Genomic DNA, 54895 nt, shown 5'->3' on the forward strand with positions numbered 1-54895 from the left:
ATATTCAACGGTAATTGCACTGGACGTTAATCAACCAACAATCAATTAATCAGGGGTAATTTTTTTGTTCAGAGATAATTGTCTATGATGGAGACACCGCAAATTACCACAAGAAAAACAAACATTATGTCACCTTTGTTAAACAAGGGAGTGGAAGGTTAACTTCATTTTTAAATAATAAGTCAGATTAAGGATAATCGCAGAGAACAAGTCTTACACAAAAATGTAACATAATAGTTTTAATGGTTATTTTTGCTGTTCATACAGTTTCTCTCTATTTATTGTATTTCTCAAGATAACAGCAAAGAGCAGCCCCAATGAAAATGGATAAAAATGGCAATAATGCATATGAGGAGTTGATTGACATTTTCAGTTTTCTCAACTCAGTTGTAGATATCATCCAGATTATTTTTGAAGGATACAGTTTTTCCTTTTTCTATCATAGTCTTTAAAATTACAGCCATAAAAGCCAAAATGGTTTAAAAATCGTCACTTAGGGATATATGAACTAAAATGAAGCGACTAAAGTTTTTTGTTATTTCAACTTATTTGTATATATTGTTTTGCTGATATAATTGTTTATGTGTTGACATTCTCTCTCTATCGACTATAGGCTTCGCCAAACACGCGGAAAATTGGTAAAATTAATTGATGGGCAATAACTCCTATAAGAAGAACTGATGATTTTGTCCCTGTTGAGTTAGTAGTAGACGTGTCTAGCTGATTAGTTCTTCTTCTGGCTGTGACAAAAACAAGGTGCGAGAAAATATTTACAAATGCAAGTTAACAGTCCAATGGTGGAACCATAAGATAATGCAGCTCAGTTCAACTGTCTGATGGCAACTAGGAAGGTACTTTCCACCAAAATAGGCTGTTCCATATCCGTATACAATCTTGGAAGAAGGAGTGCCTGTATGTTGATGTTCTGGAATATTGGACCAGGAATCGTGTAGTACATGTCCTCTATATATCTACTGATAATACTATTGTAGTTTTCAAGATTATAGCCAAAATGCAATAATGGATGAAAATCGAATTGAAATGCAATAACTCCTATTAGAGACGACTTACATCTTCGATAATGTTGACTTATTTGTAGATTCTATTTGGCTTATCATAGCTTGCTGTCCACAGTTTCTATCTATCTCCTTTAGTTTTCGCCAAAAATAGGTCTTATTAGCTAATCATTCTGCTGTTTAAAGGGTGTCTCTTTTGTATTTTTCAAGATTATAGGCGAAAAAAAAACTCAAATAGTAGATAAAAATAGTCATTTAAGACAATAAGTCATACATTGTGTGAATGCTCTTTGGTAATGTCTAGAAAATAAATTGTATCCGACATTTTAATTCGTCAACAAACATGACTGTGTTGAAAAAATAATAGACCTATTTTGGAGTTATTGCCCATGAGATCTCTAATTTTTTGCAAATTTTAGCATTTTTTTTTTATATTATCCCGAAAGCTTTAATAGATAGAAGCAAAAATAGCAAGCAAGACAAGAGCTCTATAAAATTCTAATAGCCGAAATCTTCATTCGAATCCTTTTGAGACTTATTTTCCTTTAAATTCGATTTTTGTATTATCGCTATTTTCTTGAAATCTGAAAGGCATAAATGACCCTCACGACAACTTTTACTAAAAAAATAGACATTGCCTAAGATCGTTAGTTGAATACTTATATGACTTATTGCCTTAAATGACTATTTATTATCTATTATTTGCGTGTTTTTGTGTGTCTATAATCTTGAAAACTACAAAGTAGAGAAACTTTAAACAGCAAACTGATTATCTAATAAGACCCATTTAAGTGATAGATATAGACTTAAATCTACAAAAAGGTCAATATTACCGAAGTTTCGAAGTTGCACCCTAAGAGAAGTTTTTGCATCTCAGTGCGATTTTCATTCATTTTTATATATTGGCTATAATCTTTAAAACTACAATAGATCATCAGTAGATATAAAAAGGACACACCGCATGATTTCCCGTCCCCGTCCAATATGCCAGAACACAAACATACATACAGAAGAAGAGGAAGAAACTCAAAAAAGATCAGCTAGACACGCCTAAAAATAATTCAACATGGACAAAATCAGAAAGTGGTCTAATAGGAGTTATTGGCCATCAATTAATTTTACTAATTGTTTGCGTGCTTGGCGAAGTGTATAAGTATATAATTGCAATTGTTTTATCTTATCTTATATCCCTTAAGTGACGATTCAAAACCCATTTTGGCTTTCATGGCTATAATCTTAAAGACTATACTAGTAATAGAAAAGCAGAAATTGTATCATTTCAAAATAATCAAGAAAAAGCAGAAAAACACGTTATAAATTTCATGTGTAGCGCTTTTCTAGATTTACCTTCATCGGGAACGCTCAAAGCCGAATACTTGAAAGCCAAGGATGTATAAGAGCCGAAACAGTTGTAGAGCTATATGTCCAAAAAGGATATAAAAAAATAACCAAACCCATCTAACTTTGCCTGAGGGAGGTAAAACCTTATTTTCTTGACAATTTCTTAATTCATCAACGGACAATGTTAGAAAGTTATAAATCATATTAGTACCGAAGTACTGACATCTGAGATGATGATACCCTCGTGTTGATAGGCCATCAGCAGCAGTATCCGATATCATCTACATATAAGTTGAAAAAAACGAAAATGTCAATCAACTCCTTATAGAAGAAGAAGAAGAAGAAGAAGAAGAAGATGTTTTATTTCCATTAAATGGGCTCACAAGGAGCATAATACAATATAAGACATTAATAAGACAATAACAAAAAAGAATTAACAATAGTCTAGGTTATAAACAAAGAAAAGAAAAAGCAGTTTGAACATCATGAACTAGACACATATATAAATATATATAAACAAGTCTAGATTGAAAACAACGTTCAAACCTATGATTGCGTTGGATAAAAACCGCAATTTTTATACGTGTGCATGCAAAACAAATTTCTTGGTAAAGGGGTCTAAATACAGCACAAACAACATTTTCCAAAAGACCAAAAAAGTGACAAAGTATATTTTAACAAAATATACTTAGTCATAGGTTTGAACGTTCATAGGTTTGAACGTTGTTTTCAATTTAGACTTGTTTATATTTTTTCGTTTGGGCTTGTATTATATTTGTCTTCGGGTTTATATGATCCGTTCATCCTATTTCGACTCTTCAAAATTCAAGAGTCTATCCTAAATTGAGGTAAATTATATGGCCTTCCAAATACCGTTTCGATTCCTAACATCACTGAAGAGACATTAATTGTCGAAATCCGGATATGGTGTACTAATTTTTGCACCTTTTGTTTGCGGTATACCATCTTTTCCGCAAGTTTATTGTTTTCTGTTTGATATTAAATTAATATTTAAGATCCATTTTGTTACATCTGGTGATCATTTTATTTTGCAATCGCCAATGGCAGTCAGTAGGGTTTAAGAACATCCGTTGTTCGACCTGCTAGTCAAATGCCTTTTGTTAAAATATACTTTGTCACTTTTTTGGTCTTTTGGAAAATGTTGTTTGTGCTGTATCTAGACCCCTATAAATATATATAATATATACGTTCAGCAGTGTTGCCCTCCTTCTCAGGTATACCCCAACATGAAAAAGTTCCTAAAATAAATTGGCAATGTATTGAATTATTGGCATTTTTGTCCATTTTATTGGGTTGTGTTTTCGCTGTATCCTGAGAAATGCAATAAAAAGAGAGAAATTGTATACACAGCAAATTAACAATTTAAAAGTAATGACAAATTTTCGTATGATTGTTTACTAATACTTTCAACTTCGTTAGATAAAATGTTAGAAGATGTGATATGATTGTACACCAGAGACCACATGACGTAGAAGTTACCAACAATAGTTCATTGTATGGACTTGTTCTTTGCGGTTTTCCTATATATGACATTTTATTTCAAAATGAAATTAACCTTCCATTCCTTTGTTTAACAAAGGGGACATAATATTCTTTCTTAAGGTACTTTACAATGTCTTCTTTGTTCAATATTTATTTTACTGTTACGGATCTTATTGTCTGTGCGTTCTAAATTTGTTTTCCATTAGGATAATTTTTGTCATTTCAAAATAGGTTGTTTCTCCAAAAATCTATTTATCTTGCAGCTAATTATTTCCTATAGCTTCAATCAGTCGTTTCTCTGAAGAAGAAAAAAATTGATTTCCCGATATATCCGATTGAATTTTGACCAAACCTGACCAGTCTTACTTAGTGGATGAAGGATGGCTGCCACTGTTGCTAATGAAAGTCTCTTGTTTACTATTCAAAGCATTAACGACAATCCTACAGTTTTAACCAATAATTTCATTGTTCCTTTTTGAGTTGTCTCTCTTGTCTTATCTTTGCACACTCAGTACCACTAAACTGTCCATAAAAATCAATTATTGCAATTATTTTCAGATTTTATTCATGTTTTCAAGTCGCTGTCTTAGATCTGTAGATACCAGTGTAGTCGTCTACCGATTGTGTCCATTTCCCGATTGTGACATTTAGACTGAGTATGAATTCGCATGGCCGGGTGATGCATACATAGCAGGAGACCCTGTCGATACCCCGGTCTCTCTCCATGTAGAGTTCATGCTATTTCGAGATTTGAACACCGGTAAACTACTGTCGCCTTAAATTGACAAAACCATTTCAAAATCATCATTTGAAAATGGGAGATGATAATGAGCAAAAAGCGTTAATAACATTTTGTCTTTGAAGAATTGATTTAAGCGAATTCACGAATGACAAAGGTTTCTACAGAAAATGAATTTATTATAAATACACACCACTTTAATTGATGAGCACTACTTTTCAAACCAAACACTAGTCAATCATTTTGTCAAATATCAATCAAGAATATTTATACTTTTCTCCTGATTATGACATCACCGGCATTGCGACTAATCACCTAATGTATAACCATGAGCTACACGATGGGTTGTCTAGTGGAGCAAGGTCTGCCAACACATCCGGATCACATAAACTCAACCCCGGATTTTGTGCGGTCCCATAAGTTTTCTGGGTAATGTTTTGTTGCATTGTTTGTACTTTTCATTGTTTTTCTTTTTGACCATGGTATTGTCTGTTTTACTTTAAATATGTTTTTTTTTTTTTTTTTTTTTTATTCAACAATATATTGCTTGCTGTTAACAATTTATTTCACTAGTCCAGCATTCTAGTGAAAAGTCTCTTTTTTTTTACAAGAAATCCAGGGTTTCTCTCTATTTAACAATAATACATTACAATTCATCTAAACTATATTAGATATATACTTTAAATTGTGATTTTTCATTGTCCCTTGGTATCGTCTGTCTCTTTCATTTCAACTGATTTGTTGTTAAGGGAGATGATGCCAAGGACGCAATTAAACTCCGTAGGTCGAAGAAAATACAAACCATTTCACGACAAGAATAAAATGAAAAGTCCATAAACACTACACAGGCAACTTAACATTGAGTAACAAAAATCAAACCAAGAAACATAGAGCGTAGTGCGCTCTGATTACCGTACATCCATCATGTTCATTTCGATTAATCGCATACGTCTTTAACGTTGTACCGTTTATTGTAAAAACATATGACAGAACTTTATCAGTAATCATGTGTTAGGAAATGAGATTTATGATTGATCCATTTAATATACGGATTATTAGAATCTGTCACCAGCAACAAAACAAACAAATTAGACAACAAAGATGAAAACATTTAGCGAAACAACAGGATAAATTAATTTTATCAGATCACAAAAAATATGAAAATATACAGGTTACTTTGAACAGCATATATATGTGCCTCAGAATGTATATAAACATTTATTCATTTTTTCAATCTTTAAAACACTTGTGTTTGAATTATTACCAAAACCGTTTTAAGTCTAAAGCCTGTAATTCAGTGGTTGTAGTTGGTTACTGTTAGTCGAATTTGGTTTTTGTTTGTTGTTTTTGGGAACTTGAATTGTTTCTTTTTCCGCTGTCTTTCATATTTCGTTATGGCGTTATTAGTTTCTCTTCGTCTTATGAGCTTTGAATCTCCCATGTGTACCTTCCGCCACCTTTTGTTAAAAGTAGGCAGATTGATTTCTTGTTGGAATTGATTTCCTTTTTGTTATGCCGGGACACTATACAGCTTTCTATATAGTAAGAGTTTTGTTAAGAAAAATTTAGCTTGCGCTCTTCCAATTCTTATTAAACGTGTGACAGTGGTAGCTGCAGATCGCAAAGCCCAATATTTCAGAATATCATTGTATCTAAACGATTTGTTGAAAGTGAATCAAGGCCAGATACAGTTTAAAACGCATGAAATGTCTCTATCTGTTGGTTCAACCAGGCTTGATGATAAACACAGAAAAATCAAGCCTAGTTTCTAGTCAAGTGATAACATATTTGATGAAATTTTTCGTTAGATAATATGAATTCTCTAAATATACTGCCGAAATTTATCCAAAGGAACTTACTTTAATACAAATATTAACAGCAATACCAGTCCTTTCCTATATTTTGATATTTCAGTTTTACACGAGAAACTCTACACAAACATTTACGACAAAAGGGACGATTTTTCTATCCCTATCGTTAATTTACGGTGTTAATCATATATCCCAATTCGTTCGTGTCCGTGTCTTAATGACGTTTTGGATTTCAATGAGCGTAATCTATGTATTACTGATAAATTGTTAAGTCAGGGATTTCGTTACCACAAATTACTTAAAACCTTTACTAAATTCTTCCATAGATACAAAAAAATGGTTTGGAAGTTTGGCTGTACCCGTAGAAAACTTATTTCAAACGGAATAGCACATCCTAATTTTTACGGTGATGATGTTTACCGAGTAGGGAAATTTAGATACAATCAGGGTTTTACTTATCAATCCCTTAAATAAACTTTTTCTAAAAGGTTACCAATTCAACACTGTAACTAAATCTTTGAATATTTTTTTTATTGGTAAATAAATACTGATTTTGTTATCAGTAAATTAAAACCATACTTAATATTATTGTTATACACATATGCACATACACGGTATTAATGCTGTCGATGCCTATATTTTGGCATTGTACAAAGTCATATTTTTCTCTGACTGTTCATGACATATTTACACTAAATCCATTGAATGTTGAATGTGTACTGATATTTTGGTCTTAGATAAATGATTTTTTTATTAGTTGTTGTAATTGGCTTTGAACTAGCTGTCAGAAACCCCGAGTCTATTTTGTTGTGACGGTTGTATAAATACTCCTCCACGTCCGGTCTGTGTTTTTGTTAGCTGTTTTTCTGCTTTGTATCGATCTGATAAGTCATGCCCTTTTCAACTCATTTGATAAAGTGTGTTCTTATGTTGTACTTTAACACCACTGTCCCAGGTTAGGGGAGGGTTGGCGCTTTCAAACATGTTTAAGCTCGCCACATTCTTTTTGTGCCTGTCCCAAGTCAGACGCCTGTAGTTCAGTGGTTGTCGCTGGTTCATGTCAGTTATATTTGTTCTTTGTAAATTGTTTTGTTATAAACTAGGTCGTTAGTGTTCTCAATTGAATTGTTTCATTATTTTCATGTCGAGGCCTTTTATAGTCGACTATACGGTATAGGTTTTTCTCATTGTTGAAGGCCGTACGGTTGCCTATTATTGTTTACATCCACTTCATTTGAACTTTGACGGATAGTGGTCTCATTGACAATTATACCTCATCTCCTTAATTTTATATTGGGGGAGTTTTTTTATATAGATAAGATAACTATAGAGAGCATAAGAAAATTACAGAATTCAAATCTGTTGGGCCAGACTGAATTCAGATGTTTTGGCATCATGCGTCTAGACATTCCATTTCTCTTCTCTGTTGAGTTTTTGGAGGCCTGTCCACAAACTATTTTGGCCAGTGTCCCATTGACACAATACCAGAAATCTCGTCTTTTATAGGAAATAAAGTCATCAAACACGCTGAAATGGCGATATTTGCAATTGTCGAAAACCAATTAGACCAACTACTAGTGCTATAACAGGTTATTGAAATCACATTGGAAACATATTTTCAGGGAGTTTCGAATTTTGAACAGAAAGTTTGATGAGTTTTTATACAACCACTGTGTCGATGCCAGTGCTGGTGGAAGTTTCCTCCCCGACCGACCATAAACGGATAGAACCAGTAGGATTGGTATAAGGTTGCTGATCTGTATAATTTGCAGAGTTACCTCAAGTGCAAAATAGTCCTGTAAGTCAGCATCCACACATGGTACGACATATAAAGAATGTGTTAAATTCGAGACCGCTAAAGGTGAAAACTGTACCATGAGAATGGAGTACAGAAGTACTTTTACAGGCTCTTGGAAAGAAATAATATAAGCCTATGCCGGAAATTGATTTAAAGTATATTACTTTAAAAACTGTATTTTTAGTTGCCATGATTACATTTTAAAGAAAAAGTGATTTACAGAGTCTCAGAATTGATGATGAATCAATGAAAATTTATAGTAAGGGTATAACTTTCGTAAGACATCCCTCAGCAAAACAAAATCAACAGATGAATTTTTGGGAAAAAAATATTGGTACATAGTTTGTTTCCGTAGAAAAACTGATCGATTCAAAACGGACTCTTTCGATATCTTCGAAAAACTAGAATTTTTGGCAAAATTGAAGGAATCTGATGAAGTTAAACTTGTTCTTGGAATCAATGAGTCATACGAGCAGGTGTCAACTTTCACTAGTTCAAGCTGGAATGCCGAGTCAGTTATAATAATGCGTAGATAAAATATGAAACTAAATGTGCATTTAATGCGTGTTCTTACTCCGAGTTTGACTTTTACAAGGGGCCTTCATTGAAATTAGTTTTAATTCTGTAAACTTGGCAGTTGAATTTACTTTCTACTTAGTAGATTCTATTTGCGAAACTTTGATGCTAATCAGGTTTTAAAATAGTTCAAGCATACACATGCTTTTATGTAAGTCTTGTTCGTTTATTTTAAGCATAATATGTTAATAGATTTAAATAGTGGTTAATTTATGTCTATGATGGCATAATTTTAGCCGGGTAGGGGTATTGTACTACTGTATTTTCTTGAATAGAAGGAAATTAAACAACCGCCTTTTTGCCTGAATTCAACACTGCCTTGTAATAAAAGGATATATTCTAATTAGAAAAATGTTAATTTCTCACTCGAAGGTATAACTAATATTATTAAAAATGGAATCATTTGTTCCTAAATTGAGATTTTTAATTAAAGAGTTATACCTACCGGTGAGGTTTCTACCACCATCCTTACATTAATTTTCTTTTTAATTATGAGTATTTTGAAAGAGCACTTTAACTACAAAATTAAAACTGATTAGATACCATGGTATTTACCGGTGTGTAAGACAAGTAAGGTGATAGTCATCTCAATGATGTTTTATTCTAGATCACATTCATGTCTGTGATGAAAACTATTTAACGCAAATTATATTCTAATTAAACAAATATTAATTGGTAGGTAAAACTCTAATATTAAAAATCTCAACTTGTCGTTCCATTTTAGTTGAAGTAAAATGAAATATGGACGTGGGCACATAAAAAGTAAAATTAAACCTGCAATAACTTAGCAACAAGGGACAATTTGAGACTGTTGATACATAAAGAGAGGTGGAAGATATCAAAGTGATATTCAAACTCATGAGTCGAAAACGAACTGATAAAGTCATGGCAAAAAACTGTCTACAAAACACAACATAGAAAACCAAAGACTGAGCAACACCAACCCCACCAACAAACGGAGGAGATCTCAGGTACTGCGGAAGGGTAAGCAGATCCTGCTCCACATGAAACACCCTTCGTATTGCTCATGTAAGTACACATCTGGTGATAAGTCTAATTCGGAAGGTCACATTCTCGGAAAAGAGGACGGGATTTTGGTTACACCAATTGGAACATATCCGTCATTATCTAAGCAGCAGATATTCCATAACGGTCAACCAATTCTTGATGGCGTCCGTAAAATTTCCGGAAATGCAAGCTCTGGAATATCTTTATAACTGGGAGATACTAATTACTGATTGGGTCAAGAATTTTCTAGAAAAGAGAGGTTGAACTCATTTTACGGTCCCTTAACAGTTGTATTTTTTCTTTTTTATTTTATCATAGTTCTAGATCAAACTCTTGTCATCTTTGTCAAGACAAATCTATCCGAATACCAAGTACTCGTATACAATAAGTATTCAATATGTGAAATATATACAATATGGGGAATTTACTATGGTGTATTTTGGAATAAACACATTTAATGTCGTACATTCACAGTATGAGACAATGGTAACTGTTCCTTATGTTTTTCTTGATAAAACTTTTGAACAAATCGGGCATCAGCAGAATATCTTGACTATACTACAATGTATGACATTATAATTTCATTTTACCGCAACTTCGAAGGAATCGCTGTGGTTCTTCACAAATTTATATTTTTCATGACCCAAAACAGGGAATGTGTATCTATATTTCCCAAAACTTGAATTGAATATGGACGAAAACAAAACCAGTTAAATGACACAGCTATGTTTTTAACATCTAATTTGATCCGGTCTTGATATGCACGGGTGCGAATTGCAGGTATATTTTTATATTGCTTTTATTTAACATTGTTAATTTTTTATTGCATTTTGCTTTTGATGTTATTGGTTTATCAAAATTCAAAAACAAAATTCTAAAACAAGATGTTTTATCAATACAAATGAAAAAGCAACGTACGATACTCTATCTACAGACATCAAACGTTCAAAATCTCTTTATTCAGAAAAAAACATTGGTAACAAAGCATACAAATACTAGACTATAGCTATTGATAAAATATAAAATCTATCTCTAGTTTGTGTATTTGCTTTGCTTTAAAGACAAACTTAAGAAGTATGATTGAAATGTATGTAATATTTTCCAATTTAATTTTGTTTCACGTTTTAGTTGAATGTCTAAATTATTCTTAGATAAATGTTTTAATGATACGGAAAATAGTTATCCGTCTTTGGTTACAGAATTTAATACTTTAAGTTACTTAGGAATAGAGTTCAAACGAATACTGCATATATATTCTTCTACAAAAAACGTTTCTATTTTTGCAGAGAGCGGAAAACACACAATGTTAGTTACCACAACATATATCTTTATAAGCAAATAATTGAAGTTTATTAAGAGGTATTAAGACGTCGCAACATGCTTTGTGTAATTGGCGTTTATTTTTATACATTTTTTCAATTCTTAAGTTTTACTAAAAATTGAAAAATCGTTGCAGCGAGATTAGGATAAATAGTGCTCATGATAACCTGTACCCTATATTTAAAGATTTATTTCTTTTTTTTTTTTGCTGAAATGTGTTGTAGGTCGAAGACGCGTTCTTTATAATTTGGCTATTTCAGAGTACAAGAAGATATTCAATCAATGAAAGGATATACAAACAGGTGTATTTTTCTTTAACTGCGAAACGTTTGCACTTTAAATGTCAATATTAAAACTTCTGCTTGTTTGATTGTAATTTAGAGAATTAAATTAATGAGGGAAAAAGTTGTACACTTTGACATTAAAGTTATTCCTTTTCAGTATGTATATACATTGTCAATAATATATGAAATTTGAAAATAAGTTTGGACAGTTTGCCTTTCATGTTAACCCTGCATTTTATGCAAGTTAACATTTCATTCATTATCATGTATATCACATCACACATATTCATTATCAAGTGTGAAATGTTTACGAACTTTGAATGATGAATACTATTGACCAACGATGTATTTTTTAACGCATGCAGCATCACATTGTTCAATGTAACTGTTGGTGAATTTATGGTCTTGTTTGATAAACCATAAGAACTCTGCTCCGGACTGGATACAATGACTGGTTCTACATCTTTCTACTGTTTCTGATCGGAATCCAGTATCACAATCTTGCTGATTTAATCCTACAGTTGCACCCTAGGAAATAAACATTTTCGTTCATAAAAAAATATTATACTTGTAATATATATCATTCTAAATATCTTTTACATTTTGTCATGCCTACCTTTTATATGGTATGGATTTTGCTCATCTCATTCTTGAAGGCCGTATGGTAATGAGACAACTCTCCATATAAGTCACAATGTATAAAAAGTCAACAATTAAATGTCAAGTATTGAAAAGAAAACAATTCTATTTGATTAACATGATTTGGTCGTCTTTCGAACGCGAGACTGTATCCCAATGAAAAAACAAAACTTCAGATGAAATTAGCTGTGCTACAAAACGATAACCTTAAACACTCGTCAGTCAGAAATACGTTCTGAGATCGTTCTTCCTTAGTATGAAAACATTTGCTGGTAAGAACGCAATCTTATTTACGAAAGCAATTTCATCTGAACAATAATATTCAATGATGATGCTTGTAAGAATGACTAAGAAAACATTAAAGTTGGCTAGAAATAAATAAACATCGGTATCATGAATACGATGAATCAAGTTTCACATTAAAAATGGCATATAAAACATTTTCGAAATCATCATCTGAAATCGGAGGACGATAATGAGCAAAAAGTGTTATAAACGTACAATTGCTTTAAGCTAATTCCCAAACGATAACGGTTTCTGCATTCGTTCACGGATTACAAAAAAAAGGTAAAATAACAAAAATACCGAACTCCAAGGAAAATTCAAAATGGAAAGTCCCTTATCAAATGGCAAAATCAAAAGCTCAAACACATCAAACGAATGGAAAACAACTGTCATATTCCTGATTTGGTACAGGTATTTCCTTATGTAGAAAATGGTGTATTAACCCTGGTTTTATAGCTAGTTAAACCTTTCACTTGTATGACAGTCGCATAAAATTCCATCATATTGACAACAGTGTGAACAAAACAAACAGACATAATAGGTAAAAATGTCAAAAATTTGGGTACAGCAGTCAACATTGTGTTATAATCTTAATCACTATAAAAACAAACGACTATGTCAACAAAGAAAAACAAACTGGCATATATACACTCTATAGACAAAGAATACAAAAAATTACCATAGCACAATAATACAATGGCGGGATTATAATAATGTAGAAAATCTTTTGATGTAAATGTATGTCAACTCACCCAACAATTAATTTAAAATTGAAAAACTTTAGACATCATTGCAGTTCTTTTCAAATAACAAAGAAAAAAACAGTGTTAATAAGGGGCATTAGCTACGAGATATAAAAAAAAAAGAAATATGATTATTTTTTTTCAATCATTAATGAAAGTGAAATAGTGAAATAATAATTCGCTTTTAGCAGCCAGTTTAGTTCAATTTTGTCAAAATAAGCTAAGAAACATCGCTGATGAATTATTCACTTGCAAGTGAATAATTCGACCTCATTGAATCCGTATTCATGTGACTTTCAATTTAACCCTTTAGCTAGAGATTGGTTATGCATGTATTAGTCGTGTTCAGTCATTAAAAGGAAAAGAATGACAACATTGAAAGTGAAACAGAGGTTACTATTAACCATTTCGTTGACTGATTCGATCCACAAAAAATCATTCTTATACAGGTAAAAACGATGATTAACTTATTTTTTTAACCTATAACATGAAATCAAACAGACCTAGAAAAGTCCAATTGCACGAGATCGCTATCTATTTATATTTATGTCTATGTTTATTTCGGGTTATGTGACTGTCGGCAGTCTTCGGAGGTCATCTCGATGGTTAATTATATGGCGTCTAGACTAAGATACCATGTAACACAACATGATAAGATACGGTAAATCCTCTGATAAATACATGGCAGAACTTTATCCGTAATCCTGTTTTAGGAAGTAAGAGATTTATGATTGTTCCATTTAATAGATGGACTAATGGAATTGTCATCTTTAAAGTCGAATAGACAACAAAGATGTAAACTTTAAATAAAAGAGCAGGATAAATTTTACATATCAGATCAACAAAAATATGAAAATATACAGAATATCTATTTACCTTAGAATCTATAAAAATTTATTCAAGTCTTTGAAACTGATTTTAACATCATTACTATAAAAAAAAGTCTTAAGTCGGGAGCCTGTTGTCGTTTTTGAAGAAAATCAAATAACATGATGACCAATATAGCATCAGTAAGTGAAAGATTTTGTTAGGATTTATGAATAAGAGTTTCTTTATAAATTTGTTAATTATTATAGCTAGAAACTACATTGAAACTACGTCTCTATTTAAGAATATGGATACATGTATTACTGTTTAAATCGGATTTCTGGTGACTATAAAATAAAAAAGGTAACTTTTTATTTAAACTTTATGATTTTGTTTTATTAACTTTTGGAACCAAATCTATTTGGAAACCAGTAATTGGGATTCCGTGCACAAGCCGCCAATATAATAAATTTTGCACAAATCTAGGGAATGTTGAACATAACTTGCTTTTCGGTAATACTATGATATATTAGTTTACTTACGCAGATATAACAAACTTCATGTCTGTTACACAAATCTCTTGCTTCATCGTCTATATCAAGTAAAGAAGCAACCTCACAGTTTGAAGTTAGAAGGTCAAGCTGTGGACATATATCTACAAAAAATAAATATTTATTTAAATTATTACATACACAAAAGAACGTAGAACATTTTAAGATCATTTCTGAAAAGATACAGTACAGAAAAGGGACATAAATGGCTATGTAGTGTGATATTTCCTAAGCACAAAAAAAAATTGAAAGACACTATTGTTTTTAAAGAACAGTATTTTTCAAAAAAGTAAAGTTGATATTGTTGATTACTCCTAATGATCTTTAACATTTTCTTTTGACCTAATGATGGACGAAGTTGTGTGAAGTTGAAGTTATACACTCAGAAACGAGTTGTCGTATATCACATAAATTAACTAAGGCTACTACAGAAACATTAATCATGATCTTCAATCTCACGCCGATAGACTTTTTAAAACTTGGATCAAAAGCGATGATTTCAGTGTTCCTCTTGTACAGTTTCATTCTGGATTGGAAATAAACTATAGCTAACTACGATACGTATCTCAGTAAATGTGATACGCCAATTTCAATATGACGTTTCCATCAAAAAAGGTGTTGTTATCATTTCAGATAAAAGGGAATGATAATGGTCGATTTAAAGTTCCCCGGTCGCCTACAAGATTCGGTCGATGATTACTATGTATTAGTTTCCACAATCGCGTAATATATTTGAATTTTGTCAAAGATCGAACATATTTTTTTATCGTCAATCTATCATAACTACCGGTTTTGTCTTGTTAATGCATCTAAAACTTGCATACTGCCATTTTTTTTTGAATTTTGAATTTCATTTTGTAGTTTTGTTATTCCGTCCGTTTTTAATCTGTTTTACATGTAAGTCTATCATAATTGGACATTTGAATATTTCAGCTGATATAAGTAAACGCCCCTCAAATTTGTATTTAACTCTTTAAACATATAGTTGAACAAATGCAGCAAACAGATATGTGTTCTGTATTTGTTGAACAAATGTGTCTGTCGTTGATGGAAGATGTTCGTTGTTGTTTTGCGGTTTGCATGTTGTGTCGACTATTATATTATTTGTTTGTGCATTTCTCTGTGATGAGTGTTCTTGCGTGTGTTTGTGCTGTATTTCTGCCACGTAGTGTTGTCATTCTAGCGATATTTTTTTTTAACATTGTCATATAAGCGGGAGGTTTGGCTAGCCATAAAACCAAGTTCAACCCACCATTTTTTCTTAAAATGTCCTGTACCAAGTCAGGAATATGGCAGTTGTTATCAAATAGTTCGTTTCTATGTATGTTGGCGTTTGTTTTTGCTGCACTTCAGTGTTCCTGTTGTTCCTTTGTTTTCCCCTTATAGTTGATGTGTTTCCCTCGGTTTTAGTTTGAAACCAGGATTTGTTTTCTCTCAATCGATTTATGACTTTTGAACACCGGTATACTACTGTTGCCTTTATTTGACAAACAAAAGTGTTTGCCTCCTTTGTTAATTAATGATTGACGTATGCAATTGTATTGTATTTGGAGAATTAGTTTGAGAAACTGATGATGGCCACCAACACGCGTGCGTTCTTTCTTCGATTTGTAAAATACATCTTACCCTCTGTAGTCGGGAGGACTGGAACAGGAATGTTTTCGGGAACAATGCTTTCATCTTCAACATCTGAAATAAAAACAGAATAGTGCATATTGAAGATATAAAAATATATCAGTTGTCATATAGGTTGCCTGGGATAAAGAGACATGGTCACACAAACATTTCCGTCAGCAGTAAAACACGTTTGTATATGTGTCCGGTCTGTTGTGACGGATCTACAAATACTCAGCCATGTCCGAACGGTATGTAGAAATCAGTCTAATACCTCGTGTTTGAAGAATGCTATGTTCCCTGCACGTACAATACCCTTATTTAACTTGTAAGGTCCAATGTTGACCTATTACATTGCAAAATTTTTTCAAGCCTTCTCTTTTTTTTTCTTTAAGTAATCTAACCTTTTATTCTAGTCAACGATTTTTCAGAGCCTATCTAATTCAAATCAAATTATATTCTTGTATTTTTGTTTTCAGTAGTCGTTAATTGTTGATAACCACACTATATTCAATTTGATGCATATTAATCGCGACTAAAAGCAATTAAAGAATATGTGTATGGTATATGGGAATGAAACAGCGATTTAAAAACACAATAAAAAAAGAAATGAAGAGTTCAATGGGTAAGTGCCTTTACCATATACAATTCTAAAAATAATCCTGTGCTTTTCTGGATTTACATTCAGCACGAACGCTCAGAGCAAAACACGTGAAAGCTAAGAATGTATAAATACCTAAACATTTGAGGAGCTATAAAACCAAAAGGTCTGTGAATAACGGGAGCTATCGAAGATATGCCATTGACGCCAAATGACTGAGGCACTTAGATATATGGAAACTAAAAAGGCATTATTACTAAACTTTTGTCTCCAATAAAGTACTCAATCTTGTTTCAGTTTCAATTGTTCACAATCAATGGACATTTTCTCTCTCTCGAATTATATGTTATATAGTTAAAACAACATTTAGTATAAAAACATGTGGTACAAATTGTTCCATAGTCTATAGTGTAAAGATAGTAAACTTTAATTTTTTTTGCAAAAGAGGACCAAATATGCATATTTTCACACACATTAGTATTGAGAAATATTAAGTGCATGCAAGGATCACAAAAATATTAACATGAAAGTTGTTACACATAGACAAACATTGTGGTTTACTATTTAGTTGTTGCTTGCATGCACTCTATATTATTTCCGGGTCCAAAAACTATGCAAAAAATGACCAAATTGTATTTTTTAAGAAAATGAGAAAAAGGACACTTTTCGTGACATCAAAACTGCATTTATCGTGACTACAAGGATAAACAATTCTTGGTTTTTAATTTTGCCACACCTCAACTTTAAAAAAGACTTAAATAGAAGTCTTTAGTTAAAAGTTCAAATTTCAGTAAAACGTAAGACCAAAAAAGGCCTTTATCGTACCCTGTCCTTTGCCTGAAACTATGCAAAAAAGTGCTGGCTAGTTAGTGCTACTGGTACTACAGGAATTGATGGTCCATCAAAGGCGGTTATAAAAAAATGATACCGATACCTGTTGGAAACCTTCATACGGTAAGCTCGAAACCAAATGGGCATCACAACTAAATTGACATAAATAGTTCAGTCAAAATCATCTACTGTCAACATTTCTTAGAGTAGTTAGTTTCATTGGTTTTAGTACAATTATAAAGTACTTAAATTGCTAATTTAAACAAATGTTTTAGTCTAAAAATAACGCCAGGACTAACTACTTTGTAGATAGAACTAACATGGACTAATGGTATGTCTACCTGAAGCGGTACCTACCAAGTGAAAGTTAAAAAAAAACACATTTTAGGTAAGTATGATTTTCATATTTCTGGAAAACCCTTATCCTCGCATACAACATTTGAATATATGATGGTTTTATTCCTACCATTTTCATTATCGTCTTCAACATCATATCTTTGTCTGTACTGCTTTACAAAGTCTTCTAACTTCTGCTGAGCATCTCCTGTAAACAATTCAACAATACAGGTTAACATCCTTTGTAAGTATTCATTAAAATGCATATGTCTGGTATTGTAATCGAATTGTATTTTCCTTTATGTACGCTGTGATAAAACATATTGATAGAGAGAAAATTTAAGTTGCAAAATAAGGAATTCAATCTTTTGAGCGTTAATGAATGAAATACTCTATCATTAAAAGTGTATTACACATTCTTGCTACCCTACTTTATAAACATACCAAGGGGCAACAATAAATCATATTGTGTAGCAGGGCAGAAACAAAACCATAACAACAGAAAAGAATAAAAAACTGAAGGTTAGGCAACTCGATTCCTGCAGAAAATATGCCAACAAAGGCAACCCCTAATTGACAAAAAGGAGAAAAAACCAAACATATTTGATTATGAAGGGTTTGCAGTTCGTGTTCTTATAGAAGTACCCATCGTATTGTTCGTGACAAGTAAACTCGAATTTTGAGTCGTATCAGTATTCAGTCATCAACTAAGAAATAATAACCGGATCATTGCTTCGACAATTGCAGCATATATGTTATCAATTGTGATATTCAGTAACAGTCAATCAAGGTACCAGTCAAACTGTTGAAGTTACGACTTCAATTTTACCAGCTCTAATGTTGGTACATAAAAGTTTACTATGGGAAAAATCATCTCAATTTAGATGCGCCTAAATATGCGTAAACATGATATTAAATATTGTGTTTCCTATAGATTGCTTCTTGCTTTTTTTATATATGCTTGTTAGCTACATGTCTTGCATTAAGTTAATAATAGTGCTTTCTGCTTGTTGTGAACTTTTAATTTTGCCATAATCTCATGCTTTGTTTTAAGTTGTTATTTATGTGCTGATTGGACATTTTTATAGTGCTTTTGATCCATATTTATTTTTAACTTAATCTTATGCTTATGTTTGCTTATCTTATCTAAAATAATGTGTGCTGGCATTTTTATGCTTATGTGTATTTCTCTTATTTGAAACCTTATTGTGATGTTTTGTACATGTGTTATAGTTGGTGGTTGTAAAAGCAAGCTCATGTTTATTGTTGAGTGGACATAATTATCGTCTCTAAATAAAATGTACTTACTTACTTACTGACTTACTTACAACGTCGTGGCAAACATCGAAAGAAGACAAAAGACAAATAGATACACAAAACAGTTCATATAAAACCAAACACTGAGCAACATGAACCACACTGGATGTAATATTACCGTAGTTGCTCCGGAACGGTAAGCAGACCCTGTCCCGCTTGTGGCACCCATCATGTTCCTCATGGTTAGTACAAATTCAATGATAAGTTGAGTTGTATGTCTTTATGTATGTGTACACAGTTTTGACAGATGGATCCAAATAATGGTCACGTTAACCTATTATGTCTGTTTGGGTTGCTTACTCAATTTTGTCAATATAACGGACCTATAAACAATTGTTATACAAGTGGGAGGTTTAGCTAGCTATAAAACCAGGCTTAACCCACCATTTCCCTCGAAAAATGCCTGTGCCAAGACAGGAATATGGCAGTTGTTTTTCACTTGTTCTATTGATTGATAGCGTTTGGTTTTGTCAGTTTTATGGACTTCCCCGTTTGAATTTGCCTTGGAGTTCAGTATTTTTATTTTACTTTTTTACCATACAAGGACGTTATTACGAAGAAATGCAACTATTGTGAATAGTTCCTTATAGCCATCTTCAAGTTTACAATATTGAACATATTCACTTAAGCCATGTCTATATCTTTATTTTCATTACCTTGATCTTGGCCAGGAACAGGTTCATCATACCACAAACCTAGGTTATCTTCGAAAGGCGGCTGACTACGTTTTTCAGTAACTTCTTGTACTGGAGCCTCTTCGTCTTCCCCTGGATTTTCTGTTGCTTCTTTGATAGCTTGAAGGGTCTCTTCTATATCGAGAGCTTTCTGAATATCCCCATACTCATCTTCAAGATATGGTTCAGCTTTACCTAGTTGCGCTAGTGTAGCTGCTTTCAAAGCAGATGCTAAGTAATCATTCTCTTTGTCTTCAAGATATTCTACAAGCTGCAGTTTAGCAACCTTGCCGCGTAGTTCTTGTACTTCCTGGACAAGATTTAAAAGCATTTCATCTTTAGTCTCTTCTTCTTTTCCTGAGTTGTTATCTCGCTTTGTCATACGTTTCTTCTTTTTTAGTAAAGAATTGCCTTGGTTATTATTAACGTATTCTTGACTAATTGATCCGACTTTTGCATTCCCCAGACCCTCTTGTTGTTTCTGTGTTTTCGTTTCTTTAAAGACATCTTTCAGTTCGTCAGGTGAAACCGGTTCTGGTGTATTTTCTTTGCTATTTTCATCTACTGACGATTTTGTATTATCAGTGGGAACTTTTGCTGCTTCAGATAACAGTTCGTCCATTTGTTGTTGTGAAATTTTATCACTTTTCTTATCAGATTTTGAATCTGAGCTTTCAACTTTATTCTTACCGTCATTTTTATCAATCTCATCAAACATCTCTTTAATTTCTTCAATTGTTGGTGTTTCCGTTTCACTTAACTGATCTTGTGTATTAGTATTATCGGTGTCATCTCTATATTGGTCTTGATATGAATTGAGGATTTTAGCAAGTTGATACTGATCTGCTAGATCTTCATTTCCAACATCATCTTCGTTATATCCACCTGGAACATATTCATCATAAGGCAAATACTGACTTGCTAAATCTCCATACATTGTTCGTATATTAGAATCATCAATCCGTCTCCGTTTTCTTCTCAGCACTTCTAAAGCATTATCTAAATCTGAATTTGACTTTGTGTGTCGTTTTTGTACAGAAAATGACTGATTCTGTCTAAATTGTAGGAATGTAAGAATAACCGGTAATAACAAAAATTCTCTCATTCTGGCAAATTACCTACAATAAGTAAAATAACAACTATTAGAAGTGCAAACAAATACAAAATATAGATTTAATCTGTTAAAATGCAGGGTGTAATCATATTGGAACACGATTTATATTTTTGAAATATTTGGTTTACCAACATTGATGAGTCTTGAAACGATTTTAAAGAGTTTTAAATTACAATCCTTGAAACTTTTACTAAGTTTTAAAACCACTATTTCGATGCAACTGCTGATGGACGTTTCGTTGTCGAGAGTATCACTAGCCAAATAGCTAGTGCTCGTGTACTGACAAGAAATATCAACGATACAGTCACTCCCTGTTTTACCGTTAATGAAACGTTAAAATCTTTCAAAACAATAACTTTTTCTACAACCAGAAATAGATAACCTAAGCCAGATTTGGAACAACTTTTGACTTTTCGCTCAATGCTCTTCAACATCAGAACTGATCTTGGCCATCAAACTATTTTAATACGAACGTCACATATGAGTTTTTGTAGTCAAAACACGCGTATGACGTATTGAATTATAAGCCTGGTATCTTTAGAGAGTTTTAAAATCTAGACATATGACATGTTCTTGGATATCTATTTCTCTTTTCAGGCTTAACTGTATTAAATATATCTAATTGAGAGGTGGAATAAACGTCGATGAGACAATAGCAAAATGACACAATTAACTAGAAGATGTTCATTTATTTGTAAATTTGAATAAAGAACACCTTTGTTTCGACTTAAAAGTTATGTATAGAGATTTCAAGGTAATAATAACTAACTATATAGAAAAAGTAAAATAACAAAAAATACCGAACTTCAAAAAAAATTCAATACGGAAAGTCCCTTATCACATAGGGCATTTCATTTAAAATTAAAAATGTGGCGTTTCCTTTTCTGATGTTTTATCTTTACAACAAGAAAGAAAACCTGATTTGAAACTAATAAGCCTGATACTATTTTCCATTGTTAAAATACTTAGAACTGAGAGTGACTATGTATTTCCATCTTTCACTTTTTAGTAAATTGTAAATAACGTAATTGAACAGATTAGCGCAAGCTTTTGTGAAGATGTGCTCCAGGACTGAAATTATCTTTTGAAAGTATATATTTTATGCAAAGATTTGTTAACCATGTATAGAATTATTATAATGTCAAAATTATGTATTAACAAGATTTCAATTGAATTCATCCTAGAGAAATTACAAACACTGAAGTATAGTCAGTAGTATCTATAAAACATTTTAGGTTTGTCGCGATGCCAAAAGCAGGTTATTGTTGGCACTGTAAACTATGGATGGAACATAGAATATTAGCAATATAAAAATCTGATCTGAAATTCAAACCGTATCATTTTATGGCAAACTTATATTTACAATAGTCGAAATATTGAATCAATCCAATATGCTTTTGTTCAATGTCTTTCCCTTAGTATACTTAGGGCTTATTCTGTGCAATTGACACGTTTCATTAATTGGAGGATGTCTTGTCATAGTTCAGATTAATTATTTAGAACTACACAGACAAACACCGCAGTATCAAGATCAATCACAGGAACTTGGTAGTGATCACAGCAGATGTTTTCAACAGAAAACCAAATAGCTTAGTGCGATATTGATTACGGTAAAACTCTTAATTAAACACTGAATTCATTTCAGACTACAAGCTAATAGTATAAATCAATTTGTTATAGATAAGCTTTAATAGTAGACAATAAGCTTCCCAACAAGCATATTAATGTATATTTACTCAACCTTTGTAAAAGGATTTGGTGCATAATTTATATCTGTAATATTCATTCTGTAGACAAAACTAGACTTTTTTTAAAAAATTCATGCAATGCATGATATGTTGAGAATTACTCATAGATTAAGGTCAAATTGTGTAGAAAATTTAAGAATAGCATCACTAATAGAATTTTAAGAATTATTTTTGAAGAGCAAACATTTCTGAAATACTTTAATACTATTTTTCTCAGAAATTCCGCCATTATAATACAATGGGAAGCCGGAGATAGAACCGTATAGTTTTATAAAATAAAAATGGAAGAGCGCAGGAGTGTCGTATCAGGGAAAATAGTACTATTACATTTTCCCAACATAAGTTGGCCTTTTGGAGAGCTGTGATGGGTGTAAGGGTACAATATATTTTTTTTATTTATCAATGAATAACTGCAGTGTGTATATTAACAATATAAATTTTGAAACCCATTGAAATATTTTCTAGAGAATTATTCAAAAAGACTTCCAAAATTTCATAAATTTGGTGTAAAATGACGGTGGGCATGGATACTATTTTCCGTTGGAAGTTGGTCATGATACTATTTGGCTTAAATTTTTAAAACAGAATAATAAAGTACTAACACCACACATAACTGTTTTGTCCAGGTTTTTATTATAAAAAGTGGTAAATTTAGAAAATGTTGATATTGTCGCCTATGGCAGAATAAATAGTACCGTTTTCCCTATCAAGTATAGCCATCTATATTTTTTTATTTAATGTGGAAACTAATAGACTAATACGACGATATGGTGACGTTTATGTTTTGTGCAATGGATCGCTGTATCACTGTCGTATACCAACTCACTTTTTATTCAATCTTGGATGATGTTTTGTTTTATTCAATACCGACTTTGTTAAATCAATGTCTGGTTTAATGGAAATGGAATGATGAATTGATTCATGAAACAAACTCTCTTCACACACTAGACAAGACTAAAAGCAAAGAAACCCGAGCTTTGTTGCTGTTCTTAATCTCCACTTATTGTTTACTGACTTAGGTAACTATGGATGATTCTGCATTCTTATCCTTTAATCGAAAATATTCATCATGATTTGTATTGATTACAGAATAAATTCGGCATCTTATATTTTTTGTTTAAAAATCACCATTTGTCAGTTTGTTTTCGATCTATGAATTTGACTGTCCCTCTGGTATCTTTCGTCCCTCTTTTATGTGCAGGAGATATTTAACGTTTATATTTTTTTAATTCGTGTGAAGGTAAAGAATAAAGCACTCTTTTCCCATCATTTCGGCTAGGTTGACAGAGTATTCTTGACAAAGATTTTTATTAAAATGGCCTACAGGTTTTGAAAATTTGATCAGGAAACTTGATATATTTGTATGGCAAATTTAATAAAATGAGGGATTTGATATAATCCATCACGTAATTGTCTTTGTACAAATATCCAATTCATTCTAAATCATGTAAATTCCCTATAATCAATAAAACATTGAAATCTAACACAGTTTAAAGTTATTTCCGCTATTATTGTATTTTTCTTTTAAATCTAAAGTACCTTTTTACAAAATAAACACGAAACACTTTTTATATTATTCAGATACCGGTTATATGAGGAAAGAAGAAACTTAGAGAGGGCGGGATTCTGGCTTCGACATATTGAACATATTCGTGATAAAAGAAAGGCAAAAGATACCAAAGGAACATTCAAACTCATAAGTCGAAAATAAAATGAAAACGCCATGGCTGAAAAAGAAAAAGACCAACAGGAAAACAGACAAACAAAAGGTACACAAAACACAACATAGAAAACTAAAGACTAAGCAACACGAACCCCACCAAAAACTGGGTGTGATAAGCTATGATACAGATATTCCATAACAGTCAACGAAATACTGATGGCGTCCGTAGAACTTATAATAAACACAAAAAATAGGGATGAATGGTCAAAGAACAGGATTCTGCACTTTTTTGTGCAATTATCACAATCACCTGCCCACAATTTGATATTTCCGTCTTTTTGATGTCAAATAAATGTCGATGTATAATAGTGAAGTTATAAGGTAGGCCATATAGATGGGATTGGTCGTCAAATCAGTGGGTTTTATTATTCATAATGGATACATTCGATTCTTTGTGCAAACATAAAACTCGTGGTTCTACCAAACATGGAATCGTCAAAACAATAGAAATCAATAGTTTAAATCATCAAAACATGGTCATAATTTAAAATTACAATACTATTGATATGAAAAGAAATGCAATTAATAAGAAATGATTTGTAACTTAACATGCATCCCACGTCATGACCACGTCATAACAACAAAGGTCAAAGTTTCTTTGATCAATGGGATGGATGATCTGACCAATCACATCATGTATATCTTAGATAATGAAGGATATAATTATCTAAATTGATTTGCATTGTTTTCACTTTGAGGTATGAAACATGAGAAGTTTGATACAAGAATATTACGTCCTTCTTCATGTGAATAACATGTGATGTACACTTCAATATAAGACAGAAACCAAACAACACAAGCCGTCAAAAATAATACTTCAAGACAGTCTATGTGTATTGGTAAATATTTTCGACGGTAAGTGGTGGAAGAAACATATTTTTTTAGATAATATCATGAAAATTTTCAAACAAAAATATAACCAGACGATGCATTTCTGTATATAATACTCTTGGCCAGTGATATAGACAAAATATAACCGTTAAAGTGGACAATTACAAAATTTGCGCTGATTTTAAAAAACTGCATCATCAAGGTATTTATATTGAAAACGCCAACAGAAAGCATAATGTGTGGCGTTTTATCGTTTTATACAAATGGTGCTCCAAAGGACGGACTAGCAGTTACGGTATAAAAAGGAGACCATTTGTTTCAAAGAATGAAAACATCACTTTATAAGTTACATTGTCTTTTCTGGGTTTTCCTTCATCAGGAACGATCAAAGCCGAATATTTGAAAGCCAAGGATGTTTAAGAACCGAAACAGTTGAAGAGCTATATGAACAAAAAGGACCTAAAATAATAACCACATTTCATCTAAGGTCTGAGGGAACGATATAAATTTGCAAGTACAAAACATTTTACAATCATTCCTCACGCATGTATAGCCCATGTCCAATCAGTATTACGTAACACGTTTCCTACGATAACTTCCTTGGTATAGCACCCTCGGAATAACAAAGACATACATTTAAATGTGCGCGAGGTAAGATATGATTGTCTGAAAACATCTCATTACACCTTTGTGGTTCAGTTTAGAAGTTATTTCCAACAATATAAAGATAGATTGATAAAGTGTTTGGATGTGACTTCACCATCTGGTGAAATATTCAGTAAGAGATAGCTTAAGGTCAAGAAACAGTAGATGGGATATGTCACAGATTTTGGTAAAATTTTCATACAGTTTTGGCTCGTTGAAATCTTATTGAAAATTGAAAAAATATTGCATTTATCTTTTTTTTCTTTTTTAAAATATCATTGAGTGGATTCTTTCAAAATAGGTCTATAAGCAAAATTCGGTAAAAAAAATGTGATATAACACCTTTACTGTAATATAACCTTAACCAAAGTGTTTAGGTGTGACGTCATAACCTGCAGAAACAGTCAGTTGAGCTGCATCAATTATAATCCGGCTTTGAATAACTTCGCATGCATTTCATACCACACTCTGGAGAAGTAACGCGGTTGTGTAATTCAGGAAACATTCGGCATATTGTGTCGTCAATCTTCTTACTTAAATGGAAATCCAAGAAAAATCAACACGTTTGAGTATTAAATTGATCTCTTCCAGACCAGACACCGTCTATCTTCATGAATACATAACACCATCACTCTTTTCTTTGCTTTGATCAGATCATTAACACCTACTGGATCTGTTAAGGGTTGTCTCACGGGAAATTTGTTCACCACAACATCTCATAATGTGCGACGTGTCTGTTTAATTATTGCATTTTCAAGAATTTCTACCATAACTTACTCTATTAATAGTTTCATTCTAAAACATTTTCATAGTGAAACTTTGATATTTCTTTTGTTCCTGTCGTCTATCTGTGCAATTAACATGGTAACATTTTATCGCTTTTTAAGATTATGAAAGTCCGGGGTATCAGCAAAATACCATGGAGTCCTTTTCGTTTTGCAGCTATTTTTTCTGCATTAATATTAATGCATGTTTTCGAACATAATTTTCAACATGTTGAATGTTGTATGGCATTGTATGGAAGGAGATGAAGAAAATAAAAAAACGGTATGCCACATTTATAATATAAAGTATATTTAAATTATTTGGTTGCAGGAACGGAAATAAGAGGGGCATCATAATGTAAACTACAGTTATTGATATATCGTATGAATAAAAGCAATAACACATTAAATAAGTGAGACTAGGTTAATATATGAAATAATATATACTAAATAAAAGATGAATAAAAGATAAAACACAAACAAACAATTATTTAGAAAAAGGGTCCGTTCCCCAAGCGCCTATGATCGTTTTCATATCATTTTGGTAAGTTGATGAAGCGTAACATACATTCTAGCACGTACATCTTTATCATCATGGCAGTCGTAACAAAAGTAAACGAAAATAATTTTGAAGGTTTACACCTGGAATCAATATAAATGTCTTAATACGCCAAAATTCTCAATGGTCTGGGTATTTATCTTCTTTCCAAGTTATCCATAGAACTGTAACTTTAAAACAAATAAATTGGGTTACCATTTGATCAAGTAAAAGTACTCAGGGTACTTTCTTATGGTACCCAGTTCGACAATAATCGGTTAAGCTTATTAACCTCCTAGGCTGTCCATGGTACGAGTAGTTTACGGGTAGAATGCACCACTTGTTATTTTTGTGGGCGACACATAAAGTGCTCAAACAAGTTTTTGTAACATTAACCTTATTTAGATTTAAGTTAAGGTGAAACATCCATAGTTCAATAATTTCGAATTAAGACTTTTACGGCTTACAATCTTAAAAGTCATAGTAATTGCTTAAAGCTCTACAGTATCGAATCAGTTTTGAAATATGTACTCCATGTGTATGTGATGATAGTATATTGCTTTTGTTTCTTAGGCTACATCTAATTAATAAGTGATTGAGAAAGGAAAATAAACAGAAAAGCTATAATCTGCTTGTGAAATTCTTGAAAAACAACCAAGATTATTTTTTACATTCGAAAGTTTTCAGTCTCGTGCATACAATAAAACTAATGAAGAAACGCGTGTCATGGTTACACGTTACGTAACGAAAGAAAAAAAGTTTAAATAACGCAATCGTAAATCATTATCATTGGAACTTCATCATCTCTCTGTAACATATCATTCTGTAATTTTCTGTTCCTTAATCATAACTAAATGGAGATTTAACATGCAATTCTGTCATATATATCAAATATTGATGTTTTAATGTGTTGAAGCGCCAAACAGCATTCCTCCCATGAGAATTATGCTCCAACACCATTAGAGGTCAACCAAATTGATTTTTTGAAATCTTTGGATTCAAAATGTTCTTATGAGTAAATTTTTTGTATTCGTCTGCTGAATAATTACTTCATTTCGCGTAACTGAAAAAGCTCTACAATATCGAATCATTTTTGAAATATGTCCTCCATGTGCATGTGATGATAGTATAATGATTTTGTTCCTTAAGCTTCATCCTGGGAACAGTATCAATATATATGTTCCTGCTTCATCTAATTAATAAGTGATTGATAAAGGAAAATATACAGAAAGCTATAATCTGCTTGTAAAATTCTTGAAAAAAAACCAAGATTATTTTTAACATTTAAAAGTTTTCAGTCTCGTGCATACAATAAAACTAATGAAGAAACGCGTGTCATGGTTACACGTTACGTAACGAAAGAAAAAAAGTTTAAATAACGCAATCGTAAATCATTATCATTGGAACTTCATCATCTCTTTGTAACATATCATTCTGTAATTTTCTGTTCCTTAATCATAACTAAATGGAGATTTAACATGCAATTCTGTCACATATAGAATTTTTAAGTCATCGTCGTCTTCTCCAATTATGAGTTTATTGTTTAATTTTTGGGGGAAACTTTTCTATATTAATACATATAGTAAGGAAGTGATCTCATCCTATATGACAAGGTTTGAATCGTCGAGACTCTTCAGGAGGCGGCAAGCGACCACGTCTTATGGCAAGATCTCAATTGTCGAGACTCTTAGGTTTTCAGAAGGCAAGCGATAACATCTTATGGCAAGGTTTGAAACGTCGCAACCCTTATATATGTTCTCATAAGGCTAGCGATCACTTCCTATGACAAGGACTGAATCGTCGAGGCCCTTTTGTTTGAACTGTTAGGTGTTCAGAAGGCAAGCAACCACATTCTGTGCCAAGGTTTGAATCGTCGAGACTAAAACGGCAAATCCTTGAAGAATCATCATATTTATTTCGAACAGTGGAAGACAAAACAATACGTAAAAAGGCAGAAGGAGGTAAAACCAGAATAAAAACCGTTGACGAGATTCATGACACATAAACATGTAGCAGATTTACAGAAATGAATTTGTACTCAAACGCACCCCATCTGTATCTCCAAAGATAAAGAGATACATAAACACTTTTTAAAAAGACATAACAGAAATAAAATCAGAAAAAACAACATTTGACGAGATTCGCTACACATACACATATTACAGTATCAGTGAGTACTCAACAGCACACCATCTTCATCTCGAACAGGGAAGACAAAACATACGTCGGTAAAAGGCGTAATAGAAAATAAAACAAGAAAATTAGTTTCACGAGATTCGCTACACATACACATATTACAGATCCCGAGATACACATAAAATTAGTACTCAACAGAGCCCCATCTTTATCTCGAACAGGGGAAGATAAAACGATACGTTAAAAATCATACCAGAAAATAAAACCTGAACAAATCACTTTAAATATCTCAAGTGTATTGGTCTTGTATAATGAGCACAAATCCATAGTTATACTTTCGCACAGAGCGACAATAAAAAGTAATTTTAAGATAGTTATTCTTTAATCAATACGATTGTTTCACATTTATTACAGTCATAATAAAGTATTGTCATAAAACTTGATAAATATGACTAAAAGTAGATGTGAATATTCGTCAATCAGAGAGTAATCCAAAAAGACAAAGGCAAACAAAAAAATCAGCACATAAACATGTGGCGGATTTAAAATGACATTATAAGTGACCCATATCTCCCTTTATTTATATTTCAAGATCTCTAAGGTACGCACCCTTCTTTTATATCTCAATCTAGTCAACTAACAAACGGTACATGAAAGATAGTACATAAAAAGTCTGTTTGAAATCCTTTTACTCTACAAAAAGGTATAAAAGATATCCAAAATAAAAGTATAAACAAATCAGTAATACACGATACCAAATTAAAGAGTTTAAACAATTCAGTCTTGAATTCACAATACCAAATTAAAGAGTTTAAACAATTCAGTCTTGAATACACAATACCAAATTAAAGAGTTTAAACAATTCAGTCTTGAATACACAATACCAAATTAAAGAGTTTAAACAAATCAGTCTTGAATACACAATACCATATCAAAGAGTTTAAACAAATCTGATATACACAATACCATACCAAAGAGTTTAAACAAAACAGTAATACACAATACCATACCAAAGAGTTTAAACAAAACAGAAATACACAATACCATACCAAAGAGTTTAAACAAATCAGTAATACACAATACCATACCAAAGAGTTTAAACAAATCAGTAATACACAATACCGTACCAAAGAGTTTAAACAAATCAGTAATACACAATACCAAACCAAAGAGTTTAAACAAAACAGTAATACACAATACCATATCAACGACTATAAACAAATCAGTAATACACAATACCATACCAAAGAATTGAAACAAAACAGACTTACACAATACCATATCAAAGAACAGTAACACACAATACCATATCAAAGAACAGTTATACACAATACCATATCAAAGAACAGTAATACACAATACCATATCAAAGAACAGTAAAACACAATACCATTTCAAAGAACAGTAATACACAATAACATATCAAAGAATGCTCGCGGTTATTACTCATTATGCTTTTTTCCACTTACTTTTATCAAATAAAACACATTTTATTAAATAAAACTTTATACCATATGGATCTTATATAACATTATAAGATACAACTATTCAATAAAACGGAAATATTGGAAAATTCTTGCAACAAATATACAGAACAAAACAAGATACGTGTCGGATATTTTCAAACGCATTTTTCTTTCAATTTTCCAGTGTAAACTACTTAAAAAGAGGTTTCCACTAGGAAAATCGAAAAACTACAAGTCGGCGATTTGACATTCTTGACCAAGAGTGTTGTGAAGCTTTGTGTTTGTTTATTTTTGCTTGTTTGTCCCTGTTTTATCTTTCATCATCCAAGTTTAATAAAAACTGACAAGCAGAAAACAACAATTGATTTCTCGTTCATTACTTCTTACGGGTTGTTTGCCTGAGACCATTGAGTCGAACGATTAAATCTTGTCTGAAGGTAAATCAGCCCTGAGTATCAATACTAAAATGTAAATGTCAAATGCATTTATTCATCGCAGCGTAAAAAAATACGTTCTTAATTTTCAATAGTGACTGCATGGTGGTAATAGCAAGAAAATGATTTACTGAAACCAATTTCCAGCATTTTATTATTTCATACATGAATCATATGTATTTTAATTGTGTCAAAGTCACACAAGACTTTCTTGCTTTTAATTCTTTTTTATTTGTGGAATTTCAACCACAGAATCTTTCTGAAGAAACTGAAATTGTTAACGTCATATGAAACGAATTTCTTGCTATTATAATGTTAAAGAATTATTGAATCCATGTATGCATATATACTAAACTAAGTCCTCTATGCACGTTTTTTTTAACATTTATTACGAATCTATAACGTATTATCGACGAATAATATTCATTCAGTGATAGATGATCGCAAGCTAATTTTAATATTTCGAGTTTTGTTACCGGAGTTTACCGGATAGTGACATTGATAAACAATTAACACAGAATAGTGGAGCACGTGAAAAAAGGAATTGATACAGCGATGTTATTTTTTTATATATTCCATGCGTTCCCATTCGTTAATTAAACTTTTCTTTAACAGTTGTTTAATGATTTGGTGTATTGTGCTTGTTCTTTAAGAAACAATTACTACTGTATTGTATTTATCTTCCAGTGCACGTTTGTTTACATTCTTTCATCACGGTTTTTCCTCGCACTTGCGTTGTGCAATGGCCGAAGTTCTAACGAAAGATCTCGTAGTTAAAGGCACTGCATACTGAAAAATATCGGCGAATTATAGTACGGGAAGACAATAATTCAAAAGCAGTACATTGCTGAAGATTTTGATACGATAAGGATTTCCTTTACAAGAAAGTCAACGTTCACTTTTTTATAATAAAACTTAGCCATTCAAGTATATAAAACCTATTAAACTTTTTTTAAATTTGAAGTATCATATGACTTTAATCAAAAAGAAAACATTTCACTTGAATCCGAATCTTTATGTAAACGTTTACATTTAAGCAGGCGTTACATCGTGTTTTTCTCCCAGCTATTTCGTATTTATATATGAAATGCATGTGAATAACTCAAAACGCATGGAAATGCCATGGATACTTTCAATTATTCGATTCTGAAAATTTCAGGACGAGATGCATTTTCTTGCCTTTCTTTTTCGATGCTTGAAATGAAAGTTAACTAAAGTAATTATCAAAATTTACATCAAACACAGTAATAAAACACGAGCACAAATGTGCTTAAAAAAACTCAGTTAAAATGCTATTGATGTAATGATCATGATATAAGTATGAAGACAGCAATTAATGTCGCACCGAAACGACTTTTACCAGTTTTTATTCAAGTCCATTACAACTTTAAACGACAGCAATTAATGTTGTTCCGAAATACCTTTTACTAGTTTCTATTCCAATCGGTAAGGACTCAAAGAAAAAGGATATAATGTGTTCACCGTGTAATGAGATTGGTAGAACAATACAAACTGCAATTTATTCCTCTTGAAATTGAATTTAAAATATTGCAGATAAAGGCAGGAATTACATTAGAAGGGTTAGGGGACATGTAGACATTTAAGTAAGTTACTCCAGATAAAGGCAGGGATTACATTAGAAGGGTTAGGGGACATGTAGACAAAGTAAGTTACTTTTTAAATGCTATGTTTAAAGTAGTATTATTCTATGGAATGATCAGGAAAGAAGTCAAACACATATATTCAATTATTGATGGAAAACATTGATATACTGAAAATAAATCGAAGCCAATAAACCTAAATGTAAAATATTTTTTACGCAGCTATAGTTCTTTGTCATTGATCATTGTTTTCCATTCACACCTACGTCCTGTCAGATTGTCTGCAGAAATTGGTCTACCACAAACAGTTGTAAGAATAATATATAACATTAAACATACACTTACATGCAAGCATAAGACCTACACTAGTAAATAATTATGTTGTCTTTAACTTTCTCCGTTTGATGATAGTGCATCATGGTAAATTAAAGTAAAATAGTTACGTACTGACACTTGTCTTTGAGTCAATATGTTGACCTTTAGATGTTTTTGTTTTGTTTTGTGTCCTTATGTTTCTGTCTCACTGGCGTGTAAATGATGTCTCCTTTTATTCATTCTTACAAGAATTAGTTTTTGAGTTGACTTAGAGACGTATTGATTTCCAATAGAACACTGTTATTAACCTTAAATCAAAAGCAGTTTCTTATTTGCTGAAAAGCTGTTTTACCAAAAAAAGAAACGTGGTCTATTTTAACATTAGAAAAATATACTATATAAATAGCGTTGTTTATTTCACATCACCATATAGACTATATAAATAGCGTTGTCTATTTCAACATCACCATATAGACTATACAAATAGCTTTGTCTATTTCAAAATCACCATATAGGCTATATTTAAAGATGAGATAAGTAGAAAAATGACAAAAAATCTTTTCAGCAACCTTTTTAACAACAATGTTTATGCTATCTTGCTAGGGTATTAACAACAATTTTCAAGGGTATCTTGCTAGAGTATTAACAGCAATGCTGAAAGCTATCTTGATTGGGTATTAACAACAACCTTCAAAGCTATCTTGATAAGGTATTAACACAATGTCCAAGGCTATCTTGCTACGGTATTAATAACAATGTGTGGTCAAAGCTATCTTGCAAGGGTATAGACAACAATGTCCAAAGCTATCTTGATTGTGTATTAACAACAATGCCCAAAGCTATCTTGATTGGGTATTAACAACAATGTCCAAAGCTATCTTGCTAGGGTATTGACAACAATGTCCAAAGCTATCTTGATTGGATATTGACAACAATGTCCAAAGCTATCTTGATTGGGTATTAACAACAATGTCCAAAGCTATCTTGATTGGGTATAAACAATAATGTCCAAAGCTTTCTTGATTGGGTATTAACAACAATGTCCAAAGCTATCTTGATTAGGTATTAACAACACTGTCTAAAGCTTTCTTGCTAGGGTATTAAAACAACAATGTCCAAAGCTATATTGATTAGGTATTAACATACAATGTCTAAAGCTATCATGATTGGGTATTAACAACAATGTCCAAAGCTATCTTGATTGGGTATCAACAACAATGTCCAAAGCTGTCTTGATTGGGTACTAACAACAATGTCCAAAGCTATCTTGCTAGGGTATTAACAACACTGTTCAAAGCTATCTTGATTGGATATTAACAACAATGCCCAAAGCTATCTTGATTAGGTATTAACAACAATGTCCAAAGCTATCTTGTTAGGGTATTAACAACACTGTCCAAAGCTATCTTGATTGGATATTAACAACAATGTCCAAAGCTATCTTGATTAGGTATTAACACAATGTCCAAAGCTATCTTGCTAGGGTATTAACAACAATGTCCAAAGCTATCTTGATTAGGTATTAACAACAATGTCCAAAGCTATCTTGTTAGGGTATTATCAACAATGTCCAAAGCTATCTTGATTGGATATTAACAACAATGTCCAAAGCTATCTTGATTAGGTATTAACAACAATGTCCAAAGCTATCTTGCTAGGATATTAACAACAATGTCCAAAGCTATCTTGATTAGGTATTAACAACAATCTTCAAAGCTATCTTGATTCGGTATTAACAATAATCTTCAAAGCTATCTTGATTAGGTATTAACAACAATGTTCAAAGCAATCTTGATTGGGTATTAACAATAATGTCCAAAGCTATCTTGATTAGGTATTAACAACAATGTCCAAAGCTATCTTGATTGGGTATTAACAACAATGTCCAAAGTTATCTTGATTGGGTATCAACAAAAATGTCCAAAGCTATCTTGCTAGGGTATTAACAACAATGTCCAAAGCTATCTTGATTGGGTATCAACAACAATGTCCAAAGCTATCTTGATTGGGTATCAACAACAATGTCCAAAGCTATCTTGATTAGGTATTAACAACAATGCCCAAAGCTATCTTGATTATGTATTAACAACAATGTTCAAAGCTATCTTGCAAGGGTATTAACAAAAATGTCCAAAGCTATCTTGATTGGGTATTAACAACAATGTCCAAAGCTATCTTGCTAGGGTATTAACAACAATGTCCAAAGCTATCTTGATTAGGTATTAACAACAATGTCCAAAGCTATCTTGATTAGGTATTAACAACAATGTCCAAAGTCTTGATTAGGTATTAACAACAATGTCCAAAGCTATCTTGATTAGGTATTAACAACAATGTTCAAAGCTATCTTGATTAGGTATTAACAACAATGTCCAAAGCTATCTTGATTGGGTATTAACAACAATGACCAAAGCTATCTTGATTAGGTATTAACAACACTGGCTAAAGCTATCTTGCTAGGATATTAACATTACGTAGAAATAACATATTGACAGAATATTCTGACACTTAAGCTAGGTTACATTGGTGGTATTATGTTCTGATTGGTGTAAACAAAGATTGCATACTTTTTATGTTCATGTTAGAATAAGTATTTTTTAATGAAGACAACAAATCAAATTCTAAAAAATTAAAAGTTCCTTATGAATGATTTTTTTAAATTTATTTGATCTTCCAAAAATTACATTCGCGAAAAGTATATTGTTCCTGTTTCTCAATTAACTTTTCTAATGTGGGAGTCTTATAGCTTTAATTTGTAATGTCTTATTTATACCGAAAGGACGATGCCACCATGGTTATTATGTTTAGAATATAGTATTAGTTTCTTAAAAAGAAACATTCACAGTTGGATACCCTTGATATATTAAGGAAGGAGTAATCCATTCAAATAAAACAAATCATGATATCAGAAATAATTTGCTTTAAAATGAAGCAATATTGCCGTTTTATTTGTAGCATGTGTATTCCCATTATGTTTACCTTTAATCGTCTTTGCATATCGGTCAAAATTCTTGCTACTCATTATTTGTGAACATACAAATATATGATTTTCCTTAATTTTTCTTAGCTCCTAAAAAGATTATTTAAGTAAAAATTGTTGATACTTTTGTCACGTGGTTGCCATAACGTTTGCCTTACATAACAACTTTTTTTCTTATTTCAAAGGGTAAAAGGAACTTAGTAATTATTATACGACCTTAATCAATCAGCAAACAACATTTTATGATTTGTTTATTCTTTTAAGAGTTTTTTTTAAATCCAGAAAATATCATTTATTTTAGGTTATGAATATTACTAAGGGAAGTTAGAAATATTAAATATAAAATTGATGCAAGAAAGACTACCAAAATGGAAACAAAGACAACACCATTAACCTGATTCAGAAATTGAAGATTAGTTATAAGATCTTCACAAAAACAACACAGTAAAGAGTGACAAAAACTATTCCTTTATAAACAAAACGCACGTGAAAAATTACTATGGTAAGATTTGAATTGGTCCTGCAATCGATAAAGGTTACCCCGTAGCCTCTCGTTGTTAAGAAAAATGTGTCTAACAATATGATGGTCCTAATGATTGCAATACAGATGATTCCACAGTCATATCACAGAAGTTATGAAATTTCTCTTCAATATTCAGAATTGAATATGTCACAATATCATATGAATTAGTAACATCTACATTATAGTATTGGTTTTACAGTTAGACAACATTGGTTGTGGTTTTTCCAATTTCTATTGTTTATGTAGTTATTCTGAGAATTTCGTGTTGTTCGCAGATTTTTTGACGCTAATTAAATTAATTCACTGTTCTTCGGAGCGATTTAGAGCTTGACATATTGTACAGAAACATGACCATTGTTGAGGAAGTGTAAAGGTCACCTCCAGATGACTTTCAAATTGTTTGTGCTGTTGGCTTGCTGTCCGTCCAACTTTTTTTGCTTCTATTTTGCTTAAACAAATTTAGATTGATTTCAAAACGAAGATCTAATAAACATGAATAATCTGCGTACATCAACAACATACAGAAACAACAAAATGTAGGGAAAATAACGCTAAAGATCGATGTAATACACAATTGAATTTCAGGATATGAACGATTATTGTGAATATTCGTTATTTACAGGACGGACTTCCCCACAGGCAGTTGTCTCTGAAAAAAAACTCAACCTATATACCTTAATATAACCCAAGGTACCCAACTAGCATTTTTGAGAATGTACACTCGGTCGCGAACTTTCCTTATATTTCGATTCCGCGGTTGTCTCTGTTACTGAAACTTGTTATTTCGTAAATCGACATTAAATTATCGCGACCGATTGTCATTTCTCAAAAATGCAAGTTGGGCACCTTGTTTAATATTAAGGTATTTTTTTCATAATAATTACCTGTGGACTTCACTTATACGTAGTCCTTTGGTCTACTTTAGTTAGATCTGATATAATATATTTAAGCTTACTCTCGGCTTTTTATAAGCTTCTTATCCTTTGTCAGATTAAATTCGACTGACAGATCAATTTACCAAACGAAAGTGATAAGAACTCTTTGCAATTCTATCTGTGAATAGTTGAAAAGCGGTGAATATATAACGGTACCAATTGTTTTGTCTTATTCTTTCGGAATTGAGAAGTCCATTATATACAATGTTATTTCAATTTTTACATTACATGTTTCCCTAGTTTGAATTGATTTCTCCTTGACAATTTTATGACTTTAATGTTTCTGATAATCAAATTTATTACATTTCGCTTTTTATCGACAGAAAACCCCCATTTACGATTATACCACACTTCAATAAACACTAGCTGTTTGTGTAAACATGAGTCTTCAAAGACGCTATATGCAGTATGGTGGGAGTTTAATTTTCGCACACTCCTCTTGCTTGTACTTTGGTTAATAATTGAACTATAATTTACTTAGAAACATGTAAACAACTTCATGAATATCCCAATTTTTCACACTAGTTTGATCATTTTTTGTTGTTTCGTCCTATTGATTGGATGGCAATCACGTGATGGCAATCCCACATAATAATGACTAGACAGTGTTGTCTGTGATTGATCTAACGGATTAACAAAAAATACCAAATAACAGATAAAAAAAACCTATTAAAAATCTTACAGACGTCACTCAGTTATTTTCAGTGTCGATACTTACCTCAATGCCTGTAACGCCTGTACTTTCTGTTTTAATTTATTGAGACAGTTGAGTATAAATATAATTATTCGCTTCCCATTTTAAAGCATAAAGCCGAAAACATTTTACAGTATATGCTTAAATCTTGTCTTTCATGTAGTCGTATATTCGATAAAAAAAACGAGTTCGAATGATCTTTTTAGTTACAGTTAAAGTTCAACATATTCTATAGTTTTATGTATAGTCTTACGAACACGTGTGACATTGTATACAACATTTGTTTTATAATGCTATATCAAGGCTAGGAATGCGTAGTTTACTATTTGTGGTGTTTGGATTTGGTGTGCGTATCTGTGTTTCTACGTATTGATAGTTTGATATTTGAGATGGTATCAGTAACTTCTGTGGGGACTATAGACTTGCTACATGTCCCTTCCTAATTTTCTTTTTTTTTCAATTTTACCCCTTTAACAATTTTACTGCTATAACTAAGAGATTTCCATTATACTGACACCTGCAGAGGGCAATCAGTATACTGGCAGTTTTCAGTAGACATATAAATTAGTAAGAAAGAAATAAAAGAAAGGGAATTGTAGCAAGTCTATGGGGACTTGTGTGTAAACAAGCCAGGAACCTGCAATACAGTGCGCTGGTATTGCCTTGGTTTATTACAAACCTTTCTTAAATTCTCCATTGATAAATTTAGAAATGGTTTAAAAACAAAGATTCCAACTCCCTCAGGCAATCTTGACTTTATGTGGAATTTGGATATTCTTTTAATTCATAGCTTACTATATATGTACGATATGGGTGGGGTTTGCTCATAGTTGAATGCCCTACGGTGACTTGTAAAGTGTTCACATATTTGTCTTTGGCTTTCATGGAATGTTGTCTCATCGCAATCATACCGCATTTCCTTATTTTTTATTTTTGTACTTTTCAAAAAGTATAATCCATCAAATTATACTAGTAAGTGATAAATAGTTCTGTAGTTTCTGACAAAAGGATCATCGCTGAAATACATACAAAACATAGAAAAAAGAATAAAAAAAAAAAAAGAAACAACAATTTTGTCACGTATAACAAACAAAAGACAAAACACACACACACATCAATTATGCAATTATTCCCAATGATGAATTTCTGATTATGATACATTTATCTATATTTTTTTCATATCGGTTAAGAATTAGCTTCTCTTATTGGATAACAAGGGGCCACATGACATTCTTTATTCTTTAGTAAAAAAATTCATCGGTCTTTAACAGAAAAAAACGGACCAGAAAACCGGTCGTTAACGGACTTTTACATGTAAATGACCAGTAGGGCGTGGTTTCTCTGTTTAGAGTGATGTCCCTTTAATGAAACGCAAATCGCTATACAGACGTTTGGAACATGACTGAACTGGAAGGCACGTCTGCTACAGACAACTCAAATGATCGTTTTGCCGTACTTTCCGATGCTGATAGAGACAAACTACTCAGCAACAAGAATTATAAAATTATAGAAAACTTTATTTTGTATTCATATACTGAAAAATTGCACTTAAATGAATGACAGTGACTTATAGTTATCACTATGACTGGTCTTCACTCTTTCCTATAGAAATCGTACAATAACTCGAATTTGCTTTGAACAATTTGAATTTATGAGAATTTTTAAAAACATGGTTCCTCAATGAAATAAACATAATAGTTATTGAAGAACTGGTCATTATCGTGATACATGGACTGCCCGTAGGACAGTGGTATTGACTGCGACAGCGATAATGACCTCGCCTACGGCTCAGTCATTATCGCTGTCTTAGTCAATACCACTGTCCTGTGGGCAGTCCATATATCATGATAATGACCAGTTCTTCAATAACTATTATATAAATATAAGAAATCTGTTGAGAACATCAGTCTCATTACAGTTCATTAAACATTTAAATTTATCCAAACCATGAAAATTACAAAAACATTGTATAATGATAACAATGTCATCATGATTTTTTTTCTTATCGTCATGATGCCACATATGAAATGAAACTCATCTTCAATTTTGTTATCAATACAATGTTTACATATTCTTTGACACAAAGGTGTATCTTCCTTTTTCGATGTGTATATTATGGTTAGAAATTCTTATTTACAAAACTGTCTAATATATTGCTTCGAGACATTCATCTTTGTATAAGTCTCAGGTTTATATTCCTTTCTATGTACGTAATTTGTTTTGTTCTTCACCTGATAAACGTTTGTATCCATTGTGTTTCAGGTGAGGATAAGATATTCCTTTTATGCAATAAATTGATATAGAAATTCACGTTCGACAGTATAACATGTTTACTTTTACGGAAAATATATAACAGATTAGCATATATATCAGTCACTGTCGTGTTCATATTCACTAACCTGTCCTCTTTTCATCGTTCACGACTAATCAGCTCAAGTTTTAAATTGTCCAAAGTCAGTGCCTTTTATAGACTTCGCGGTATGAGTTTTGCTCCTTGTTGAAGGCCGTACAGTCACATATAGTTTCTAACATCAACGTCATTCGGTCTCTGGTGGATAGTTGTCTCTTTGCAATCCTATCACATATTCTTACTTAATATATTAGCAACACTACAGGGATCACTAGTATAGTTTAAACATATTTCATTTGCAAAATATCGCAAAAAGGAAGAGACACCAAACTTAAATCGTCTCCATCTATGATACAATATTAACCTATAGAATTTCAAAGAATTCATTATTACATAGTAAGGCAAGGACTGGATGCATCGACACAAAACTTAAAACATCTAGAGGTCAGTATAGTCTTCAACAATAAACTCGTCAGAGATACGAGGCTTCAAATTTTGTACGCCAGCCGCCCGTTTCGTCTACAAAAGACTCATCAGTGACGCTCGAATAAAAAAAGTTAAAAGGCCAAAAAAAGTACAAAATTGGAGTGTATTGAGGACCCAATATTCTGGAAGGTTTTGCCAAATACAGCTAAGGTAATCTATTCCTTGGGTAGAAAATCCTTAGTATTTCGAAAAATTCACCAGCACTGGCATCAACCCAGCGGTTGTAAATAAACTCATCATAGATACTAGGCTTCAAATTGTATACACCAGAATAGGCAAGTGTCTATACAATGTGTCAAGTTCTTTATCTTCTCATGTTTTTTTTTCTTTAGCACACGATTTAATTCATTCAATAGAATCATGATATTTTGGTTGTCACATTAGCGATCTTTTAGCTTCTACGGTACACCTATTTCTGTAACTGGATTATAATAATCATAATAGCGGGTTATAAACAGAGTGTTCAGACTATATAGACGCATAAATGACGGTCATACAAGTTGGGAATGAATAAAAGAAGATTTGGGGTGTACTTATGTCAATGAGACATAAAGTAATAGATATATAGTGGTAAACATACGGTCTTCGATACTATTTTTTTTCATCATAGGAAGTGCCACCATGTATACCAAATCTAAACAATAAAGGGAAATCATACGTACAACTGGTGATAAGTTTTTTCCAGAAGCTGCCAGTGTATGTATACAAATAAGGAGATGTGGCATGCTTGCAAATGAGACAACTATCAACGAGAGTTCAAATGAAGTGGATGAAAGCAGTGTATATATACATTATAAAAGGTGACTTTAATTTGTTGATTTATTGTCATATTTATCATTGGCTAATATTTTTTAAAAAATTACATTAAAAAAAGGCGAAAGATACTAAAGGGACAATCAAAACTCAAATGTTGATTAGAAACGGACAAAATTATGGCAAAAACGAAAGAAAAAAAAAAAATGATGAAGAGACAAACAACAAGCTACAAAACCTGGCAAAATATGAAACACGTCAAACGAAAAACAAATGACCTGATTTATGACGAAACAATAAACGAAAAACAAATATGACAGACAGGCACATATAGAATGTGGCGGGGTAAACATGTTTGTGAGCGTTCAATGCTATCCCTAACCGTAGACAGTGGTGTAACAACACAACAAAAGAAAAAAAACTATAAAAATCATTTGGAAATGGCTTGACTCGTCAGATCTGCACGATGCACAAAAACAATTAACATAAAGACAAAAGAAACAAAGCACTCGCAGTTACAGAAAGCTAGTTCAAAGCAAATAACAACAATTAATAAATAAATCATAGTGACTGCTTTTTGTTCAGTTATTTTTTGTTTCTTTTCAGTTTCTGTTCTTCATGTGACATCCACCAAGCTACAAATATTTGTAGATACGAACGTCAAGAAAAGAGTGTGTTCAGACTCCATAAATTGAACAAATCCGTAGCAATGAATCTTTAGTCCACATACTACTATATCTTTAGTCCACATACTACTATATCTTTAGTCCACATACTACTATATCTTTAGTCCACATACTACTATATCTTTAGTCCACATACTACTATATCTTTAGTCCACATACTACTATATCTTTAGTCTACATACTACTATATCTTTAGTCCACATACTACTATATCTTTAGTCCACATACTACTATATACTATCTTGATTTGTAGTCAGTTTAAATAGAAGGAGAAGATACCAAGGGTAATGAATTTTGAGGACATCTTCAGTACCGCCTTTAATCATAATCACAAATGGATCAGTACCGTCTTTAATCATAATCACAAATGGATCAGTACCGTCTTTAATCATAATCACAAATGGATCAGTACCGTCTTTAATCATAATCACAAATCATGGACCTATTTATTGTTAAATATTGACAGAAAAGTAATAGGACATTTTGCCAAAATTCGCATAAGTAATAGTGTTCTTAAAATTGAACAAGGACGACACACTAAAACACCTGTAGAAGAAAGAATTTGTCCCTTGTGTCTTTTAGAAGTAGAAGATGAATTTCATTTCACTATAATATGTACAAAACTAAATACAATTAGAGAACAATTATTTTCCAAAATTAGTGAAATAGTTCCCTCTTTTTTGAATATGACTAATGAAGCAAAATTTAAATTTTTGTATACCTGTGGTGAGACTGATATAATTAAAATTATTGTAAAATTCATAAGCACCATGTATAATTCTAGAAATGCTTTATTGAGTACTTAATAACTTTGTGGTACCACCTCCTCAGCAGAGATTATATACATTCATTTATTATTGTAACAATATTTTCTTTTTATAATGGAGGGGATATACAGTTATATATATATAATGTTTATAAATGTGGTCAGATTTTGTTTTTATGTTTTTGTATTGTCTTGGTAACAATCCTATAATTTTGGATTTTGAACCAATAAAATTATCTTATCTTATCTTATCTATCTGGATGCGACAGGTTTTTAATTTGTGACTTTGCTAGCAATTTCTACAGATATTGTTTCTGCAATGCTAATTATTAAAAAATGAACATCGTTTGTTTATGTCATACAAAATAACTGCAGGATAAAGATATATAGTATTTTACAATGATTTTTATGCTTTGACAGTAACCGAAGAAATAGCATAATTACATATGTAGTTATTCTAGCTTTACAAAGTGACCTTTTGACATTAACAAATAACTTTTTTGTCACGTATAAAGTAATGAGAAACCTTGCCGTCACCAGAGGGATGTTTGATAAGGTCAAATTCATCTGTATTTCAACGCGAGATGGTATATGTGGTTCGTACAAAGACCACTAATAGGAAACACGACTCCAGGGAGCAGCGACAAACTGTAATTTAAATACAAATTAGATCTACTGGATCTGAATGATTTTACACAAGTAATCTTCTTACATATAGCACACAGAATATACCAGGATATTCATTTTTTGGTGTTGTGTAAGTTAATACATAGGTGATAATTAACCAATCCTAATAGTTACTTCAATATAAACATCAATACTGATAATTACACTCAGAGTAATTACATAGGTTCCAATTAACAATGCAATGCCATCTTGATCCTCACATTATTATAATAAGTCGCACTCGTTAATATTATTTTAGGAAAAGAGACTTACATGGAGTTCCTTGTAATATATACTTATACAATATTGGAGATCCACCTTTATTCCAAATTCACAGGAAGCTAGATTAAAAAACTCATCCATTAGACAACAATCCATTACAACGATAAAACCAGGAAAAAACATCCAGAGGTTAACACAAAGTCCCCAATAAGATACAACTTCAAACATACTTAAATTGAGATATAAAGATCTTTCTTAAATATTTTTTAAAAGGCCATGATTCTAGAAAATTAATTAGACCTAGTCACTGCGTATCTTTTTTACAGTCTATATAAATATTATGATGGAAAAGAAAGGATATGGTGTAAAATTTCATGTCACAAAATCCGTACACAAACAAAACGCTTTTATTGCTGTTCTTCATCTGAGAGTCAAAATGAGGCCTTCAACACAGAGCAAAGGCAGACCTAACTGCAAGTTCCAGAGTGTCCCAAGCAGCGCCTTGGGTAGAATTCCGTCTTTATTAAAGTTGTGTATTGAAGCACACAGATGCGTAATGATATGGACAATAATGGGCACAGAAATCTAATACTGCCATAATTTGCTTGACAATCTCATTGAAAAATCAGAAACAATACAAATATTTCAACAACCAAGTTACACATTAAGATAATTGTTAGAGATAACTTAGCAGTAAATGATGTATGAAAAGAGTAAATTATAAGGAAGGACTACATTACTAACTAATTAACCCCAACGATACCGTAGTTCTAATATCGATGTAAGTGTATAAGGACTAGAGATTTATGAATATTAATAAGTCTATTTTGATTAACTCATGATTATTTCCATATATAACATCATATGGGCTGACCATTTTGAAAGAAATATTAGCTAGCTAAATCAGCATTATACGGTTGACATGAGTAACTTTTACCTGGAATTAAAAAGTGAGTGAATAACTTAAAACAATTATTCTCACCGGGACTCAAGATTTAAAAATTAATATGCTCGAAAGGACTGACATGGTATAATTTTTTCTTTTCCTATTCTAACTCAATCCAAAGCGTTTTCATATCAATTCTTGGAACAACAAAACTTGGGTACATAAGGTTGTGTGTAAAAACAGAAAATTCTCAACAGAAAAAATATAGTTGTCCGTTTCAAAATGTGTGTCGAAATAGTTGTAAAAGGATATACTTTATAGTTTATAATGACAGAAAAAGACTGCTATACCAATTATTACAAGGTCGATACATAGCTGAGAAATAACATGCTTAAGCTTAACTGACAAGATTTTACATTTCAGAATTTCATCTTTTGCATTTCAGAATTTCATCAAGATAGCTATATCATGTATATCATATATCATATATATCAAAGGATGTATTGATAAGGTTTAACTAATCTCCATGTTCTTGTTCCAGGCAGTGGATGACTCTTTATACGGCGAGAAAATGTCATCACTGATCTGGTTTTCCATGCACATAAGTGACAGATCAATATTGTGATCGATATAACCATGTTCAGGTCTAAATCAGATAATGGTATTTTTATGTCGTTACGGCATCATGTAATACATACAAAATATACCTCTTGCCTCCATTAATATCGTTTTCCGATTCAGATTGAATATGTAGTTATCAATTCTAAATTGCAATGGCACTTCACTTTTGTTGAAGGCGAAAATGAATTACCTTATCTGCCAGTTCTTTGAAGCTTCATAGATCGAAACGACGATATCTTTCAAAATGAGAGCTATTTGATATCAGCTATAAATGTTTCAGTATTTGCATCATAAGTGGTCTATTCTTCGTATTATTGACCATTTATTATTCATACACGAAATGTATTTCTGTTTTTGTGATATTGATGTCACCTGAATATTTTTTCATGAATAGAGAAGAAAGAGAATTTAAATAGATAAAATATAGAACTAATGTTTAACTGTAATTAAAAATGTTAAAAGCCAATAACTAACCTATGTATTATATATAAGGCATTGCGGCTTTTCAGAGCTTGCATTGTTTAAAGGCATGCTTATGTGAAACTAGTATAAATAATGTATAAGGTTTGTTATGGGTTTTTTTGATTCCTCAACTGAAACTGTACAGCAAAATCATTCTATGTCACTTTAATGAAAACAATGAAGTAATAAGGAAAAGTCATAAAAACATTTCCGACAGAAATATTAGGTTTTAAAAATTGTTATTACTATGATTCACTTTAGCGCACATTTCAGACCCGCAATCTTTTAGTCACTATTGATTTTGAATTGGAACTCACGAACTGAGTCGAGACCAAGGTTTCCAGGTGAATAGCCTAATATTGGCTTTTTTTAATTTTAAAACAAAGAACTAGTTTGACTTGGTGTACATATTGGAACTCACGAACTCAAATCGAGACTAAGGTTACCAAGTAAAAAGCCTAATATTGACTTTTTTTTATTGAATTGGTGTACATATAGAAACTCGTGTATATGCTAATGCAAAGGAAATGCAAATTTGCAAAAGAAAAAGACAATTCTTTACGAATTCTTAAATTATCAATCCTGCTCTAACATTCTCTCCACACAATCTCCACTATTTGTTGATTAGCTATAATTGCTCTTTTTATCCTTGCGAGTTTCCGTCACGTTAATTACCTGCACTGTTAAAAAGAACTGGTACACAGATATTGATGTTTCAATACAAAAAATGGAGGTAAGATCATGCTCTATTGAAGAAATTCAAAATATACTTCTGATTCTATGAAGAAACAACTATCGTAAGCGGGGCATAAAAAATAGGTCAATCCAGTCAACAAATACCTGTACTGACAACTTGAAAACTCGGATTTGCGAATTAGAATAAACTCTAACCGAGCTGATCTTATGCTGAAAACACAATATGTTGATCTCCATCAAATACGAATAATAGCCTATGGGTTTTGGACTCTGGATATACAATACGATGAGTCTAAACGTACTCGCTCAAATTACTTTGTTAAATATAATTAAAAACCATCGAATACATGCTTCGTCTAACTCAAGTTAATGTCTAAGTTCGTGTAATTGGTTTGACGTCAAACATAGCTCCATACATGGAAATAAACCAGCAGAGCATAGTTGCCAATTTTTGAAATAGGAATTATGCAATTTTAAGTACAATGACTTTTTCCTAAATCATACTTTTGCTTTTTATTTAGCTATAAAACGAAATTTGATCTTGAATATAATATATACCGTTGATAATATCATGCACTTAATTTCGGTGTTTCATATTCATGTTTTGCTCAGATTGGCATTCTTTCCTACACAAAAGACTTGCACTATACCATCTTTTACATTACACATATTTCTTATTGAATGACAGGGAAATTCAGCACACACACAATCACCATGCATAATGATGTAAATAAATTCTGACAAAGAACAATTTACTTCGAAAAATCGATTCAAATTAAAAAAGTAAGGATCATATTCGAAGGTTGAAAATATTAAAAAACCCATACCAATAAAGAGATAACGTAGATCTACGTACTACATACAATGGTGATTGACAACATCAGGGTCATAATTTTTGAAAAATTTCAAAGATTGTATAGTTTTTTCCCCTTTGCTGTTTTGGAAGTGTCCATGCGTGCATGAGTCACCTTCATATGTCATTGAAATAATATAATGCGATGTATCTTGCTTAAAAATATCGTTGAACCGCGAATGCAGGATATGTTTTTTTGAAGGCAAATGTTAAGTAAAATAACCAATTAGTTGTTCATACTTTTTACTCAGTCATAGCTAATAATGACATCATTTAAGGCATCATCACACAAAACATAATGCATATAGTTAGTTATTCTTATGCCAAACTGTACATCTTTTGCTAGGCTTACAGTAAAATTGAAAAAGCAGTTTTCAAATCTTTGGACTAAAACGGGATCTAACCATTTCTACCAAACAATTTTATTTTTAGCTATACTTTTTCGATGATTTACATTTATATATATATATATATATATATAATATTTATTATCTATCAGGCAACACATTATTCCCGTCTGGTCTTTTTATTAATACAAAAAAAATATATCTTATTATATAACTTATATCAAATACATCTTAATAAATTGTTGTATGGTGCTAAAAACCATTAAAAATATGTGTAAAAATTGAGACGTAATAAGGCGAATAAATATTCAATGGAAACCATATTGTAACAACATAAATGACTATGTTTTGATTTGGAAAAAACGACTTACCTTTTAGTAAATATCCACTCTGAAGAAAAATAAACTAAAACCTTAATTATTCTGTCTATCTGCCAATCGCGACAGAAAGTACAGAATTGTACGTCCGTTGTTTACTAGGACACATGAATCAAAGATAATTCAAAACCCCATCTACAATTCCATTTTTCTGCAAACCCTCGCAGACGATCGATCTGATTTAAACCAATCACATTCGAGCTTTTCATCGGTATTGATTGATGTGAAAATAATTGTCTGTATCGAAAGAGTACAGAGACCATATATCGAAGATTTCCTATTGATCAGGTCCTTAAATGCGTTACAGGTACGAATAGTTAATTAAGAGATATACATCGATTTCAATAACACCAAAGCGCAATTAATGTTTGAAATATATACTTGGGTTTTGGAAAGCGACAATAAATCTAATGTGCCATGAGTCTAAGGGCTTTATTCTCAACAGGATAATGGGTTTCAAGCTTCCTTTAGTCGAATTAACTAAGGGTTTCTGTTTCGGAACATTCACCTTTACAAATTAACTATGAACTGACAGACATACTTTTGTTTTCGTTTTTAAGAATAACTTCCTTTGCATTGGGGTTGATATTCTTATTATATTTATGGACGAGAACAAGTAATGATATGAAAGGAGAAAAGACAGTTATATAACTTTGCCTGAAAATAAATGGTGTATAAGATACGCTCATGAATAGTATTGCAGAAGCGTCACGTATAGCGAGATCCGGTTTTTTGTTGGTTTCATAACGTGCAAAGAACGTGGCATTGCATTTCCCTAACAAGTACTTTTTTCTCGTGCACAATTGTCTCACTTTCTTATAATTTCTGAAAGTCACATTGCCACAGATATCAAAGGTATCATTGAGGTTCAAAATAATATAGACATTTTGAGCCTCGTAATCGTCCACAAGATACGCTATATACATTATTTTTTGCTTTGCAGAAAATGTCTGATGTTTACGTTTGACGCTGCAAGCAAATCGGTTAAAGTTAGAGAGAAGATACCTTAAAAACGTGTAAAAACTTTCATTAGGATATCCTTAGGCGTACAGTTATTGCCTTAAATATGAATGCCCAAGTGTGTAAAGTTTGTGGTAATTTGATCTAACCATACTAGAGCTAGTACGTAACATGTAAAAACTTAATCTGAGGGTTAAAAACCCAAAATTCAAAAAAAAACGGTATCTTTCTTTCCTCAATTCCTACAATTATGTAAAGTTTTAGTAAATGAATCCGCACAATAAAGTTATCGTACAACATGTGAAAAAAATCACTAAATTTCTAACACGTAATGCACCGCAATTGCGGAACGACAAACCAGAATATTTCCAAAATCGAAGGGGAGCCTTTTTTTTTTACAAATCCCTACCATAGGGTAAAGCTTTTAGGTTATCATTTTAAGCATACTGGAGTTAGTACCACAATGAAATATTTTCGTTTCTAGCAATGTATAGTACTACAATGATATAAGTTCGTTTCTAGCACTGTATAGTACCATCGTTTATATCACATGCGTCCTTTAGTGCATAGAAAAAAGTTGTACCAGCACATTTAAATTTTTATGTTGTTCTTAAAGAACATACATAGAAGCTTTTATAATCTCTGCAGGTACGGAAGGGGTCAGTAGGCATTGAAATCATTATGTAATCCATGTAAACTCATCGAACCTTTAAACAAACTTATTAGTAAGGGTTATCGTACCAATGTTGTAATTAGATCTCTGAATATAGTTTACATTGGCTGTTCATGACGTTAAAATATTAAATCCCTGGGATGTATTTTAGTTGATTTTAGTCACTGATGCAGGATTTTTTATTATTAATTGTTTTGGCTTTTAACTAGCTGTCAGTAACTGCGAGTACTCTCAAATCGTACTTTCTTTTTAATTTGACCTGTTGATACTATTTGTAATGCTTTTTTGTTATTTAATGTTAACATGGATCTTGTCTATATACCAGCTTTGATTATTTGGTATCCTTACAAATTTTCACTTCTTCGTACTATGAACATCAAAATTATTTCATTTTTCCTTAGATGCTGTTCTTGGACTTGTACAGGAAGTTTTATCTAGCACTTATTGTATAGTTTTATTGTTGATATTCACCCCAAATGTACCAAGTGTTAGATTAGTTTTATTGATATTAAAGAAATTTCTTGGTATTCCTAGACGGAAGATTTTATACATACAGAAGAAGAAGTATACTTAACAACAAAATTATTTTCATTTACCTGTGTATAATATGACGCAGGTTTCTTCAAAAGTGATGATTTTCTAAAAGTTATTTGACATTTCACAGTGATATCATACTTTAACTTTGTTTAAACCTGTTTATTTACTTTTGACTTTAATTATTTATCCCTTGTAATTTTTTATTAACTGTGTATTTGCATTCAGGTGTCACAGGTCAAATTTATTCGTTCATTGTGTGTTTATTTACGTTTTTTGATAGAGTTAAGCCTTCCAATTGATATTTTATAGTGTGTTTTTCTATGTTGTGATGTTATACTATTGTTTCAGAAAAGGGAGAAGGTTTGGTACCATTAAAACGTTTAATTCCGCTGCAAATGTTTGCACCTGTCCTAAGTCAGGAATCTGATTACAGTAGTTGTCGTCTGTTTATGTAGTTCATACGTGTTTCTCGTTTCTCGTTTTTATATAGATTAGACCGTTGGTTTTTCCGTTTGAATGGTTTTACACTAGTAATTTTTTGGGGCCGTTTATAGCTTGCTGTTCGGTGTGAGCCAATGCTCCGTGTTGAAGGCCGTACCTTGACCTATAATGGTTTACTTTTATAAATTGTAACTTGGATGGAAGGTTGTCTCATTGGCACTCATACCACATCTTCCTATATCTATTGACGTTGTCATGACTTGGTCAGCGAGAAAGCTTGAAAACAGGCAAAGTAATAGTTCAGAAGGAGAAAGTAAAATAAAAAAAATACCGAACTCCGAGGAAAATTCTAAACGGAAAATCCATAAGCAAATGGCAAAGAGGCATCGTTAAAGGTATGTTGTAATGTTTACGTAATTTTGATGTATGGTGATTTTTAGGTGCTACTTTTTGAAAAAAAATATTAGTCGAGAATATGGCAGAAATGTTCATTGAAGAATATTTGTAAGGTTTCTGACACTACTTCAAACCTGGATTAATCTGATGACTTATCACCTATCCTGAGGCTTCCGACCGTCGGGCCTATTCAACAGTCGACAAACATAGATAATGTGGGTATCATAAATTAACAATTGCTCCGACCAGTTGTTACAGCAATTACGCTTGAACGGATGATAAATGATCGCCTAGTTTTGTTCCTGGAATCAAAGGCCTATCAGCCAAAATAAATGCGGATTCCGACAGGACCGCAATACTCTTGATCCTCAAGTTCGGTTTCAATTATTTATTCGAAATAGCTCCAGCGGTGCAATCTTCTTTTCATCTTTTATAGGCGCTTGGCAGTAAATGGAAGTATGACATTTTAAAAGACGTTTTTATTTTATATGGGATTGTACGGCAATATGTCCAATTCTATTTCCGATTTTCTCTCTAACAGCCATATTTGGTGATAGGGTAAACTCGATCAACATGTCTGATCTTTGTCGATTAGAAGATGTAGAGCTTTTTATACACAAACCATATTTCTTGATCTAATTTTGAAAAAAAAAAAATTTTCTCTTCCATGTTTTAATGTTAAAATAAAAATTAAAGAACCTTAGTGAGCGCGCTCACATACCCCACGTCCTCACATTGTCATTGGAGAAATAAAATATGTGTAAGAAAAAAAAAATTGAATCATAATTTCCTGTCAATATGCACATCTACATAGTATGTCCTTATTATCTACAAAGTTTCATGAAATTATGGTGTGTGGTTTCAGAGGAGTTGCGATGAAAAACTGTTGCAGAATTCATTAAAGCAAATAAGTTCAAAAGGGCGTAACTCCTAGAAAAAATATTGAATCATAATTTCCTGTCGATATGCACATCTACATAGTATGACCTTATTATCTACAAAGTTTCATGAAATTCTGTTGTGTGGTTTCAGAGGAGTTGTGATGACAAACTGTTGCAGTAGTACATTGAAGCAAATAAGTTCAAAGGGGTGTAACTCCTAGAAAAAAAATTGAACCGTAATTTCCTGTCGATATACACATCTACATAATATGTCCTTATTATCTAAAAAGGTTTCATGAAATTCTGTTGTGTGGTATCAGAGGAGTTGCGATGACAAACTGTTGCAGTAGTACATTAAAGTAAATAAGTTCAAAGGGGCGTAACTCCTAGAAAAAAATTGAACCGTAATTTCCTGTCGATATGCACATCTACATAGTATGTCCTTATTATCTAAAAAGGTTTCATGAACTTCTGTTGTGTGGTATCAGAGGAGTTGCGATGACAAACTGTTGCATAGTACATTGAAGCAAATAAGTTCAAAGGGGCGTAACTCCTAGAAAAAAAATTGAATCGCAATTTCCTGTCGATATGCACAACTACATAGTATGTCCTTATTATCTAAAAAGGTTTCGTGAAATTCTGTTGTGTGGTTTGAGAGGAGTTGCGATGACAAGAAACAGGACTGACGGACTGACGGACTGACGGACTGACGGACTGACAGACGGACAGACGGACGGGTCAAAAACATTATACCCTCCGCAACTCGTTGCGTGGGGTATAAAAACAAAACAAGAATGTTTCCATAGTAAACGGATGCCCCACTCGCACTATCATTTTCTATGTTCAGTGGACCGTGAAATTGAGGTCAAAACTCTAATTTGGCATTAAAATTAGAAAGATCATATCATAGGGAACATGTGTACTAAATTTAAAGTTGACTTCAACTTCATCAAAAACTACCTTGACCAAAAACTTTAACCTGAAGTGGGACAGACGGACGAACGGACGAACGAACGAACGGACGCGCTGACCGAAAAACATAATGTCCCTCTACTATCGTAGGTGGGGCATAAAAATTAAAAAAAGTGGCGAGCGTTGCTGATCATTACATTTTAATGAATTTGAATAGATTTCTATTTCGTTCGTTCTGAACTATATTACAGAAAGAGTTGAATCTGAAACCCATATGTTGATCAGGAAACTTAAATCCATTACTGATCGAGTTTCCGAATGTGATAGACCATATAATGATTTCAGATAATATATTAGAAAACATGTTTTTGAATTTATTGAAAAATGCTTGGAGTAAAATGTCTAATACATAATTACACGAAATAAAACCAAATATTGGTAAAACTTTAAATAATTTAATATGCAGGAAAGATAAGTGAGTAATTTCTTGATGCCGTATGGTCATACTAGCATAACAATATATAAAAACAAGCGAAAAACTTACATAAATGTAGCCAACATAAGTTTACCGATGTTCAAAAACAAATAAGAAAAAAAAACTAGATGTGCCTTAACGAGCAATAGCGGATGTCACCACTGATCAGCCAATTGCCACTTTAATGACATCCACTTTGAAACTTTTAAACTGTGAATGCACATATATGCATCTCAACACATATTTCCGTAAATTTGGAAGAAGTTTGGAGCAGTTTATAATTTTTCACGTTTTTGCCGTTTCCATGGTGACGGTAGCCATTTTGAAAATTCCAAAATCAAATAGCAACGATACACATGCAATATGAGTTCCATCAACTTTGGTCAATTCAATTCTAAGATCTAGAGCGGATAAAAAAGTGTGGAAAAAATAATAATAAAAAGAAAAAGAAACGTAGAATAACAATTCGTCACCCCAACTCCGTTCGGGTGATATATGAAAAAAAAAAAAAAAAAAAAAAAAAAAAACAAAGTACCGATCTAAGAGTACTCGTAGTTTCTGAAAGCTACTTAAAAGCACAATTTTAACTAATGTATAAACCATGTTCAACTGATCTAAATGTACATCACAATAGTATCTTTTGTTTAATGAAGTCCAACTACAATGTATACCTTTTAATTGTATGTGTTACTTGACTGCATTGAATTTGTTGATTTTTACATAAATGATATATTTGATTAACTCAAGATTATGATATTGTTTATCTTTTTAGATTGCAATACAATTTCAAAATCTACAACTGTAACATTAACATCAACTGTTTTTATATTCCACGTAGTTTTATCAAAAAAAAATCATCGTTTAAAGTCATTTTCTTTCAAATGCTAGTTATGATAAAATGAAGAAACTGTCTGATATTTAAAAAAAAAACAAAATCATAATATTGTCAAATCATATTTAAATACATCGCCTTTAAAAGCCGTTGGGCTGATGCAGCATAAGCATACATCAATCAAACACCACTAATCATTAGTTTGTAATGTTTGTCGATATCTATACGGCATATACCCCAAATATATGGAAAAAAATTGCTTAGACCTGTTTATATCTAATTTGTATTCTATGTATAGGTTAGATAAATTGGTCATGTTTTATGAATATTTAAAGCCCGAGGCGTAGCCGAGGGTTGTAAATGTTCATAAAACATG

The 54895-nt window shown here is 32.0% G+C and overlaps 1 protein-coding gene across 1 annotated transcript; it reads right to left on the bottom strand.

The window, feature by feature from the left end:
* Positions 1–10732: 10732 nt before the first annotated feature.
* On the bottom strand, positions 10733–48601 carry LOC127737341 (uncharacterized). Its single transcript, XM_052247949.1, has 6 exons — positions 48407–48601; positions 19777–20912; positions 17934–18011; positions 16048–16110; positions 14413–14525; positions 10733–11924 (listed from the first exon to the last, which is right to left on the bottom strand). The coding sequence occupies exons 2-6, from the start codon at positions 20897–20899 to the stop codon at positions 11727–11729; spliced, it is 1575 nt and encodes a 524-aa protein (XP_052103909.1). The 5' UTR covers positions 20900–20912; positions 48407–48601; the 3' UTR covers positions 10733–11726.
* Between the last annotated feature and the right edge of the window lie 6294 nt (positions 48602–54895).

The sequence above is a fragment of the Mytilus californianus genome, unplaced genomic scaffold (genome assembly GCF_021869535.1).
Source record: "Mytilus californianus isolate M0D057914Y unplaced genomic scaffold, xbMytCali1.0.p SCAF_4, whole genome shotgun sequence".
Taxonomy (NCBI): domain Eukaryota; kingdom Metazoa; phylum Mollusca; class Bivalvia; order Mytilida; family Mytilidae; genus Mytilus; species Mytilus californianus.

Excerpts from the sequence above, each read along its gene's own strand:
- LOC127737341 (XM_052247949.1), bottom strand. The coding sequence starts at position 20,899 with ATGAGAGAATTTTTGTTATTACCGGTTATTCTTACATTCCTACAATTT. Across the intron at positions 14,526-16,047 it reads AGTCCTCCCGACTACAGAGG|ATATATGTCCACAGCTTGAC; the intron begins GTAAGATGTATT and ends TATTTTTTGTAG. Across the intron at positions 11,925-14,412 it reads ATGAAGTTTGTTATATCTGC|GGTGCAACTGTAGGATTAAA; the intron begins GTAAGTAAACTA and ends TTTATTTCCTAG.